Here is a 72,089-nt window from a genome sequence, read left to right on the forward strand (position 1 = left end):
TCCAGGTCTTCCAAAGAACTTGCAGTTGTGAGCAGACCAAAAATGTGCATGGCCAGATGGTAATGGTTCGGTGCACTGTGTGTTGGAAAAATGAACAATTTTCAATATTTTCACGTCATGTAAGGAAATATGTATATTTAACCTGGCAGCATTCAATTCTACTATACTATTTGTACCATAACCCCATGAGTACATCATCACTGTTTGCATTTTACTGGGTGAACTCGTGTATGGGAATTCTCAAGGAAATCTAACAAGAACCCTGTAATGTGTCTGAATGGGGAAGACCAGTTAGCACCAGTGTCAATAGTGCACAGATGTTTTTGTTACCACTCAGTTCTTTGTGAAAAGATGATGTTAAGACAAGTTGAGAGTACACATAATGAAGGCAGATTCATCACCTCTTAACTGTGAGCGTGCGTGGAGTTACAGCCAAAAAAAAAGTTATTTACTGACTGTATGTAGGCTACAAAAATATAAGTAATAATAGGTTATGCTTATTACTTTCGGCACATGTCTTTTGCATTCTTCATGACATGACTCAGGCAGCGATGGAGAATGGGCACCTCAAAATCAGCTTTAGTTGCTGTGCCACTTGCAATGCTGTAGTAATGGTCAATGGTGTCATGCAAGTTCTTTTTTGCAAATGACAGACATATTGCCTGCATCAGCACCATTGAACCATCACACATCAGCATGATGGGTGCTCGCAGGCCCTTTCGTCCATAACACCTAGCCACATCAGTCTGAAAAGCCTCCAGAAAATATAACACGGAGGCTGTCGTGTGATCACACGTCAGGTAGGTGGCAACTGGCAAAGGAGAGCATTTTTTTGTGGGATGGCGAACCACAAGTTCATAGACGTAGAAGGGAGGGGAGCCCTTCTCCTTTTTTTTAATGCTCCCTGTAGCATCCAAATAAATGATGTCCTCCCTGCATCGCTCCTGAAAGATTTCTATACTCCTAAGAGACCACAGAAGAACACCTTTTGGGTGTAAAAAGACCTTCTGGAGAACCTCCTCGGGGGTGTTCTTTTTGGTCTCCAGCATTATTTGGAGGCTTAGCATGTCATTACTGTGAAGACGGCTTCTGTGGCGTACTTCCCAGGAAATACTTTTCAGGACCCGAGGAGTAGGAGCCTCATCCCTGCACCCAGACTCCATGACATCCTCATTTATTTTTGCCAGCTTCTTTGCCTTCAGGTTGTCCGCGCTCTTCACAGTAACAGTGAAAGTTATTGGGCAGTCCTCAAATCGGCAGTAGCCTTTGCACTTGAATTCCGGGCTTTGCTTTGAGCCTTCAGATCTTAGCCTGTGCCACTGGAAGGCTACAGAGCAAAAAGGGTGGATGGTCCTCACTCCTTTAGCAATTACATTTGTCCACTGCAGTCCTGCAAACCCTCTGCGTTTTCTTTTATGTTTTAAGATAGTCCACTCTTTTCTATCAATCAAAAAGAATGATGGGTTTGTGGGTAGTGGGATCCTGATGAATCCATCATCACCTGATGTTTCGCTCCAGGTTTCCTAAAGAAAATGCGCAATGTTATTGCTGTGACATAAAATATGAACATTTTAATTTTTTTTTTTATTACCGTGCACTGTACATTAATGCCTTCAAGTAAGGTATAATTCTGTACTCAACATAGGCATGACAATATTAACTTAAGATGTGACCAATTCATTGTAATAATGGCATGTTAGTATTAAGACAGTTTCAGTCCAAAAATACAGCAACATTGAACTGTCAGTTCTGGACATTTTATAAACCTTTGATATGAAAATATAACACATACTACTAAAAAATTGTCAAATGACAATACGTAGATAGCACTAAAAGTGAAAATGTTTTTTGGGGTTGAATAACAGTAAGATGCAATTATTAATAAAGTTCCCATAACTGTTCTCACAATGAATATAATTTAGATCGGCATAATGGTGGTGATGATGATGGTGTGATTGATTACTACAATATTTATTTACTTATTTACAGCAACCCTATTATTTGGACTACTAAAATCATCAACTATATTCATTAAACCTCTTTGTATATACTCAAATAATTACAAAGGAACCTGCACCATTCAGTAGGCATAACTATATAAACAGAAAATGGACTGCCTATTTATATCACTTTTGGACCAACTGCTTTGCAATGTATGCCTCATATTCATCCTTTGAAACACACACATTCATAGTTTGATGGAGGAGGCAACCTAGCAAGTTGACGACTTGGTGATCTACAGCAATTTGGGGGTCAGTGTCTAAGTCAATGAGCCTTTGGCAAACATAACCAAGATATTTAAATGCTAATAACACACAATGATGACTAACTTTTTCAGAAGATGTGTCTTCCTCTGGGTCTTTGTCGCCCTTGCTGTCGTGGGACAGGGCCGGAGAGGATGCTGGCTGTGGTTTGAAAGACAGACAACACACATGTCAGCATGTAAAGTATAGTGACAATGAAACGTATTTATCAAGTAGGCACGCATTAATAATTGACCTCGGATAGAAATGTGTCTTCCTCTGGGTCTTTGTCGCCCTTGCTGTCGTGGGACAGGGCCGGAGAGGATGCTGGCTGTGGTTTGAAAGACAGACAACACACATTTCAGCATGTAAAGTATAGTGACAGTGAAATCTATTTATCAAGTAGGCACACATTAATAATTCACCTTGGATAGAAATGTGTCTTCCTCTGGGTCTTTGTCGCCCTTGCTGTCATGGGACAGGGCCGGAGAGGATGCTGGCTGTGGTTTGAAAGACAGACAACACACATGTCAGCATGTAAAGTATAGTGACAATGAAACGTATTTATCAAGTAGGCACGCATTAATAATCAACCTCGGATAGAAATGTGTCTTCCTCTGGGTCTTTGTCGCCCTTGCTGTCTTGGGACAGGGCCGGAGAGGATGCTGGCTGTGGTTTGAAAGAAAGACAACACACATTTCAGCATGTAAAGTATAGTGACAGTGAAATGTATTTATCAAGTAGGCAGGCATTAATAACCAACCTCATACAGAGTTTTGGTTTCATCAGGCTTTGTCTCACTCTTCTATTATTTTTCAAATAGTGTATGACGTAACAACATTTTGAGTGACAAAAGTTAAGTACCAACCTGCTGTGGTGACTGATGTTCATTTCCAGCACTATTTTTTGAAGATTCTGGCATTTTCTGCATAAGGAAAACTACAAATTCATACTGTGACCTATAAAAGTCATAAATAATGCTTTTAATTTCTGAGGATTAACATGATAAGTACACACCTTACTATATTCATAGGCCTTATGAACCCTGTACCGATTGTTCCTGTTGTTAGGAATCTGAAGTCCAGTGCACACTTCACTCCAGAAGCCATCCTTATGTGTTGAATTGTCTTGTAGTGAAATGCCACTCTTTTTCAGGTCATCAATAATTTTCAAAATGTCCTCGGTCCAGATTTGTTTGAATTTGTTCTATTTTGTACAGAAAAAGAAGCAAAATTAATGATCATTAACAAATGATATGCATTCTTTCATTAACTGTGCAATAAAGAGAAGAAAGAGATTATTCATAATTGAATTAATAACTTACCCCAAATAACCTGAAGGTGTGTACTCTGTATAAAATCAAAAAAGAAGAGAATATTAGGAAGACAGCATACATACTCTTGCTATATAACACGTTCAAAAAGATAGCTGAACTGGTTCCTCAGTGTTCAACACCAGGCAGTCACTGTGGTAACTACTCTGACAGATTCAAAGTGAGCCTTTTTTTTTTTTTTTTTTTACGGGGTTACAGATGTTGAGTGAGACATAACAGGTCAACAGTATGTGTGGTTCAGCACTGTGTGAACATTTTCTAGCCAGAAATCAGTTGGATTGTTCTGATACTGATACCAGTACCAGAAAATGCCCCCGACACTGCCTAAAATGTTGGTATCGGTATTGGAGATTTGCTCTGATTTATCAACCCTTAAATGGACCGTGCTACTTCCCAGCAGCTAATGCATTGTACTTTCCCTCACAATGGTGGAGTCATGCTCCATGGCATGCATCCTCTTATGTATTTGTTCATCTTTTCAAAAGAGTTTAACCTGAGCCAAGCCAAACAACAATGATTGCAGTCACTGAACATTCATACAGGTTTAGTAGTACACACCAGTAAAAAAATATTTGTGATTGAGTGATATTGGCCGATTCTTAAAGTTCTGTCTGAATCAATATTGGATGGGATTAAATGTAATAGATATATCTTACCTGTTTACCAACATTTGTATGTAAAAGAAAAGTCATTACGTGTCTTAGGCTAAGGGTGTATTTAACAGAAGTGTACTCACCCTTGCTGTTTCTTCGACATTTTGCCTTCACTGATGATAGCTCACGCGCACGCGCAATTCAACAGGTCAAAGGTGCGCACAGCATCACAGTGCAGCAACAACGTATACATGGTCAGAAGGGTCAACGTGATGTAAAAAATTGATTTGATCAAGAGGCCTGATGTTTCTCTGTAATTTTGTGGCGTATCAAGGACGTGTATGGCTGACAGTCCAGGCTGACACTCAGAGAAAAAGAAGGATAATTAGTGTTGATAATTATTCCTGCTTCCGTATTGTGAGTTTATAATGGGTGCGTATTGCGTCGGCTAGAGTGCGTGACATCATCGCTAGAGCGTAGAGCAGCTGGAGCCATTCAAGAAAAAAATTATCTTCAGCTTGATTTAGATCCCAAACCTTTTACTCAATATAGACAATGTATGTATAGAAATGTATGAAATCTTCTTGTTGTGTGTATCTGTAGAATGCGTGTGTATTGCGTCAGCTAGAGTGAGTGACACAATCACCTGATTGGAGAGCAGCTGGAACACTGGAGAAAGAATTCTCTTCAGCTGGATTTGAATCCAACATCTTTTACTTTACATAGATGATGCAGCCATTTTAAGCTCTTTCTGCCTCTAACTTTCCACATTTTCAGTCTTTTTTCACCTATATAACCTCTTTCAGACCTCTTATTCTACAGCTTTTTAGCCTTTTCAGATATTCATCTTCCTGCCTTTTCAACTCCTTCAAACATTACGCTTCCTGTTCAGCTATGAAAATGTTCAACTTTTTAAACTCTTTCAGCCCTCCTCAGCTTTTCTGCATTTTCATCTTTTAGAAATATTCATCTTTGTGCCTTTTCAGCTTTTTTATACATTCATCTTCATGTTCAGCTACAGAAACTGTTCAGCTATCAATATGTTCAACTTTTTAAGCTCTTTCTGCCTTTAACTTTTCAACTTTTTCAGCTTTTAAGCTTTTTCAGCTTTTCGGCAGTACATTCAGCAGATTTCGCTTCAGCCTTCAGCATTTACACTGTATTTTCGCAGGAAATGCAATTTTTCTAGTTGTGTTATACTGTTACTTTGAAGGGCAGTACTTGTGAGGGCCCATTCGCACCAAGAAAATACTGATGATCAAGTGTGCCATTATAATGACAAATTTGGTCCAAATAATGAGTTTGAATCATACATGCTGATTTCTTATTTAAAAATATAAAGTAAGTATGTAAAGGGGAAAAAGGTATAATTGAAAAAGAAAAAGCAACTTCTTACTAGATATAAAAAATATTTCACATAAACAATCATTACATTGATATAAAATGTTATTATTTTCAAAACGTTTCCCATTAATTTCATATAGGGGAGACATTAAGCTATTCTAACATTTCTGTAACAGAACAGCTATTAAGCTTGTGCACCTGAATAGCCTGCATTGCTCTTAATTTGTGAAACATTCGCACACAGATTTTAATATGTAAGGTGTGCAGATGGCTTTGGAGCATTGCCAGAGACTGGGTCATTACGAACGGCTGGGTCACAGGAGATATTTTGTATTTTGGACGACATTGAAGATTTACATGTGCAGTACAACTTGTATAAAGCACTGACATTGTCAATATTGCCAAACAACAGAAGAATGACAGCTTTTAATGTCATATAGATGTAATTCCCCTCTTAATTCTAATACATACGCTAAAATTACTTATATTGTTTTCCAGATGAGAGGACATAAAAACAATTACATAACCTGTTAAGTCATCCTAAATGCTTTTGTCTTGTTAAGAGAGTATTTAACTCACATGTATATTTTCAATTACACATATCAAGATCAAATGAAGTGATGCAAACATTATGTAAGTAGTGCATAATTTATGCACAAATAAAGTCTTTCAAAAAGTGGTATTAAGGGCGATGATGAATTTGGTTGTGATGGTTTATCATTTTTGAAAAAGTGGATCAGATAAACAGAAGAAATGACTGATTCAAGACTCGGATCAAGTGTCATGATTAATCAAGCAGATTACTGACAGCGAGACATTTTGTTTTCTGGATGGGTGGGAAATAAGTTGCATCTTTCAAGCTGTGTGAGCTTGTATGAGCAGAAACTTCATAGAGTATTTAAGTATTTTCCTCTGGATAGTTTCTCTCTGTAATGTCAACTTTTAAATATGTTTTTGCTGCTTAAATATCCTGTGATATTTGCTGCAGTAAGAATGATGTGGGTATGGAAACTGAACTATAAGAGGCCTCTCCAATTAGCATTTCACTTTGGTTGTTCTCTCTCTCTCTCCCATTTCCTGCCCTCACTTTTGCTGTTCTATTAAAAGAAGGCATAAAAGCCCTTGAAAAATCTTGAGTAAATCAAAACTCTTAATATGAAGAAACTATCAAGGACTAGGCATGTTATTAAAAGATCTGAGTGAAACATGAAATAAATAAAATATGGTAAACAGTTCCACAAATATAAAACAGAATGTTTATATATATATATATATATATATATATATATATATATATATATATATATATATATATATATATATATATGTATATATATGTATATATATATATATATGTATATATATATGTATATATATATGTATATATATATATATGTATATATATATGTATATATATATGTATATATGTATATATATATGTATATATGTATATATGTATATGTATATATGTATATATATATGTGTGTATATATATATATGTATATATGTATATGTATATATGTATATATATACATATGTATATATATATGTATATATATATATATGTATATATGTATATGTATATATGTATGTATATATATATATATATATATATATATGTATATATATATGTATATGTATATATGTATATATGTATATGTATATATGTATATATGTATGTGTGTATATATATATATATAAATGAAATAAAAAGATAACTATATCCTATAAATATGAGAAATTTCACGTCATGGACCAATGAAAGAGTCAGTTTCAGGGAGAGAAACATGAGATAATCTAAAATTTAACAATACAAAGTTTTTACTGAAGAGCTGAGCAGTTACAGCGCATTGCAAAAGTATTCACCCCCTTGAACTTTTCCACATTTTGTCACACTTTGACCACAAATGTAAGTGTATTTTTGCGGGGTTTTATGTGATAGACCAACACAAAGTGGTGCATAAAGTAGCACACCAGACAGGTCAGGGATAAAGTTGTGGAGAAGTTTGAAGTATGTTTAGGATATGAAAAACTATCCCAAGCTTTGAACATCTCATGGAGCACCGTTCAATCCATCACCTGATAATGGAAAGAGTATGGCACAACTGCAAACCTTCCGAACTGACAGGCCGGGCAAGGAGGGCATTGATCAGAGAAGCAGCCAAGAGGCCCATGGTTACTCTGGAGGAGCTGCAGAGATCCACAGCTCAGGTGGGAGAATCTGTCCACAGGACAACTATTAGTCATGCACTCCAAAAATCAGGCCTTTATGGATGAGTGGCAAGAAGAAATCCATTGTTGAAACAAAGCCATGCAGTTTGCCACAAGCCATGTGGGGGGCACAACAAACATGTGGAGGAAGGTGCTCTGGTCAGATGAGACCAAAATTTAAGTTTTTGGCCTGAATGCAAAACACTATGTGTGGCAGAAAACTACACACTGCACACGACCCTGAACAAACCATCCCCACCATGAAACCTGGTGGTTCATCACGCTGTGGGGATGCTTTTCTTCAGCAGGGACAGGGAAGCTGGTCTGAGTTGCTGGGAAGATGGATGGAGACAAATTCAAGAAAATCTTGAAAGAAACCCTGTTACAGTCTGCTAAAGACTTGAGACTGGGGCGGAGTTTCGCCTTCCAGCAGGACAACAAGCCTCAACATACAGCCAGAGGTACAATATAATGGTTTAGATCAAAGCATATTCGTGTCAGAATGGGGCAGTCAAAAATCCAGACCTAAATCCAATTGAGAATCTCTTGCAAGACTTGAAAATTACTGTTCACAGACACTCTCCTCTCAATCAGACTAACTTTGTGCTATTTTGCAAGGAAGAATGGGCAAATATTTCTATCTCTATATGTGCATCGCTGGTAGAGACTTACCCCAAAAAACTTGCAGCTGTCATTGCAGCAAAAGGTGGTTCTACAACGTACTGACTCAGGGGGGAATACTTTTGCACACCACACTTTTCTGTTTTTTATTGTGAAACATTTTTTTTAAACCATGGATCAATTTCCTTCAAATTCACAATTATGCACCACTGTGTGTTGGTCTATCACATAAAATCCCAATAAAATACATTTACAAGTGTGGTGAAAACGTGACAACATGTGGAAAAGTTCAAGGGGGATGAATACTTTTAGAAGGAACTGTTTGTAGACAGTATCATTTAAATTCAAATGAACAAGTCCACATATATCATAGGCAAACTAAAGAACTTAGACAACGAAGCAAACTCTTTAAAGGAAGAGGGACTAGCATTGGTAAAACACTGTAAAACTATAAGCATACAAGGAAGAAGATAAAAATCTGGGCAACATGGGCCAGATGAGGGAGCACATGTGGCAGAAAGACAAGGAAGAAACACTTTGCAACTGGGTTGGTGAAATTGGCCCTACTGAAGAGGAGTTCATGTCAATCCGAATTTGGAGGGAAAATAATGCCTGAATAATTTGGTAGAGTACCATCAGTCTGAAGTGAAATGAGTCTGTGGAAACAGGTAATTTTCTTGTTAGGTAAATCTGAAATCAAAGGAAAATATCATCAAAGGTCACATTTTAGAGGACTTTAATTTTGCAAATCCACATCTGATCCTCATGGAATTATCTGAGTGCAACTGTGACATTGAGTACTATCAGTCTGAAGTGAAATGAGTCTGTGGAAACAGGTAATTTTCTTGTTAGGTAAATCTGAAATCAAAGGAAAATATCATCAAAGGTCACATTTTAGAGGACTTTAATTTTGAAAATCCACATCTGATCCTCATGGAATTATCTGAGTGCAACTGTGACATTGAGTACTATCAGTCTGAAGTGAAATGAGTCTGTGGAAACAGGTAATTTTCTTGTTAGGTAAATCTGAAATCAAAGGAAAATATCATCAAAAGTCAGATTTTACAGGGCTTTAATTTTGAAAATCCACATCAGATCCTCCTGGAATTATCTGAGTGCAACTCTGACATCGAGTACTATCAATCTGAAGTGAAATGAGTCAGTGGAAACAGGTAATTTTCTTTTAAAGTAAATCTGAAATCAAAGGAAAATATCATCAAAAGTCAGATTTTACAGGGCTTTAATTTTGAAAATCCACATCAGATCCTCCTGGAATTATCTGAGTCCAACCCTGACATTGAGTACTATCAGTCTGAAGTGAAATGAGTCAGTGGAAACAGGTAATTGTCTTGTTAGGTAAATCTGAAATCAAAGGAAAATATCATCAAAAGTCAGATTTAACAGGGCTTCACATCAGATCCTCCTGGAATTATCAATCTGAAGTGAAATGAGTCTGTGGAAACTGGTACTTTCCTCTTAATGTGGATCTGAATTTGAGGGAAATATTGAAAATATTTGACTATTAAGTGGGCTTTTATGTTGAAATTCCTCATCAGAAACTCCAGCTATTGTGTTTATTTTCATGTTGGACTAATTGTACAAACAGATGAAATGTCATGACACACATCTTCTACAGCTTCAGTGTGATAAGAATAAGGATGGTAATATGATTTGAATAATGAATAAATAATCAATGAATTAATTCCTTAAATGCTCAATTAAGTAATTAACTAATCGTTTAAATAATTCATCAATCAATTAACAGACTGGCTGATTGATTGTATTTGTGTGAAATTCGCAGACTGCCTTCATAAGTGTCTGCTTTTATTTTGAAATCTGTTCTGGAACGGCATTACCGTAATATCGCCTATATACAGGCACTGCAAATTAAGTGGCGGCTAGGTTGACCGGGGATTTCGGAGTGGTGGGTGGCTTGACCGCAGTCCCAAACTCCATCTTGCATAGGGCCGCCAAAAAGACAGAAACGGCCCTGGATAGAACAGACAGGCATGCATACATGTAATTGCTTTATTGTCTTTAACTGGTCATGCAAGATGTATTTATGTGTAAACGGAATGGTTATGATTAGTTGTTGCTGATACTTTGGCCTTGAATAGTTAAATTAAAAGTGTTCTCAAGATGTTCCAATATGATAACTTAAAGGGTAACTGCACCAATTGTACACATGAAAGTGTGTTTACAAGTCTGGGGGAGTATAAAGTATGAAGCCTTAAGTAATCACATTGGAACATCATTAGAGAACTCGTCATTGAACTGAAGGCCAACATATGAACACAAATAACAATTTTTCCATTTTTCGTTTTCTGGTTATTTTATTGATGTTAAATAACGAAACGGACAATGAAAATCCAACCATTTGTTCTAATTTAACTCAGACCTTTTGTGACACAGTATAGTGATTCGAAGTTCATTATTCCGCACGAAGTCCTCACGGACATAACCATGACCGGTGCCAGAACCGGATGTGGTCACGGTGGATGTTTGGCCCCCGGCGGAGCGCGTGTGTGGCCGCAGGGTATATAAAGGTGTGCGCTGACGCCGGAGTGGCCTCTGCGAGCTAAACATCGCGGCTGGTGAGGGGGCTGGTCAGTGTCGGCGCTGTCGGAGGTCCAGCGGCTCTCCTGGGAGGATTTAACGCGCGCGAGTGGAACGCACGAGGTGGGTCAGCTGTTTCTGCCGAGTACTGTTGATTTCGACGACACGCTGACGTCAGGCCATTAAACCCGACAGTGTTTAACGACAGGGCGAAAGTTTCAGATAAAAGGGATATTCGCAGCGAAGTTTGGGTGGATGCATGATTACGGCATGATAAATCTCGTGCCGGCGCTTTAATTGCTCATCCATCCCTCTTAGTCGCTTAACTTCCCGTTCTGCTGACAGTACTCCCACCCAACCCTCAGGAGAAGTGTGACTCGCGGAAAACGCTGCATCAGTGTGCACGCTGGGGAGTTTAAAATCCGGGGAGATGGTCGGATTAAGATCCTCTCTTGCACGCTGTTTGTGCTGTGCGTGTTTTGAGCCGCTGCCTTCATGATCCATCCAGAGAGAGCACGCTGTTCACTACCGCTATATAAATGCAGTGTCACGGGGTTGGCGGCTGTCCAAGCTGGGCTGAGTCCATCTCCATCTCTGTTGAAACGCTCGGCTCGGTACCAGCAGCATCTCTCCTCTGTTGCAACTGTGTGCCACTGAAACCAAGGGGGCTCATATTGTGCAAACCGTGTCCCTCTTCTTCCAGTGTGGAGCTCAACATGGTGCAGCTGTCTCCTTTTCCCACCCTGGACGTCACTCCTCCACCTGAGCACTCAGAGGAAGGGGAGGAAAGACTGGAGGACTCTGTGACAGCTGGTAGCCCGAAGGTGGGTTCACCAGGTGGCCTGCTCAGCCTGGAGGCCTCCACAGCCTACCACGGCTATGAAAACTACATAGAGGATGGTCTAATCTGCCTCAAACACAAAGTCCGCAACTTGGAGAAAAAAAAGGTAGGGTAGTGACGGGGTAGAGTGAATAAGAAGTGTAAAACAAGTGGACAGGTGGAGGCACCTGGATTGTGTGATGTGTCTTGTGTACCCACAGCTGAAACTGGAAGACTACAAGAAGAGGCTGAGCCAGGGTGAGGCACTGAATAGGGATCAGATGGTAAGACCTGGTGATGAATGAACTGGCAACAAAGATGTGATCTCATAAATGTAAATGTTGTGTGGATTTTATAAAAAAAAAAAAGCCATCTTGTTTTTTTTTTTCCAGGTGGCTGTGGAAAAGTACGAAGAGGTGCTGCATAACCTGGCATTTGCACAGGAGATCCACAAAACCCTGGAAAGCTTGACTCAGAATGTAATTTATTTTGGCATTATGGCTACTCTTCATTTTGGTGTCTCTTTTTTTAAAAGCCCTCAGGCTCTTAAAATATATCTAACATCTCAGTAAGGCCTAAATATGATCTAAATCCAAGCATCCCTGCTAATTGGCTAGTTTCTGTCATAGAGCTCCAGAAGTCACCCTGATTGGCTACATTTCATTTCTGATAAACACCTGAACAGTTCATCATCTACCATCAAGTATTTACATTTTTTCGGAATGCCATGCACTGTCTTTTTGTATCTGCTTTAAACTATGTTGATCCAGTATTTGTACACTGGTCACCCACTATCAAATGGAATGTAGAATGGAAATGTGAGGAGTTTTCCTGTCCAAAAGAAAATATTCACTGAGTTTGGAAATTTGTCACTTAATGTGCATTCTGTCCCTCCAATCAGTATTCCCAAAGACCCAAAAAGTGCTCCTTTTAAATGGAACAAACCATTGCTTTGGTTGCAGAAAATACATGAAGATCTTACTGAAATAAAATCTGTATGCCCCTTGATTACGACGTGTTAAAGACTGAACTATGTAAGCACAAAGACCAAATCCATCTTTTAGAAAAATAATTTTCCCCTGTACCATAACAGAATTGCAAACTATAGGGATAGTTTTAACTTTAATGATGTGTTTATTGCATTTCAGCAAGCCCCAAAGGGAGAGAGTTGAGAAAGCTCAAGGGTCTGCTTTGAAAAGTTGGGTGACATGAGGAGAGTTTCTTTCTCTTTTTTTTCCCTTTTTTTCCTTCCATCTGAATTCTTGGCAATATGTGAATCACATTAACAACTATATATTCATTTCATTTTGTTGCGGTTTAAAAAAACAAACACTATCATGATAGACCATATCACTACATTACAGTGTAGATGACCTGTAGATTTGTGCTCCAACATCAGTTTATTGGGCTTTCAACTCAATGATAACTATTGTGACAGAATTCAGTGTTTTTTGTTTTTTGTTTCTTTTCTCACTCCTCTTTGAATTATCCCGTGGCTGCAGTTGCTGAGAGGCCAGAAGAAGGCAGTGAAAAAGGAGCAGGTGGCGAAGTCGGAGGCGGAGAGGAGGCGTCTGAGCACCGTGCTCCAGGTCCAGCACCTCCTCCACAGCCTACAGCAGGAGCATGTCAGGAGAGACCTGCTGGCTGGACACAACCAGGCACCCCACATCCCAGCCCAGCAGCTGCATAGCCTGAGTCAGCTCTCAGCCCTGCTGGGAGTCAAGAGGGATAACCGACTGAGGTGAGTGTATCATTGTCTTTGCAGACTAACTAATTTATGTGGAAATGAGTTAAGGCTACTCTTTGCATATGCTTTCTGTATCTGCAGAGTTTTGATGGTGACATTAAACATTACAGTGACTTGGCAGTTTTGTCAGCAGGAGATTTCTGGGCACACCCTGGCTTTGTACCAGAAACTACAGTTGGTCTAGAATTAGTATCTCAAGATTGTGTGTGTGTCCAGTACTTATTGGACATATTTTACTATCAGATGGCTACCTTTTTAAGTACTCAGGTGTCTCCTCTGTAGCATCTGGGCATTAGTGTGGTCCAGGCTGTACTGTTTTGTTTTTTACTTGCATTATATTACAATCAAAATATAAAGTAAAGTGCTTATTTAGCTATTGACTATATATAAAATGTGGACAAAAAGTAAAGCCTTTAACCTGCATTATTTCAGAAGGGGTGAATCCACTGGTTTCATAAGAGTCCCATTTGTATATAAGCTTATGAGAAAATGACCCTACTTCTCACTTGATTTATTTTCTCGGTAAACGGTAATTACTTTCTGGTCTCAAACACAAGTGACATTCAGTTTGTAAATTATGGTCCTACTTTGAGTAAACAAAGCGCGTGTTTGTTCCCCACCCCCTCCTTTTCTTCCAAATATGGTCAATCAGTGACATGAAGCTGATCCTTGTGATATCTGGCGGTGGGGGGTTGACGGCAGTTCTTCAAATTGCCACTTGAGCCTAGCTACAAATGCAAGTCAGTCCCCATAAGAGCCCATATTAACATGTCCAACTTTACAGCAGAAATGAACAGATTTACAGCCTGGTACAACAAACCGTTTTGGTCTCTATATGCAATGAATCCCTTCATGGGATGAACTGGATGTGGATGAATTTTATTAAACACATCTATTTAAATTATATTAAGGCTTACAAATTCTGCATTGTAGGGGCCCTGGATGAGTGACTGATGGCAAGGAGCTGTCTGGTGGCCTTTTTTGTCACTGAACTTGACCTCTCAGTTCTGGCTAATGTATTCGTAGGTATTCTGGCTGTTGTGGGGAAATACTCCTGCAGTCGAACTCACATGGGTTATGCTACTTTTTGGAGGGTTTGTTTTCACCAACTAGGTTTGCTTCAGTGCCACCTTTTTTTTTTCCCCATTTCTGATGAGCCATTATTAGGTCTGTTATTAGGTTTCTGGCACTAACCTGAACTCTGGGTGGTGTCACGGTGGTTCTTTCCACTATTTTATACAGTAAACAGCTCTGGATCAGAGTAAAATCCAATGTGTCTCTGGATGTTTATTCCTTCAGGAGGTCTCGCTTTGCATCTGACTTTCTTCTCCAGAACTGCCTGCCTCAGCAAACGTCCTCTGTTTTTGATAAAGCCCCCTCGCAGCAGAAGTTACATTGTGTATGACAATGATGTATAGTTATTGAGCTTCCCTTTGCACACTAAGAGCTCAAAGCTACTTGATGTTTTCACTGGTGTAGATTGGAGGAACAGATGGAGCAAGCGGCTCTGGCCTATTTGGACCTGCTGGAGGGGAAAGAAAAACCTGTGGCAGGATCCACGTGTGAGTATAAAAACAGATCTGAGCTTAGTTGTCTGAACCCCATAATTTTGTCCTTTTGTTAATCCAGGCTGTCGTCATCCATTATCTCAAACGTAACAGTTGGGTGTGCAAGCTTGGTTGTAACCTCACTGCTCATTTCATGCCCACTTCTCAGCAATAACTTAAGTGATTATGTTATTAGAGCTGATACAAATGATGTCATAGAAATGAGGCCCGACTTGTGAAAGAACTTTCCTTTTGGTCATGTGAGTGGGGTTTTACTCTGCTTGACTCTTGTCTTTCCTAGTCAAGTTGTTGAAAGAGGAGCTCACCAGGCTGTTGAACTGCAAGTACTTCAGTTGTCTGCCACCTCCACCCAGAAAGTCTCCAGAGGTGTTACTGGGCTTAACCAGCCATAGCAGTAAGAACCTATTTTAACTGTGCTGGAAACTATGTTCATCAAAAACTTGCAAGTGTGTAATTTACAACTACAACTGCTGTACACTGTTATCTGTTCTGAATGTCGCGTTGCAGATTCACATTTTTGTCTTTGCCTTGTTCTCTGTCAGCCACAAAGTCAAAACAAAAGGAAGCAACAAAAGAGGTAAGATGGGTATCCAGTTTAAAGTGTATTTCAGTATTGTGTGTATTTAATACTGTGACTTTGAGCATGCGCCAGGATCTACTGATGCTTTGTTGGTGATATGGCAGTTTTTCAACAGACTGTACCTGACTGACACAGCGACTCCTCTCACTCAGAACTGGAAGGAGGACTTCCAGACTATGAGGGAGCAGGAGCCTCCTGACTGCTGGGATATGGAGTTCTCAGAAAGAGCTGCCTCACCCAAAGCTGCAGTTCACAAACCGTGGAGAGGAGCTGCTGCTTTCATCCCCAAAGTGTCAGTCAGCACCAAGAAACAACCCTCTGAAAGCAAACAGGTGAGGGCTCATCAAAACCCTCTTGGTCCTGGACTTGGTATCGCTATTGTGTTGATGGACAAAAGATGTACAACTTGGAACATGTTGTGTAGGTCTGGAATAGAAATTGCATTATAAATGGTAAATGGAATTTTATTCCTGTCTGCTCAAAGCCCTCTACAGCACATTCACCCATTCAAACAAGCATCCATACATGGATGAAAGAGGCTGCCATGCAAGCTGCCAGCCTGCTCATCAGGAGCAATTATGGAGTTCAGTGTCAATCTTCCTGGGCAGGGGCTGCTGGAGTAGAGCCTACTCATGGGAAACACTGGCATCATTTGCAATTGAGGGTGGGTTTTACTAACCAGAGTTATTAAATGTAGTTGGGACTGAATCAAAATAAATGTGGGAATTTAATTTTAAATTGTGGTCAGACTACAAGGTATGCAGCAGTCTTATGATCTTGTGCTGCTCTTGTTAGACCCAAAGGACATGCGTACCTTTGCCTAACCACATTGTGAAACCAGAGAGATCTCCTTTGAATGTCCCCTCGACAAAAATGTCTTGACCATAGGAATTTTTAGATGGCTAAAAGGAACCTTTGTTTGCACTTTTTTTTTTTTTTTTTTTTTTTAAGAAAGTGTAAGCTGCTGAGTAATCAATTTGCAATGCAATTTAAACAGAATGTTGTCATTACAACAGTGGTTCCATAACAATAAATAATCCATGATATTCTCCCCAGAAAAAAAACAGAAAAGCTAAAGGAGAGCAACATGCCAAGTCGGTGAGTATAAAAAGTGTATAGTTTAAAAGGCACAGACATCTCTAAACAAATTGCAAACATCCACATTCGTTTCCTGGCAGGCAGTTAACATGGATATGACTGTTGAGGTTTTCAACTCTCCATCTGCCTTGCCTAAAGACCCTATCCTGAGGAAGCAGCACCTGGAGGACCTCATGACAAAGATCCATGGCTCCTTCAGTTTCATGCAGGTGGAGTTGAGCTGTTTGCAAACCCATGAACATATTATTAGTTACCCTTTTCACATTAAACACCCTTAACATCTGATTTGTTTTTTTTTTTGTCTTCAATGGGAAAGAGTGTGATCAGCATTCATTTCCAGGTGAAATGACTCTGCAGGAGTTGCATGTTGTGAATGAAACATGTGGGTGGAAATGAAAATTTGCCCCTCTTTTCCAGGAGCAATGCTACCAAAGTTACACATTTTCCCATGTACATGTTTTCCATGGGTGTCTGTTCAAGTAGCACTTGAACATCATTCATTGGGCGTACGCCCTAGTTTTGGAGTAGAATTGATAGTAACAACAAACCAGTACAAGATATAGATGTGGTTTGATTCAGTTGTGCCAGTGTTAATAGCAGTTAACAGTTTCCAAATGCTCCTGCCCTTTTTTTCAGGACTCTCTTCTTGACAGTGAGATCTCTGCCATGAACAGCCACACCAAACTGAAAAGACAGCCATCCAGATCTCCCTCTCCTCTTGGTGACTTGGAACAAGTCAACAAGCTTTGTAACTTGACAAGGTCTTCATCAGGTAATGGGAGAAATTGCTTGATTAACATGCAAAATGGTTCTGATTACTCATTCAAACACAACTTGCTGAGGTACCTGACTTCATTGTGCCTAACATTTGACGTCCTGCAGAACAGGTAGCATGAAGCTGTTTTTTTGTTAACAGTTTCACGTGCATGAAGTCCTTGCTATTAAATAAGAGAAAATGTTGAAACATGGGAATATTAGTTTGTAACCATATTAATGTGAAACACAAACCATTTGAAAGGAATGTCAAGACTTTGTTTGGTGAGAGAGAGAAAAGAAATCATTCAAGAAGACTTTATTTTTCCCGAGGGAAATTGTCTTTTCATATCATATTTAAATCCTACTAACTTTGGTGATCCCCGACTTGCTCTCGTGGCACCATTGCCTCAAAACGGCAATTTTGTCCAAGATTTTGCTCTGTCACTACCTAGCCAACTTTACGTTGTTATTAGTGATTTGTGCATGACTGTCCCATATTTTCATGTATTTCAATGTTTGTATTTCAGTCTATCTGATTTGACAAACAAGATTTTTACGTCTGGCTGTGATCACCCACTAGGTGACCATTTACATCCAATGGGTGTGGCTCGCTAGTCACAATGTCAGTTATTCTTGAATCATTTTTTAATTCTTTAAAATTTAAAATATCCAGTGACAAAATGGCTTGCATTTATGACAATCCTTTATAATTATGAATAATCATTAATATCTCTGTGGGAATGTTATTGCCTTTGACAGCTGTCACATGTCATGGTGCTCCTTGCGTACAGTAGGACAGCCTCCAGGATGCAGAAACCAGTTGTGCATGTGAAACACTCGCTGTTATGTCAAAACATCCTCCAAATATTGTGTATTTCACAGATGTACATTTCCGTGTGTATCACTATCAAGTGACTGCGTTTGCTGTACAGTCACCGCCACACCTGTGTGAAGTCGCAGGACAGTTTCTCCTGTGAGAATATCCATGAATCACTAGCCGTTTTTTAGACAGGGCAGCAAGCCGCAAATGTGCCCGTCCTTTTGTTGGCTCGGTCCACGGTTTTAGACAGAGGGCGGCAAATTGGGGGTCTGTTTTGGTCCGCTGATTTTCCTCCTCGGAGGGTACACTTTTTTCCACCTCACCTGCTATCTAAATCTGACGCGTAAGATGTGCCGGCCTCTGTGTGAGGTGGTCGGAGGTGTCAATGACCTGCACTGTTGTGCGACCCACAGCCGGGGAGTTTTAAAACCAAGAAACGGCTGATCACAGCAGTCAGTCCATCACTTCATCCACGGACATTAAGATGAACAACTGGACAGCTGCAGAGATCCAGGAGATGCAGCGTCTCCTCGGTCTGTAGCTGTTTGGTTGTGTTAGCTTGTTGTTGTGTCAGCAAAGCTTGCAGTTCTAAACTCCTATGGGGTGCAATGTAAAGCTCTTATTTTGAAGACAAATTAATTGTCACTGTTCACAGCCCAACTTCGAGCTTCACGTCACATGTTTATTCTGACACCAGAGGTGGCTTTTAGAAGAGAAATATTGCGCCTCCATTTTAGAAAGACAGGCCGGCACATTGCCACCCTTACCTTGGAGCAAATGTGTCGCCTTTTCTACCTGAAAAGGGCTACTGTTCAACATTGCTTGCTTCATTGTTGACATTTACCTGATGCTTGATGAATAATAAAGCTGATCTATTCAGATAAGTGCAAAAATCCTCCTTTATATGCTCAATGCTTTACATTACATACTTTGTGTGTGGTAGCAAGGAAAAAAAATATGATAATACAAGTTTCTAGTCCTGTTTCTAACCTCTACTAAAAGTGCAAAATAAAATGTTTTCTTAAACTATAAGAAGGCATCCTCTCCCCTCAGTTGCTATGCACTAATTTCAGGAGTGTTCATTGACCTTGATATGAAGCGTCCGTATCAAAAAAATCATAGTGTGTGTGTGAGATCTCATTTGTTTGGACTGCAATGATACCGTTAACAAATTATTACATAAACGCTTTACCAATTCCGCTAGCATTGCTAACCGTAGCCACCACAGTCACGTGCTCACCAGAGCCAATCACTGCATACCGTAGCCACATGCGCACCAGAGCCAATCACTGCAGAGCTCAAACCCATGACAACAAGCAGATTTATACCTGCAGCAGCGCGAGCTGGTCCGGGATTTTGCCGGCAGTTTGGTCCCGTTCTGTGCATCTAAACTGACTGTTGTGGATTAATGAGACTAAACGAGTCCAGACCAAGTCTGTTCAGGTCTGAGGAGATCCTGAGGACAACAAAGTGGAATCGGAATCTGTGGATGTTTGTGTGTAGCTAGCTGCTAGCTGCTACCCCACACGGCCCACCTCCCGAGTCGACGGACGCACTGGCAGGTCCAAAACCGGACTTAGGGTAAATAATGTCCGCCACACTTTATCGCGAACACTGCCGCCACGTTTGCTTTGTGTCTGGTGCAGGAAGAAATGGTAAAACCGGGCTTTTGTCACGAAAGTGTCCAAGCAGCAAGTTTGGTTGTGGGAGGGATGGAGGCGGATGAATGATAGGCAACGACGGTCGGTGTAGAGACAGCCAGCGAAATTGAGAGTTGAGATATTTGTGACATTTAGCGTGTTTGGAGTGTATAGTTAGTGTGTTATGTAGTGTTTGGTGTAGTGTGTTTAGTATGTTGTGGAGTCGTTTTTTTGTTTAATGAGTCAAAACAATGAGGAGTTGCTGAATGTGGAGCAGGCAGTGCAGCTCTTCATTCATCCGGAAGGAGCTCAGGCAGACCTGAGCACTGCCTGCATTTAAATGTAAATAGTTACATATAACTTGGTACATTTTTAAAATGTATGCACATATTTAGCGAACAACAATTTATATTTGCATTGTAAGTAATAAAAATATAGTTTGTTAAACATTTTTGTGGTTTTCACAGTGAAAAATTTAACTTTTTCTACTCTGATTTTCTTTGACAGTATGTCAAAATAAAGAATATAACTGTACAGTCACACGTGAGGTTGTGCTGAAAATAATGACACCAAGTAAATAGTTTTTAAGGTGAAATATAATTGCAAAATCAAAAATAGTCAAACGGACAGTTATACCCTGGAATGTCGGATTTCACAACAAACCTAAATATCCCTGATGTCCCACCTTCAAACACAGCCTCATTTCGTAATCCATGAAAAAGCTACTTAACCTCCCACTTTTCTGTAGGAATACATATTTCCTACGGGCACTGCACTAGTTTTGTATAATCTGAAGGACATTATTCAGAATCCAACTGTACAAGTTTGGCTTGAACAGTTGGAATCAATTCCAAATCAATTTATTCAGTCTCATATTCTGAAGCCGTGACTTCTTTGTACATAGCCATCGGTTCTCCACTTTAAAATTAAATTCCAGACAACGACGAAAGGTTATATCTTTCTTTAACTAAATAATTCAGGGTAAAATAAATGAAATGACAATCTAGACATACAACCGATAACAGAACTTAAAGGGTTAGGTTTTATATATTAAATATTACAGGAGAACTTTTTAATTCTAACGAGATCCTAATCTCAATTCTCTTAAGTTCATAAGATAGACGTCACTTAAACAGAAGTCAGAACTTTAGACACTAACTCTGATTCTCACGTGTGTGGATCCATCGACCTGAAGACATTCAGTCTGTTTTGTCTGGGAGTCAGGAGGTCCTGAAGCTTGGTTTCCTCGAGTGGTCTGGGTTCAACTGCGGGAACCCTAACCCTGGTACTCTGTTAAGGAACTCTGGTCCAAAGGCCCAGCAGGATGCCGCTTGAGTGCGCTGGGGTAGAGTCTTTTTGTTGGAGACCACTTGTCTTCTGAAGCAGACAATTACTGCAGTGTTCTTCATCGAATGAGGATGGTCTTGAAAAAGACTTTTTTTTTTTTTTTTTTTTTTTTTTTTTGTTTCAGGTAATGGTTCTTACGTTCTGATTCTAAAACTAATTCAACCTCTTCTGGATCAGGCAGTGATACTTTTAATGGTATATAAAAATCAAAAAGAAAAGAATCTCATTCTGTTAAAAACTTGGATAAAAGTAAAGCACTTAAAGTAGTGATTCAATTTGCTTTTCTTGGAGCTGCAAAAACAAAGAGTGCTATAAAAATAAAAAGGAAAGAAAGAAGAGAGAGGAGTGGGAGAGTGAAGAGGAGAAGCCGAAGAGGGGCTGAAGTGGAAGTAGAAGAAGCAACAGAGGTGAGAAGCAGAGCACATCTCTCTCTTTATGACCTGCAGCAGATGGACTAAAAGGGGTGGGGTGCCGGCTGACGGTGTCACTCCTGTGATCTGAATTTAGACTCTCAAAACTTTAATTTAACTAAACTATTGTTTTCTAATCATGTTTTAACTTCCCAAAACTTCACCATGTCTTAAAAGTCGAATTTTGTCTATGTGAAAAGATGTGACATGAATATAATCACTTATCACTCAAAAAGAATTAAAACATGATTAAGGCATAAAACATTTGAATATACAGTAGAACCAAGGGCTGATACATATTCCTTCTAGTTCCATCTTAACAAATGTGTCAGACATTTTACTGGTAAATAACAACAAAAGTATTACACACAAAGAGGAACTTGGATGGAGACTGGTGTGGACTGGAATGTCACACACAGGATCACAAAACAGTTTGACCTGTGAGGGGGGACTGGATCATCTTTACCACAACCAGCTTCCTCCCCCATTTTCTGTCTTCTGATGTGGAGAGAGAAGACTCTATCATGCTTGACCTCGTTTGATCTGAGGAAAAGGAGTTTATCTTCTTTGGGGGGGGCACCAAATGTGTTTTAGTCTTTGTAAATTAATAAAAGAAGATCTCTGGTGATGTGTTTTTTTTTTTTTTTTTAATAGCAAGAAAAACAACATCCTCCCACTCGGTGGAGAGGAAGGGTCTGCCAGGTCAAGAGGTGAGGGGGGGCTCTCAGGCCCATATGCTGGAGGAAGGAGCCAATTTGGGTCAAAGTTTATCATGGCAGAATAGGACCTCTTTAAGATGCAGAGATGAAAGGGCTTGTGTTCCTACATAAGGAAACCACTGTAATACTGTGAATGCCACAGGTGTGTCATGCTAGGTTGAAATTTAACTGGAATATGAGGTTCATAAAGCCTTGGCCCATTTCATAGGGCGAGATTTCAACCAATAATCCTTGTAACTCTGTTCTGAGGGGAAAGGGGACACTTTAACTTGTGTTATCTTTTTTATTAATCATTTTGTGTATGTGTATTTAATTAACCAGCTCATTCAAACTTGGGAAGCCCAGATGAAGTCCTGCCCAAAGCAATGCATGTAAGCTGATCTTTCATTCTGAGATTTTCAGTTGTGACTTTAATTGAAATCACTTGAACATGTCATCACATCCTCATCCTCATCCCCCACCTAGTCTACCCCACTGCCTACCAGGCTTATGGAGCGCAAAGCCAGTCTAACAAATGGTGATGAGTGCCTGGAGACCTGTGACCTGGAGCTTTCCTCAAATGACCTACCTCATGTAAGATGCAGCACATTGACTATGAGACACAACATATTGCATATTGTAGTTCAAGTTATCTTGTCTCTGCAGGAGCCGCTGCAGTTGGCTGAACCAAAGAAGTTTCCTTCACCACCACTGTATCGCAGGGAGGCTACCATCTCTGTTGTCCTGGAGAAGAGTCGCCCTCGTGTAACTAAGCATTCCTGGCCGTGTCAACAGAAAAAAAACTTAAGCTGATGAAAATGACACTTTGTCCATGTGCTTTTCGTAACTTTAACCTGTGTTCACAGACACCAGTCACTGAGTCAGGGGAGCAGTCAACCTGTAATGGCGTGGCACCTTGCACCTCCACCATTCCTCAGGTCCAGACTTTCTCTACACCCCCCACTAGGCGAACCCTAACATCTGCACAATTTCGGAACATCCAGTCAGTAAGTCTTCATCATGGGGCTTTGCTTTTACATCTGGTACTTCAAGACTCAGTCGTTGTCTTAATTCTGGAGCTCAATATGTAAATTATGTAGTTTGAACAGGCAGACTTGTTAAAATAGGTGCCTTGTTTGTACTTGTCAGGGTACAGATCCACTCAAGATCTCAAGTCTACGTTAGCCCACTAATGACTCTGATAATATCTGTCTTGGTTTCTCCAAGTTTCATGCAAAACACTAGTAATGCACCCAAAGCAGTGTGAGCATTTCTCAGCTATTACAAAAACACTTTGCTAATACATGGATGACTCTTAATCTATTTTCTTTCTCTTTTTTAAATGCCAATTTCATTTTATTCTCATCTTTTTTATATTGGAAAGCTATCTTATTGCAGTAGACACGTGGTTCTGACTGTGCAAGATTTGGATGTGTCATGTCAGTGTAAATGTAAATGCGTTTTTTTTTTTGTTTTTTTTTTCAGTCCATTCCTGAGAGGAAAGGATTAACCACCTCCATAGTGTCTTAACCAAACAGAGCAATGCAAAAGTGAGCACAGAGGCTTGCACACTTGTACAAGTGTCTTTAATTTTCATTTTACTCATTGTAGGTCTTCAAGGTGAATGGCTCCTTGCCTCCCAATGGTGACCTAAATTACAAACCAGATTCTGCAGTTTTCCCTAAGCCCAGGTACAGCACTGTCAGTACCCAGACACCACCCGAGTTTGCTCCCTCAGAAGACGAACCACAGCAAGGTATGTTGATCAAATTTTAGTTTTAACCAACGTGGGCTGAGTGGTCAAGTCAGTTGTCTGAGACCCATTTCATCCATCTAGTGTACCAGTCAGATTATACAGTGGGTAATGGTGGACAGATATTCCTTTCCCCTGGCCCCTCCGGTGGAAGTGTGTGTCGATCCGGCCAGACCTACTACACCAGAGGATCTGTGAGAGGTATGGCACGTGGTGGCAAGGGACTGGCACAAACCTTTCGCTCTTCTGGTTGGCATCGAGGTATCTATCCTCAGCTCTCCTTTCTTTTTGGGTTTTCCCTACTGCTTCATGTCCCTCCTCTCCTTTTCCTGGACATTTGTTTAGGATCAGGTGTTGCAAGGTTGTCACATCCTGGCTGAAGCTTGGACTGACATGAATCTAGATGAGGTAGTTCTCAACACTGATTTCTACTCCTCAGGTGGAGCTTACATCCCGCAGACTCATTTCAGGGACTCTGGCCCTCTCCTCTATGCTACTAGAGTAAGTAGATCCCTTTGTACTCTGTTTTGCTATGCAACACACTATGGGTGGATGAAATTTTAATGGAAAATACAATTTGGCTTCCAACAATTATAACAATTGGTGAAAAATAAAATGCATAATAATAAAGTAAGAAAAGATAGGAATATGAATACACTTGGAGCAGTGTTTAAAAGTCCCTTAAAACATTACTAAAGCTCGGTGAGTTCTGCTCCATGGAAGATCACAGCCTAACTTCAGTGCTTGATGAACCAGGACCCTTCTTACAAAGTATTTTAAAGGAACTTCGGGAGTTCAGAAGAGACAGCAGGGAGCAAGTCTGACATTAAACATGAACTGAAGAGAGCAAATGACAGATTGAACGAGGCAGAGGGGAGAACTGATGAAACTGAGAACATGCTTCAATCGACATCAATGCTAATATATCAGCTAATACAGTGCCAATCTAACCCTGAAGCTAAGCTGACAGATGATCAGGGTTGTGAGCAGAGGGATAATTTGAGGATCTATGGAATACACAAAGGTAAAGAAGGCGGGTACATGGTTTGGTTTCATTGATGAACTGCTGAAAATCATACTCAACCTTCCTGCTAACAGAGAGCTCGAGATTGACCAAGCTCATCACACAATAACCCACAAGCAAAACCCTGGTCTGTTGTAGTCAAGTTTGGCCACTGGATAAAAGAAGGAATTCCCCAGTGTGTGACAGAAAAAACAAATCTTCTACAATGATACTTGCTTCAATGTTGACTATGATTTGCCTCTTGAGGTGCTAAAGGCACCATATCGTGCAAGGATGGGCATTCTTTACGGAGATGACAGTCAGGTATTCCCGGATGCTGCAGAGACAACAAAGGACATGGTTGAGCAAGAGTTTGCAGTTAAGGAGCTTGAGGTCTTCCATTGCTCTGGACCACAAGACCCTGCTCCTTTCTGCTTGGCAGGTGGCGAGGAGGTGATGTGACAAGGGCATAGATCAGGTGCCCAGTGTGACAGGTGAAATCGAGGATCACTTTTGTCAATATAGAGATAATCTTCAAGAATTCAGAAGGAGATTTTGAATCGAGCCTCTCCATTGGAACCAACTGTTAGTATTTTACGAAGCTTCATGGAGAAAAAATGTGTTTTTATAATGGTTCGCTGGCAGAGAGATTATCATTGTGCTGTCTTTATGTTACCAAGAATGTTGGGAGATTTTGTTTAGGAAACTTTTTTACAAGACTATGAGAAAGCAAGTCCTCAAAGTTATCTCTTTGACTATAAAGAGAATTCTGAACCTGGCAGAGAAGAGAAAAATTGTATACAAAAGGAAAATGCACAAATTGTACTTTTGCAAGAGACACACCTCATACCATCAGAGCATGAAAAATTAAAGAATTATATTCTCAAGGGTATATTCGTTTTTATAAATCAGGCTGAAGGAGAGGCGTAGCAATCTTAATCTTGCAGAAAATATTATGCAAACAAATTTAAGCGACAAGGAAGGGAGATATAGTAGTTTCTGCAAATATTGACAATGTTTCCACACAATCTCTTATGTATACTAAACCATATTCAACAAAACATACTTCAAGCTGTTCTAGTGAGTTTAGATGCTGAGAAGGCTTTTGACTCAGTGAGCTTTCCTTTTCCCATATGAAGTCATAACTTCAAAGTTTTTGTTTTTTTTGTTTTTTTTTTGATAGTAAATCATCAGCTCAAGATAAAATAAATATACACTTTTTGAACAAAATCACCATAGAGCCTAGATTGAGACAAGGACGCCCACTTTCACCATAACTGTTCGTACTGTACATGGAGCCTCTTGCACAGTACTTAAGGCAAACAGAAAGCATTAAAGGAATCCGCATTAAGGGAGAAAACCTAGGATTAAATGCAAAACCTATGCATGTATGCACCCCAACATTCCAGGATAGGTGGAAGGAAACTGAACTTTCCATTATGAACGACCCTCCACTTCATGCAGTCAACCACGCAAACATTTGGTGAGATTCATAAATGATGCAAAGAATCCACTTCCCAAAACTAACTTCCCAAATTTGAAAATCTGGAATATTATTAGGGATAAGTATTAACTAGGAGATAAACTACAGATAATCCAACAGCGTGCTTATGATCCTATGTTCAAGTTAAACAAAATGGACTATATATTTATTTAAATTCCAGATTGCAAAAGGAATAACTTTTTTATATAGAGATCTCCAGATGCACAATCACTATGAACATAATATTAAGAATAAAACAGACTTTAAGGATCCAATACTGAAATATTTACTGGTACCTACTAAAGCAAGTCTTATACAAGTTTTATCTCTAAACTTAAAAGGCCTAATGAAAAAGAAATTCAACACCACACAATCCATTAAAGAAAAATGGGAGAGTGAGTAATCTTGTGTCAGATATGTGTCGACTCCAGTGGAAATTTTATTAATTCTAATACCTTGCGGGAATTCGGCTGGAAATGCTTTATTTGGTTTCTTCAAATCACCAAGGCAGAATGCACATTTTTCCAAATGTTGTAGACAATGTGGTTCTTTCTCCCTTTACCTTCAGAAAGAAGTGTTCATTAAATTCTGGACTAAGTGGATTAAATGCGTACAACCTTTACAGCCAGATTTTGTGGAGGTATGAAAGACCCTGTTATGCTGCTCGTGTCTAACAAACTGTATTTGTTTTGGCTCCTCATAAGTTTCCCCTCGTCTACTTTTCCTTTGTGCAGTTTTCCTCTCCCAACCTGTAGTTTTATATTCAGAAAATATGATGACTGCAGAAGAGTTTAAACAGATGTTTGTATGCATATTTGACTTTTTATATGAACTACTGTCCCAATAAGAAATAAAATAAACTTCCAAAATCAATTGTTTTACAAAACTTCCTTCAGTTTGCCATTTTGAATGAAAGATTCAGTTTATCTGTACTTACTATTTTGCATTAAATATCATGGGTTTACTCACTGATAGAAAAAGCTTGGTCACCACTGTTTTACTGCCCATGAGTTCCCTTTTTCAAAACTGCAAAGTGTACATATGTTTTTAAAAATTTGCCCAGTTCTTTTACAGTGGTCTTTACTGTTGAGATGTTTATTAATGCATATCATCTTGTGCTTTGGGGATTTTGTGGCAATTTTATCACTTGGCAGCGTCCAGTTTTTTCAAATGTTTACGCTTATCAAATTCAAAGCTAATGTGATAGATGATTTGGGATACTTTGCTGCATGATGGCTTTGGTTATTGGTTTCTCTGTTGGGCAGATCAGAAATAAAATGGTATCAAACAAACATGCCAAGAAATCAGTATGCTCGCACACAGCCCTGCGTAAATCCAGTGCTGTCTTGCAGCTTTGTCTGTCTGCATAAGTTTCATAGTCCCTGTTTGGTATTTTCTCAGGATTCTGGATACCAACACAGCTTTAGACGTGGAGGAGGAAGACATAACTCTGGTAAGAACACAATTCCAAACAGTGATTTATCCTATAAGGAAGAACATTTGCCGCAAACATCTGTTTAAGTTCCTCCCTAAGGAAAGTAGTTGGAATGGATAGTCATAATTACAATTTTATTGTTACTGCCCTTATTAGCACTGATCACGTGTAATAACTGATTAGTACTTGCTATGTTTTAATGAGGATAACAAATTAGTAAAAATAATAAAAAATAAATCGATATACGTGAATTAATTTCAGTCCCCAGCCCTGGTAATTTAGCAGCAGAGATTACCTCTCATGACAGTAGAATGGTGCTTGGCATGTCATCAGCAAATGTTTGAGCAGTGAAAGTCTCACTCATGTCTCCAGTGACTGGCTTGCATGAGCATTTGAAACACTTGTATGAGCAGTGACCACGTTTAGGAAAGTGAAAATCTGGTTTATAGCGATAAAGTCAGAAGTCTGGACTTGGCAACTTGGCAGGGTGACAAGTCTACCATTTCAATCAATTATGGATCTGTTCACTATCTACTGGCGAATGTTTTTAATTAATGTGCTTCAATTAAATCTAATCCCTCTCCATATACTCCATGACAGTCATGGGTGCAGTTTATTTATATTTCCTTAATTCTGTGATGATGTCAGAAATGGCCAGAATTTTAGCTGACATCTCTAACATGAGTGGCATGTGAAGAAAACTGAGTTCTGTCAAGGACATCTATATATTGTTAGATGTCTACTGAAGTTGGCATGCTAACCAGCTAGCTACTGGAGTCTTCATAAGCTAGTAACTGACTTGGTCCCCTGGCTGACCAAGCTAACTTAATAGCACCAGCTAGTCACAATAGCATAAGATGGCTACAGCAAATGGTTAGAATGCAGTTGTTGGTGGTTTAGGTGTGTTCATTTCTTAACATTTTGTTTTTAAACTACTTTGTCTACTAGCATCTTTGTCAAATCCAAAGTAGTCTGACTCAGGCTTATACCAGCAATCTACAATTACTGTCATTGGGTGCCTATTGCAGGCTGCATTGTTCTTTCCTCTTACTGTTTTCAAAATCCCTGATACTCCTGGAAACACTAACAACTTTGTAGCTACCTGAAAATGGAAAAGTTAGCCAGGTCAGTGTTATAACAGTACAATGTCAGAACACTCCTGTTCTACAAGAGTAGTGTTCTGACATTGTACCAAGTACAATGAACAATTGTCTGGCTTGGTTAAGTGTGAAAAGTGTATGGATGGATGGAGAGAGGGATGGATGGAGAGAGAGAGAGAGAGAGAGAGATGGGGGGGGGGGGGGGAGAGAGAGGGATGGAACCCAAACCCTCAAGCAAAGGAGGCATGGAATTCATTACAATTTTTTTTTTTCTTTTATTTCAAAAAGAAAATGTTTGTATCCTATATAGTGGAAGAGTTCTTCAGCGCATTTTGTTATAAGTTCACTCAAATTGTGAGTCTTAGATGTTTATGTAGTGTCTTGAGTCTAACTGTGAGTAGGAATCAGTAATGTAATGTTGTTATTTATGAAGTATTGAGGAAAATAATGGAGAACCCAGTAAGAGTGGCTAATGGGGATCTTGATAAACAGCAAAAACAGGTAACCCTGACACTATATTACATAGATACCCATGCTGCCCAAGAGGGTGAACAGAGTCCACTTTAAAAGGACTGAACAAGTCTGACACAGCTATTTTGTTGACTCTGGTGCACTGCAGTGATGCTTTCAGTACGTTCTCATGTTGTTGTTGTTGTTGTTGTTGTTTTTGTGTCTCGATTCTCCAGCAGCATGGAGTGACTCTTCCCAGGTGAGCAGCCCAGACCGTGAGGGAGCCTTTACTATTGTGGAGTCAGGACATGGGGATTCCCTATCTGTCTCCACTTTGGAAGTCCCTCTCACTCCCCATGGACACCATCACACTGCCCTGCTTCCTATGCAAATCTACCCACTCACCCAGCCGCTGCGAGTGGCCTTCACTGCCTCTCGCACTGCCAACTTTGCCCCCGGCAACCTGGACCAGCCCATTGTGTTTGACCAACTTCACAGTAACCTGGGGGAGACATACAACACCCACATCGGCCGCTTTACCTGCCCCGCTAATGGAACCTACGTCTTCATCTTCCACATCCTGAAGCTGGCCATCAACGTGCCGCTCTACATTAATCTCATGCGCAACGAGGAGGTGATGGTGTCGGCCTATGCCAATGATGGAGCCCCAGATCATGAAACGGCCAGCAACCACGCCATCCTGCCTCTCTTCCAAGGAGACCAGGTGTGGCTCCGGTTGCATCGTGGTGCTATCTATGGCAGCACGTGGAAGTATAGCACCTTCTCAGGCTTCCTGCTTTATCAAGATTGAACTAATATCTAAGGGCCCCCTTCTCTGCGAGGACTGTTTACTTTGTACAGAATGGTGATCAAACTGAGGTCTGCATGCCAGTGCCCACTTTCCACTAAAAGCCCATTCAAACCGTGAATGTTGGTGGCCAAATGGTACATGTATGGTCTGTACTCAAAGCCAATACCTTCACTTAAAATGGAGACCGTGACTGCTTGACATAAGCCGAATGTACTTGATTTCCTATGAATGTATAGTTCATGATGGTGGTTGACTCTGTGGCTGTCATACTAGTACAACTCAGTCTGGATACCTTGTCATCTAGCTGTAAATCATCCTGTAGCACTTCACCTGTTCAGCCCATGGGTCACTGCTTTGAGTGAGAACTCTAATGCTATGTTTTGAACGTGTGCCTTTGTTTTCTGAATGGCTTTGGATGACTGGGCAGATGTTAATCAACTATGAACTGTATGACTGACTAATTTATCTGATGAATTGTAATGACTGTACTATCAGTACATTGCCTGATGCTGGGTTCCTATACAGTTTCAGTTTGCTGTGCGCAAATGTGATGCATTGTTCTTGGTGGTGGGTATGGTGTTGAACACTTGAGGCCAAATTATTGCACTAACAGACTACTGTTGAGAAGTGGAGTGGTCCCTTGACGTGCCTAAATAAAAGATGAGCAATGAACTCTGTGCTTCGTGATTTTTGTCATGCTTTTGCATTTGTAGAGGGATTTATCTAAATTAGACCATCTTGTTGCATTCAGCAGACTTTGCTATTGTCCAGACAATAGACCTGTTTATCTGACATCGCTGTGTTGGTTTACCTAGAACAAGTGTTTTCCATGACCATCACTGCAACTTACCAGAAAGAACGGTCTGTAGCAAGTGGTCATAGTTCCTTCATTAAGTGCAGAACTTCTACTGAAAAGACAAGGACTTGTCTACTGATTCAAACATATCATTAGACTGTTCATTATTTTAACGCTCGGTTCACTTATTAAAGCAACATGATGTAAGGTTTTCACCTTAACCTAACCACTTCAGAATTGCATTGATGGGACAGTGTCTTGAAACAGGGTGAATGGTGTCTGTCACTTGTCTCTGCCTTTTATAACTTCGGTGCAAGGGTAGGATCGGTGTTGCATACATGTATACAACAACATGCCTGTTTTCAACACGTTATGTGAGTTTTGTTTGGTTAGCACCTACATTACATCTGACAACCCCTTTACACACCTGGGATTTGTTTACTGCAGTGAAATTTTGGGCCACCAATTGCCAAGTGTCTTTCTTGCAGCTGCTTTATTTGAAGCTTTCTCTCCAAACACCATGAAAAATGGCCATCAAACACTGACAAGTAAAAAAAAAAAAAAAAAAAGCTGGACCACATAAGCTTAACATAAAAATGGCATACGCAGAATGTGAAATAATATTTTACAAAGTAAAATACAAACAGAACAAAATAACTTGTAGGCTGCATGCTTTGGAATAGCCTTCAACCACAAGCCACAACGGAAGTGACCCACAAAGGAAGTGAACGGCAACGGATGTTGGCAATGCGGCAGACCCATGTGCCGGCTGACTCTGGACAATACAGAGTCCAACTTAGTCGCTGACTTTTTTTTTCTTTTGTCAACATCCGTTGCCGTTCACTTCCGTTGTGACTTTTGCATTTGTGTTGTGGCTTTTGTATTTGTGTTGCGACATTTGTATTTGTGTTGCGGCTTTTGTATTTGTGTTGTGGCTTTTGTATTTGTGTTGCGACATTTGTATTTGTGTTGTGGCTTTTGTATTTGTGTTGCGACATTTGTATTTGTGTTGTGGCTTTTGTATTTGTGTTGCGGCTTTTGTATTTGTGTTGCGGCTTTTGTATTTGTGTTGCGGCTTTTGTATTTGTGTTGCGACTTTTGTATTTGGCCTGACACCTCTGGGCCACCGTACAAATGCATCTTAAACGAATCCTCGATCATGACATTGGTCTTAAAGACTAAACAAATTATGAAACAATATAGTGCAAACTCCTGCCAAATCACACAACCTTAATGTGGGATTTCTCAAAGCACAATGGTTATTGCTTCAACTTATCGATGAAACATTTCCCATTATTACCATTTAACATGACATTTCAGGCAAAACATTAAACCCTAGTCCGCCTCAAACAGGGTGACAACCTTTTGTTTAGGTCTTTCAAGGAATACTGTCCCCCTATCATCTGACCCTGGATAGACTTCTGTGATCTTGGCCAGCTTCCATTCATTGCCTGGTGCAAGATCATCTAGTAGAAGAACGACTTCTTTGACTTTCATGTTCTTGTACCATCAGTGGCGTGCACAGGTAGACACTAAGTGGTGCTAAAGCACCTGCCCTTTGCCCTCTGAACTAAGCAAGTGCCCTTTTCAAAGTTCATTTGTTTTTGTTTTGTTTTTTTGTTTTTTGTTTTTGTGGCCCATGCTGACATGATCATCTATAAGTGCTCGTCCATTAAAAGTGTGTAATAATAATGCCCCAATTAATATTCCCTCCACCCCCCACCCCACCCGCACACACCTCTGTCAACGTGAACACGCAGAGCGGACACAAACGGTAGACGGAAGATTGCAGCCCAAACACACCTCCTCCCCTGCCCACCAACCATGTAACACATACGTGAATCGAGTCGAATGTGTTGTTTGCCCCTTAAGCCTCAGTTGCCAAGCTATAACTTGCATTTATTTGTCTCTGTTGTGAAGTAGCCTGTCTCAACACCACACATTTTGGCATAAATTAGCTTACTGCTCACCTGTTTAGCGAGCTAGACGCTACCCAAAATCAATAATAAATATGACGTGATGATGGCCACCGGTAGAGTTTGTCATTGGTATCCTACAGCATGTGAATCCATCAGGATACTTACTTAAGATGACTATTTAGTAGTCTAGAAAGGAGAGGATAAGAAAGGAAAAAGAAAGGGAGCTACAGCTCTCTGCTCTCCTGGATGAAAGCATCCACTAGCAGCAAGGAGGAAGAGGAAGATGAAGATGAAAGTTTAGAGTCAAGAGTCATGTTCACTGTTTGGGGCATTTTAAAGCTCAGATTTTAAAGTTGAACTGTTCCTCTAATTGTACTGAAAAATCTTAAAAGCTGACCACATTTTATTTTAACTACACAAAGTGGTTTGGCTGTACTAAATTAGGCATTAAACTATTTTAGCTAATTATATTATTTTGTACCAACAAGTTATTTCTATGTTACAAGACTTGCAGTAATCTTGTATTTACCTTAATAGGCTATATTCAACCTTAAAAAAATAGGCTATTAATAAAACTATTATTATTCTATTCTAGGCAGCTACAGCAGGGAAGCAGTAGGCCATCTACCAGCAAAGAATTTGAGATAGATGAATCTCCAGATTCATCTACAGATAAAGCAGAGTCCATGGCAGCACCAAGTCTATGCACAGTTACAGAATCAGAAATGCTGTCTGATGACCAAAATGAGGGTGAACAAGAAGGCATGATGTAGCAGCTGTATGTGAAAGAGATGACACAATTAAAAAGATAGCAGCTATGCAATATCCAACAGATCCTTCACATGTTGAAACATTAAATATCAAGTGTGATAACAGCTACATTTCAATGTGCTGCAGCGTTGGCCCAGGTCAACCAGACATGGCTTACCCAAAAAATGCCAAGGGGCAGTCATTCCAGAAACAATGGCTTTCTGTAAATGTGTGGCTGGAATACTCTCCCACTGCTAATTGAATCCACTGTTTTAGTTGTCGCCTTTTCCTCACCGAAGAAAAGTATAAAAACAGGACAGCGTGGACAACTGATGGCATAAGAAAGTGGAACACTGCTCTTGAAAAAATCAAGCAACACTCCATCACAGAAATGCACATGACCAGCATGGTTAAAAAGGCCCTTCAGTCTGCATTTGATGTTTCAGATGTAAAGGGGATGGAGCTTAGAGAGCAAGAGAGGCAGATAAATAGAGAAATCCTGACAAAATTAATTGATCTAACAGTATATCTTGCACATCAGGGACAAGCATTCCGAGGTCATGATGAGAGCAAGTCCAGTAACAACTGTGGAAGCTTCCTTGAACTGGTGGATGTGTTTTCCCGTTGATGACAGTGTGCTGAATATACATATGAAAAAAAGTTGCCAAAGTTTAAGTCACCAAGACAAGGCCCCAAGTGTCACTGCTCTCTAATAGAAGCCAAAATGACATAATTTCAGCACTTGGTACTTACATCAGGAGGGAAATACAAAGTGAAATAAAAGAGGCTGAAATGTACTCCATCCTACTTGATGAAACCTCTGATGTTTCACACAAAGAACAAGTGTCATTTGTAGTGCGATATTTTCATCATATGCGAATAAAGGAGAGATTCATTGAGGTGTGCAATGTTGATACAACTACAGGCCAGGAGCTGGAGAATACTGTGTTCTCGCTTCTGCAGAAGAATGGCCTAGAGCTGAAGAATATGTATGGCCAATGCTACGATGGAGCAGGAAGAGGAAACGGAAAGTGCCAGTGCGTTTCCAACACATCCCAACAGTGTCTCAAGTAGGTGTTCAGTTTGAGTCTGTGGAGGCATACTTCAGGAGTAGTGTGTATTTCACCTTTCTGGATACTAAAAGTGTTCCACTCCAGCTTTCCTGCAAAAGACCTCAAATAAATATTTGCCATACTGAGGGAAAACAGTGGGCAGCTCATCTTTCCTGTCTTTGTGAAAATGATACAAATCTATGCAACATTGCCAGTGACAACTGCCTCTGTGGAGAGATCATTTTCAAAGCTGAAAATTACCAAAAACAAACTAAGAAATCTGTGTGAAGAAGAACGACTCTCTGACCTCTCTTGCTTGCCACAGAGAAAGACATCAACATGTGCCTGTAATGTTTATTTATTTTTTAAATCTCTCACTGCTCTAATAAGGCAGTGTTACACCCGCAAACGTAATAACTGCCCTCATAACCACGTCCTTACAATGAGGTCCAAAATCAAGATCTTTATCTTCAAAGAAGGTGGCGATGAGATCAGTATTTAGAGTTGAGTTTGAGTCCAATGAGTTTTGGACTCATTTGAGGAAAGAATATCTTTTGATCTTGCAACCAAAACAAAAATGGTACACAGTGGCGTGCACAGACATTTTGGGGAGCAGGTGCTCAGTGAAAAATAAGGGCACTTTATGCAGCATGTAGAACTGACAGCTGCCTGTTAAACCCGCAAACGTAATAACTGCCCACAAACGTAATAAACCACAAACGTAATACAAATCTGCAGCTTTGAATGTAATAATCCCGCAAATGTAATAAATTTCCCACAAACGTAATAAAATTTGCCTACTGCAAACGTAATACTGAATTTCCTGCAAATGTAATAACTATTACATTTGCAGGAAATTATTACATATGTGGGAAAGTGAAAATCTGTAAATGTAATAACTTCCCACAAATGTAATATGAGACAAAATAATGATCTTTGTGGTTGTTGTTGTTTATTTGTTTACTTATAAACCTGCCAATAGTGACTGAATGTTGACAAGCAACCCGCAGGTCAGGTGGGGCAGGTCAGAAAGTGACAGAGCAGTGTTCTAAGTTATTAATAACACACACACACACACACACAGGTCATGCTCATAATTCTAAGGGCTATGGCTACAAGCCTATGCTGGTGGCTTATGAGAGCCAATGTTTGAACCATTTAAGCTAGAAGATCCGCGGTTTGCGTCCCGGTTAGGACGCCTGGGATCTTTCTGTGTGGAGTTTGCATGTTCTCCCTGTGCAGCGTAGGTTTTCACCGGGTACTCCGGCTTCTTCCCACAGTCCAAAAACATACTGAGGTTAATTGATTATTCTAAATTGTCCGTAGGTGTGAATGAGAGTGTGCCTGGTTGTTTGTCTCTATGTGTAGCCCTGTGATAGACTGGCGACCTGTCCAGGGTGTCCCCTGCCTTCGCCCTAAGTCAGCTGGGATAGGCTCCAGCCCCCGCGCGACCCTGCAGAGGATTAAGCGGCGTACATATAATGTACAGATAATGGATGGATGGATGGATATCAAAAGCCAAAAACTTGAATAGATAGTCCATTCTTTGAAGTACGCCTAATGAAAACATTTGTCAAGATTTAAGACTGGTCCATGTTCTTTTTGATAGTAACATGGACCAAGACTGTCTGAACACTGACAATTAAAGTCTTGCAAATAAATAATGACTGTAACTTAAATTAATCTACCATTGTGAATGCAGGAAAGTGAGAATTGCCATGTAGGCTACCGTAAGTAACAGAAAAATTCCCAATGTTACATTATGTTACATTATTTTAAATAAACGGCCTTTCAATTAAGTGTGATGTAATTGCTGATGATTTGTTGCTGCAAATAAATGAATGAATGGGTATGCACCACCACTCTGCCAATCAGAACAAAGAAGACGCACTGACAGGCTACAACTTTGGCAGAACTTTTCACCCCTTTCCCGGTAAGTCAGCATGATGTATTTTGTATCGATGAATTCATTGAAATCTCAAGATATATGATGGTTTCGCAGTAGTTTTAAAGCTCAGTCCGCTATATTGTCAAAAGTGTCCCTCTTGTATTTTTTTCCTCTTATGTAGCATGATACTCCAACATAATTAGCTGCACCACATGCCAGCTTAAATAAAGGTCTATAGTCACTTCGCGGTAAAACAGCAACAACTTTTCACTCCTTACCCGGTCAGCAAGCATGATGTATTTGGTGTCAATGGATTCGTTGAAATCTCAAGATTCATATAATACCGCTGGTTTTGCGCTACCTTAAAAATTGAGTCCGCTAGATTGTCAAACGTGTCGATGTAGCATTTTTTTCATGCAAAGTTACGTGTTTAATGCGTATTATATTGCAACTTGCCCAATTGCACACTAGATATAAAGTGCTATTTTAATTGCACAATTCTCAATACATTTTACAATAATTAAATACCAACAATGGTAATTTTATAATACAGAGAGAACTAGAACAGAAATATAAAGTGCTTGTTGAATTGCACATTGCTCTACTGCCTAAGAATAAAAGATGATAGAATTGCAGACTTATTACATACTACAATAATTCATTAACAGTTATAATTTGTGAGTACCCAACTATGTGGACATGTAAAAATTAAACATTATAATATACAATAGATAATAACACACAACAAATCAGCAGCAGTGGACAAGTTAAAAATGATCACAATTAGTGGCAACAGGTTTGATTTTCCAAAGTTTAAGATGCTTGGAAAATGAAGCAATAGTGGGTAGATCAGGCACTTGGTGTGGAGTTCCAAGAATTTGCCGCTCGATAGGAAAAAGTTGCTTGACCAAAAGTACTTCTCCTTAAAAGAACAGTGCAATCACCCCTAGAGCCTGCTCACTTTCCTGCATTCACAATGGTAGATTAATTTAAGTTACAGTCATTATTTATTTGCAAGTCTTTAATTGTCAGTGTTCAGACAGTCTTGGTCCATGTTACTATCAAAAAGAACATGGACCAGTCTTAAATCTTGACAAATGTTTTCATTAGGCGTACTTCAAAGAATGGACTATCTATTCAAGTTTTTGGCTTTTGATATCCATCCATCCATCCATTATCTGTACATTATATGTACGCCGCTTAATCCTCTGCAGGGTCGCGGGGGGGCTGGAGCCTATCCCAGCTGACTTAGGGCGAAGGCAGGGGACACCCTGGACAGGTCGCCAGTCTATCACAGGGCTACACATAGAGACAAACAACCAGGCACACTCTCATTCACACCTACGGACAATTTAGAATAATCAATTAACCTCAGTATGTTTTTGGACTGTGGGAGGAAGCCGGAGTACCCGGTGAAAACCTACGCTGCACAGGGAGAACATGCAAACTCCACACAGAAAGATCCCAGGCGTCCTAACCGGGACGCAAACCGTGGATCTTCTAGCTGTGAGGCAGCAGTGCTAACCACTGGGCCACTGTGCAGCCCCGGCCTTTGATATGCAGACATTAAATGGTTCAAACATTGGCTCTCATAAGCCACCAGCATAGGCTTGTAGCCATAGCCCTTAAAATTATGAGCATGACCTCTGTGTGTGTGTGTGTGTGTGTGTGTGTGTGTGTGTGTGTGTGTTATTAATAACTTAGAACACTGCTCTGTCACTTTCTGACCTGCCCCACCTGACCTGTGGGTTGCTTGTCAACATTCAGTCACTATTGGCAGGTTTATAAGTAAACAAATAAACAACAACAACCACAAAGATCATTATTTTGTCTCATATTACATTTGTGGGAAGTTATTACATTTACAGATTTTCACTTTCCCACATATGTAATAATTTCCTGCAAATGTAATAGTTATTACATTTGCAGGAAATTCAGTATTACGTTTGCAGTAGGCAAATTTTATTACGTTTGTGGGAAATTTATTACATTTGCGGGATTATTACATTCAAAGCTGCAGATTTGTATTACGTTTGTGGTTTATTACGTTTGTGGGCAGTTATTACGTTTGCGGGTTTAACAGGCAGCTGTCAGTTCTACATGCTGCATAAAGTGCCCTTATTTTTCACTGAGCACCTGCTCCCCAAAATGTCTGTGCACGCCACTGTGTACCATTTTTGTTTTGGTTGCAAGATCAAAAGATATTCTTTCCTCAAATGAGTCCAAAACTCATTGGACTCAAACTCAACTCTAAATACTGATCTCATCGCCACCTTCTTTGAAGATAAAGATCTTGATTTTGGACCTCATTGTAAGGACGTGGTTATGAGTTGAATATTCAGTGGTGTGTGGTCCACTGTTAATGATGGCCATAACTTCATACACAAATGTTCTTGGAGAGGTGATGTCTGGAAGAACACTCATTATGCTTCTTTTTTGCCACTCCTAGACACTGCCCATGTGACTTGCCGCTGGAGGGTTCATAAGAAATTAACATCCTTGGGCATTCATTCTTGGTCCATTGCCTTCATGAGTTCTACTAACTCTGTCCTTGCACCAACACAAGGTTGTGCAACAAAATATTAATTGTACCAGCATTTTTGTCCAGGCCAGTTTTATTAGTTTAATTTTTTAAAAAGATTCTGTCGAACCACAATTCAAAAGCAATGTCAGAATTTGTATTTATTTTTCCTTTTGTCAGTTTAAGTTATTTCAGTGGCCATTGTGGGTTTTTCTTTCTGTAAGAGAAGGGTACACTTTTGTCCATGTGTGTATGTGACAGAGGACTATACTTGAACTCAAGTATACGCTGTTGGGTAGAACTAAGAGTTCTATACAACAGTCACACAGGATTATACTTGAACAACCTATATAATTATAGAGTTTTGCACAACACCATCCCATATGAATTAAGAAACATTTGAATTGCCAGCGTTTATTTCAATGAGGCCATGGTTCTGGGTGAAATACTATGGGCATAAACTACTCTCCAGGTACAGTGATGGCAAACAATTCATATCTCCTAGTATAAGTTGATGATAAAACTGATCCACCCATCCCCCCTCAATCTAGAATACTCAAATGTAGTTTAGTGGCTTTCTTGGAGTAAGGCAATTCCCAGATTAAGTGTCAGAGTACTTTCTTATACTTCATGCATGATTTACGGATTTAATGTTCCAACTCACAAAACTGACCTGGCAACCACCTGACTTACTCAAGTTTGTATTCAAATTTGGTTTGGCCATATTGAGTAACAAAGGGCATATAGTCTGAGCTATAAGGTAGGATGGACTTCAGATCAGTTGTGTATGTACAGAGAAGAACCCCTCCACTGATACATTCATAAGCAAAACTGAAAAAGTAGAAAAATACACAATAACATTTTGGTGCAGTGGTTTCCTGACCCCAGTCACCAACAAGAACACGGTGGCAACTAAACCCCTTGCAAAAGTATCAACACAGTAAGTGCTTGGGAGAGGGAACACTAGTCCAGCAGCTAATATAATACATATTCTTAAATTAAATTATATCAATAAATAAAAAATAGATAACTAAAAGTTGACGTCTATATTAACTGGTTGACCTAGCACCCCTAGACACCTCTCGCTACATTCTGGAAAATGACATGGAGAAATTCAAATGGTAGGTGTGACAAAGTAAATACTTAGCTGTGCTTTTAAAAAGTGGATTGCATCTCCCCAGGATAACTCAAATCTTAGTTTCTTCCAGTTTCAACATGAACAGTGTATGTTCATTTACTCACCATGTATGGATCATGGAGAAGTTGCAATTCACAAAATGTCTGAGGTGGGACAGTAAACAGTTATGTCTTTCACTTTAGGTTATCTTTCTGGATCTTACTGTCGATGAGGAATGCCAAAGAAAAAGAGTTTATGCAAAGCAAACAACACACTTCATTATCTGAATGCTAGCATCCTCTAGTTGGTTTTAATTTTGTGTCAGTTTATGATGTTTCCAGTCGGGATGTTTTCTCTGGCTCTGCTGTAAGTGTTGACAATTTGCGCAATCCTGCCGACAAACCAACTAATAAACGGACATGGATTATAAAATACCACCTTGGTCTGGATTCTCTGGAATGCAAAGATTTTTTAAGCGTCTGAGGCATATGGGTGATTTGTGATATTGTGCTGTCAAAATAGAATTGACTTGACTTGTAAACTACTGGAATGAAGCTAAAAAAAAAAAAAAAAAAAAAACATTGAAATGAACTCGTCATCAAGAAAAGAAGCTGGGTGAAAGAACATCTCATGATGATGAACTGAGTTTTGAGGGTACATTTTAATTTTCCTTTAGTTTTAAACATTTGGTGCCCCACAGATAAAAGTGGGAAAGGGCGGTTATAGCAGAGGCTGGTGCTGTGGCAATGACCGCGCCAGGACTGAGGGGGGCAGTAAAAGCCCCACCGTACCTCTGTGTCGACAGCGAAGAGGAGGGAAACCGTAAACCGTAAACCTGTTTACTTTGCTTTACGTCCACCGACTGTCGGTTGCCGGTAAAACGGGGCAGGGCCACCGTTCTTCGTCAAGCTAGCCTGAGTTTAACACGAGAAAAGGCGATTTGTGCGTCCGGAGTGAGCCCAGTCCCGCAGCTCCTCGCACACTGCTGATGAGTCTGCCTAGGATGACCGTTTTCTTTTGAACGTACTGACCGGAAGTTGTGTTGTAACTCTAGGAGGTTTTCCCCTGCTTCAGGCCACAGTCAATGCGGATCCATAACGCTTGGCTGAATATAAAGCAGAACCGTAAGCTAACGGTACATGTATGTGACACTTCAAACACTGAAGGAACCGTGAAAATAAACCAACATGGATCCTAACCGGATAATCCAGGCTCTGAAAGGGACTATCGACCCAAACCTGAGGATAGCAGCAGAGAATGAACTCAATCAGGTGGGTGAGCTAAAGTATTTGAGTGTTGTTGTTTTTTTTTTGTTTATTTGTGTGTGTGTTCCGGGGTAGGCGGCATCATTCTGGCCCAGAAATGATGCCGGTGTTCGTGGAGGAGGGGAGGCCGAGATTTTGGGATGTCGCACATCATCGGCTGGGTGATTCTTCTGCACCCTGTCTGTGAGTTTATATCAGGCCGATGATAAGCAGTTTGACTGAACATGTTCCGAGGCAGCTACGTCGAAGAACAAAAGGCGTCAGATGTAACAGCCATCATGAACCAGCAGGAAGTTTCTCATGTCAACACTAGAGTTCACAGAAACACTTCAGAGCTCTGCTGCTGCTGCTTCAGTCAATAACACATGATCAGTTCACTAGAAATAAGGCGATCAGGCCCCCTAAATAACTGTTTAATAAAAATATGAATGGTTTATAGGATAGTTTGGCTCAAGCTTAATACCCATTCAAGAGAACATTCGTCATTCAGAAACACATTTACCATTGCAGTCGAGTTTCTGCCTCATCAATCAGCTGGTGAATGAGTTATTCAAGTTGAAAATCTTTTTCTGATGTGCATTGTGTAATTTGTTGAGGGCTGGATTCACCGAAATTCAGAGTGAAACATTTAAATCACATGCTGATCCAACTTGGGTAAACATTATCACGGCAACTCATAAAGTGCCTCAGTGGTGTGTGTGGCACCCACGTGCCTGTATTTACTCCCGCTCCTGATGAGTCTGCAGATGGTGTCTGCTAACAAACCGTCAGTTTGATCAGGGCATCAGTGAGCTCCGGACATTGTGTCGCGGGACTTGATGGTGTCAGATGCACCGATCCTGTAGGTTTCAGTTGGGTTTAAGTCAAGGGAACAAAAGAGCCATTCAATGGCATCAGTGGCTTTGCATCCAGGAGCTGCTTATGCGCTCTGGCCACTGAATGGTAGTACCTGATAGCAGTCAGGGTACATGGTCTGTGTGACCCTTGAAGGATATGCCTGCCCAGAGTTTCACTGGCACACTGCAAAACCAGTCATGCTTGATGATATTACAGGCAGCATAATGTTCACCACTGACAGTTTGGTCAGGAGCATGCATATCATATAGGGTATGCTGGGGTCATTTTGTAGGGCCCTGTTCGTGGTCCTTAGAGTTGTGGAAATGTCTTGATTATGAGATGCATTGCAATGTGGACGTGGAAGATCATAGTATTTTTCTAAACAGACATCTCGGGGGACATGACAGTTCACATTTCAGATTACACCTTTATTGTGTACTGCCCTCAGCCTCAGTCCTAATTCTTCAGACATGTCATTGTTTTTCTGAAATGTTTTTTATTTATTTATTTTTATTTTTTTACCCTCAGGGCAGTAGTTTTTCATGATCCCTTACATATATTTCAGTATTTTGAAATCTTCTCAATTGCAGTTAATAAATGCTTGGACTGGGAGACAAAATCGTATGACAATGTTTTTGTCCAAATACTCCAATTTTTTTAGCAAAAAAATATTCAGCAAAATATCACACAATGATATTTCTGATTAATAATCATAAGTAATTTGGATATTATGACATACATGATATATAAATGAATAAATGTAAATATTAGAACAAATAGAACAGTCTGGTAAGTTCAGAAAAAAAAACATCACTTTACTGTAAAACAGCCAGTAAAAAACACGTATGCCAGATCACAATATAACCATATCCAAAATGTAAGATGATATATTGTCTCGTTTCATACAAAAAAAGATTTTTTTTCCCCCAGCCCTACATATATCCACCTGTCCTTTACTGGTTGTAACTTACCAAATATTCTCTGTGTTTTAGTCCTACAAGATCATCAACTTCGCTCCAACCCTGCTTCAAATCATCGTGTCTGAGCAGGTGGAGTTTCCTGTTCGACAGGCAGGTAAGACTTTAAAACATTACTGCTATTGTTTTATGGACTGTGGTTTGCATAACACTTGTTATTGTGTTTATATACCAGTGCTTTTTACACAGAGACTTCACATTATCGCCACAATGAAGGCTTACCTTTACATTGCCTGTGTTTGTTCACACTGCAGTGCTGCTGTACAAAAAGGGGCATGACGCATGATGACGTTGCCATCCGTGTGTTTTTTCTCAATGTGCTTTCCTCATAGTTTCCACCTGTTAATCTAAATATGTATCAGCCGACTCATTATGATTTGTAAATGAATGCAGGTTTAATGTGCTGTGATTAGAATCCTGATCCACTGTGCATTCTGGAAAATGATGAAGTTAAGGTTTTTGCTCAAAATTACATAATTATATAATCGTCATCAGTAATGATAGTGCATGTTTGCCTGTTTTCTGTGTGTATGTGTGTGTGTGTGTGTGTGTGTGTGTGTGTGTGTGTGTGTGTGTGTGTGTGTGTGTGTGTAGCGGCCATCTACTTGAAGAACATGGTCAGTCAGTACTGGCAGGACAGGGAGCCATCCCTGGGGGAGGTTGTCTTTCCCTTCAATATCCACGAGAATGACCGCCAGCAGATCAGAGACCACATTGTGGAGGGCATCATCCGCTGTCCAGAGTCCATACGGTACAGAGACTGGATGCACACATGCACACACAAATACACACAGCTTGATCCTGCACACACTGAGTGAACATAACGGGTAACTGACTGATACAATGTGTTTTTTTATGTTCTTGCTCTGTCTGTAGTGCCCAGCTGACCATGTGTCTGCGAGCCATCATCAAACATGACTTCCCTGGCCGCTGGACCGCCATAGTGGACAAGATCGGCATGTACCTGCAGTCTCAGAACAGTGGCAGCTGGTATGGCAGCCTGTTGGCTCTCTACCAGTTGGTCAAAACATATGAGTGAGTAACCTTTAAATGTTCCTCTGTTTCACTTCACTGCCCTGATCATCCCTCCTGGGGAGATAATAGCCCTCCCATCACAACTGCAGATTATCTTGGTGCCATTGTTAAGTATAGGTCAGAGGTCATCTTAATGTTAAGATGCTATTGGTAAACACCCAAATTTATACTTTCTAAAAGATTAGAGTTTATAGACCATATTCACCCAACGGCCATATAAACCAGGGCAATCTGACAAATTGATGTAATTTTACTGCTTCTCAATTGATCAGCAATTGAAAAGACAGCAATTGATAGACTCCTCGTGGCAGAAATTAGGGTGCTGGAAAGAAGCATAAACTCTGATTTTCTTCCAGCAGCTCTTATTACAATATATATTAAGATACTCATTTGTCTTTTTACTCTATTTTTGTACCACAGGTACAGGAAAGCAGATGAGAGGGAGCCGTTGCTGGCAGCAATGCAGATCTTCCTGCCGAGGATTCAACAGCTCATTGCCCAGTTACTGCCCGACTCCACTATCTTCTCTGTCCTCATCCAGAAACAAATCCTAAAGATCTTCCACGCTCTCGTACAGGTGCTTGTGTGTGTGTGTGTGTGTGTGTGTGTGTGTGTGTGTGTGTGTGTGTGTGTGTGTGTGTGTGTACTGGCTGCAGAAATGTATTCTACATTGCCTGGTCAAATAAGAAATTCACCACCTGGATTTAACTAAGCAAATAGGTAGAGCCTTCCACTGGATAATTACTACAGTAATAGTGAAATTAAGAGCATTTCCACACACACAATGGGAAGAGAAATCAAGGGATTGGGACTAAACAGTTGTGCAGCCCAAAGAAAAACACTAATCGAAAAAACAAGGCTTCAGATGTTAGGGAGCATAAAGATTGGACTTTAGAGCAATGATGAATGTGGTCTGTTGAGTCCAGATTTACCCTGTTCAAGAGTGATGGGTGCATCAAGGTTAGAAGAGAGGCAGATGAAGTGATGCACCCATCATGCCTAGTGCCTAAAGTATAAGCCTGTGAGGGTAGTGCTATGATCTGGGGTTGTTGCAGTTGGTCAGATCTTGGTTCTGCAGTAATGTGATCAGAAAGTGAGGTCAGCTCACTACCTGAATATACTGAATGACCAGGTTTTCAAGATTCAAGATTCAAGAAAACTTTATTTTTCCCGAGGGAAATTGTCGTGCAACAGTAGTAAAACAAAGTGAGAAAGAAATACAAAAGTAATAAATAATGGTAAAGTAATAAATAAACAAGTTACTAAGTACACAGAATGCAATCCAACAGTGAGCAGCATAAAACTGAAATAAAAAGCACACAATAAGATTGAATAAAGTGACAAGTGGTACAAAGTGAAAAAAATAGTAAATTTAGCAGCAGCATGAAATAGCAGCAATTTACTAAGTCCAGTGCACACTCAATAAGTGATGGAAGTGATAGGAATGATATTGATTTGATTTGGCTCAGGTGACAGTGTCTCCACTGTCCCTCCCGTGACCAGAGGTGGACGCATTAAACAGTCTGATGGCCTGAGGGAGAAAAGACTTCCTCATGCGCTCCGTGTTACATCGGGGTGGGATGAGTCTGCTGCTGAAGGTGCTGCTGTGTGAGTTTAGCACCTGATTGAGAGGGTGAATGTTGTTGTCCAGGATACCATGCAGTTTGCACAGCATCCTCCTCTCAGACACCACCACCAAAGAGTCCAGTTGGACCCCCAGGACGGAGCCAGCCTTCCTGATGATCCTACTGATCTTGTTGGCGTCTGCTGCCCTCAGCCTGCTGCCCCAGCACACAACCCCAAAAAAGATGGCACTGGCTACCACCGACTGGTAGAACATCCTCAGCATGATGTTGCAGACATTGAAGGACCTGAGTCTCCTCAGGAAATAGAGTCGGCTCTGGCCCTTCTTGTACACAGCCTCTGTGTTCTTGGCCCAGTCCAGTTTGTTATCCAGGTGGACTCCAAGGTATTTGTAATCCTGGACCACCTCAACAGTCACACCGTTGATGGAGACAGGTGTGTGTGCGGCTTTCCTCCTGCGGAAGTCCACCACCAGCTCCTTTGTCTTAGTGGTGTTAAGATGCAGATGGTTATCCTCACACCAATCGAAGGAGTCCACAATGCCCCTGTACTCCTCCTCCTTCTCCTCACTGATACAGCCAACAATTGCAGAGTCGTCCGAGAACTTCTGCAGGTGGCAGGTCTCAGAGCGGAACTGAAAGTCTGAGGTGTACAGGGTGAACAGAAATGGTGAGAGAACAGTTCCCTGTGGTGCCCCGGTGCTGCTGACCACAGTGTCAGACACACCGTCCTGCAGTCTGACATACTGTGGTCAACCTGTCAAATAGTCCGTGATCCAAGAAACCAGGTGAGGGTCCACCCGCATCGCCGTCAGTTTGCTCCCGAGCAGGGCAGGCCGGATGGTGTTGAACGCACTGGAGAAGTCAAAAAACATGATTCTCACAGTGCTTCCTGATCTGTCCAGATGGGTGCTGGCGCGGTGGAGCAGGAAGATGAAGGCGTCCTCCACCCCTAGTTTCTGCTGGTAGGCGAATTGAAGAGGGTCCAGTGACGAGCTGACCAGGGGCCAAAGAAGTGAGAGGATCAGCCTCTCCAGAGACTTCATCAGGTGGGACGTTAGTGCCACCGGTCTGTAGTCGTTGGGGGTGCTGGGACGCGTCTTCTTCGGTACCAGAACCAGGCAAGATGTCTTCCACAGCACAGGGACCCTCTGCAGACTCAGGCTCAGGTTGAAGATGTGCTGCAGGACTCCACTCAGCTGGGATGCACACGCTTTGAGGACCCTCAGGCTGACACCGTCGGGACCTGCTGCCTTGCCTGGGCGGAGTCTGCACAGCTCCTTCCTCACCTGCTCTGCAGTGAACGTCAGTGTGCCATGTGTGTTGGTGGGGGTGGGGGCCGGCCGTTTTATCATCAATGTATTTTTTTCTTCCTGCTGCTGAATCAACACAACCAATCAGAGTCAAGGGGAGTGTCTGAGAAGTATCAACCATGCTGGTGCATACACTGCTGGCAGTTCCCCTCTCTTGTGAAGTGCGACCTCAGCGGTGCACTCATACATTTTTTTCCACTGGTGGAGGAAGAAGTAAGAGTAAAAAGCTTGCAGTATTAAGGACAACCCTCCAATCTAGTAATTGCAGGGTTCCTGATGAGTTCCTTGCATGGCAGCCTCTGCCATCAGTGTATGAATGTGTGTTGGAATGGGAGAATCTGACAAGTGCTGTAAGATGATTTGAGTGGTCAGTAGACTCGAAAAGTGCTGTAGAAATGGAAGTCCATTTACCATAACACATTTTAGCTTGCTGCTGTCATTCAGGGCATGAAACAAAGCCGACAGATTTACATTCACCTGCAGAAAATATAATACTATAATGTGTAATGGAAGCCACGCGTTCATGACAGTCATTCCTTGAGATGCACTAGCCTGTGAGAGAACAGATAATAGTCCCCTCCTTCATATTATGGCTTTATACTGAGAGGCTAAGCACTGTCAATGTTGGTTCTTCAACATTGACAGTGCTCAGTCTGTCACACCAGGTGACAGATACACGCAGTGTGGTTTCTTTGTTAAGGCCCTGTCACGAATAAAGCCAGACTCTTCTGTGTCATTGACAGCAGAAACGGTGGAAGAAGTCAGTCACTTTTACATATTGCATGTCTGTATGTAGCTCTCCTGTGTAACTCTGATGATGATGATGATGATGATGATGATGACGATGACGATGATGACGATGACGACAGTACTGAATCTCATTGCCCTCTTGCAGTACTCACTGCCTCTTCAGTTGATCAACAACACAGTGATGACTCAGTGGATGGAAATCCTCCGAACCATAATGGACCGAGATGTCCCAGCTGTAAGACACACACAACACATGCACCAAACGCACACACTCACACACACACACACACACTAAGTCAATGTTGTCAAATTACAGTGTGAACTAATGATTTTTTTGTTTTTTTACCCATTTAACCTGAGTCTGGTGTATTAACCTTGTTTGGGCACTGGATGTGGCCTGATGCTGAAGATGTCGATTTTCATTTCCAATCATGATGCTATCATCTGTTGCCAATTAAACCGTTTAGGTGTAAATACTGAGTGTGACAGTGTATTTTATGTATTCTGTGTGCAACAAAGTGCAATCTTATTGGTATGTATGTAATTTGTGTTAGTGAGGGTCAACAACCAGGCAACAACACTGTGGACATCTGTTTTTCATCCACTTTTTCACTGGATTCACAAGCTTCAAAATCTCACCATGAAGTTTGTGTGTTAGGAGACGTTGGAGGTTGATGAGGATGACCGCCCTGAGCTGGCGTGGTGGAAGTGTAAGAAGTGGGCGTTGCGCATTATCACCAGACTGTTTGAACGGTGAGTCCAGAGCCACTCTCACATCACCAGACAACATATTGGTAGCTGGCAGCCATTATCATGGTTCTTCTCTGACTTTTAGTTATGGGAGCCCTGGCAATGTGACAAAGGAGTACTATGAGTTTGCAGACTTTTTCCTCAAAACATATGCAGTGGGCATACAACAGGTAATCATGTGAAAATGTTAGATTTTGCAGATGCCTGTTTATCTGTCGCTAAGGATTTCACAGATTTAGCTTCACTGTTGTCCTTGTGGGCACTGTGTTGTATGTCCAGGTCCTGCTGAAGGTGGTGGACCAGCACCGGCAGAAGCAGTACGTCACTCCTCGCGTCCTGCAGCAGTGCATCAACTACCTCAACCAGGGCCTGTCACACTCACTGACCTGGAAACAGATGAAGCCACACATGCAGGTAGGACAGGCATGGATTAAACTGATGCAGAGTGAATGTATTGATGGGTAGTTGTTCTTTAGTCCGTCATAGGTCAAATTTGACTAATCTTCACAGTGCATTTTATGTAGGTTGGAACCCAAAGAGAATTGTGCAAAGTTCCATGATTGCTAATGTTCAGTCTTCATCTCTTACAGGCCATATGCCAGGACGTCATCTTCCCTCTCATGTGTTACAAAGACGAGGATGAGAAGCTCTGGCAGGAAGACCCCTATGAGTACATCCGCATGAAGTTCAGTGAGTACTCGAACAGCCCAGTGTGAAATTCTATCCTTAAAAATCTCTTTAGCATGTCATTGTGTTTAAAAACCCCAGTTTGTGTTATATACAAGCTAACAGAAAGTGAAAAGGCTTTTATTATGAAGTTGTGACCTTCTAGCTGCATCACTTCCATGATATTCATTGGTGGAAGAAGGAAGCCCCTCATGTTTTACAATGTGTTGTTTGATCCCATTCTTTGTGTGAGTCAGTGTTTGCTTGTCTCTGTTGCAGACCTGTATGATGACCATGCCCTACCAGCCACTGCTGCCCAGAGCCTCCTGTGTAAAGCTGCCCGCAAGAGGAAAGAGGTAATAAGGAGCATTTTAGAATAGGCCCAGAGGAACTGGGTATATTAACTCAATAAAATCAGCTTGTGGGTACTAATTATTTACCTGTTTAAGAGGCTAAGAATGTTATGATTTTACTTACAAAGTACAGCAAAGAATTTACCTTTTTTTTTTACATTTCATGCACATTCTTCTATATTTTAATTTTCTTCTATATTTTTATTTATATGCAAACAATGGACATAGTTATGGATGCCATGAACCTGCAGAATCAGACCTCTTTTAGCTCATTGTTTAGTTGTTTTTTTTTCACCTGCAAACAACCTGTGACCATCAGAAGCATTTAGAATTGTTTTCCAACAAATCTGTGATAAACCCACATTATGCCAAGCTCCTACCAAAGATGCTAAGTTGAACAGTAAAACAACACATCCAGCTGGTGAACCTCTTGGAGCATTTGGCAGCTAATGAGACTGATATGTTTGTCAGTAAATATATATATATATATATATATATATATATATATATATATATATATATATATATATATATATATATATATATATATATATATATATATATATATATATATATATATATATATATATATATATATGTGTGTGTGTATATACAGTCGTCCTCAAAATTATTCATACCCTTGCTGATTCTTGTGATTTTTTCATTTAGTGATGAAATAAATGCTTGTTTTCAAATTTGTGTTTTAGCTTCATGTGACCAACAATTGAAAGAATGACAACAATATAAAATAATTTCAAAAAATCATTTCTGGGGTATTTTATTAACGGAGTCCAAAAAAAATGCCATGTTCAAAATTATTCATACCCTAGTCCATCGTCTTTATTTAATAGTCAATGGCATAGCCTTTATTCTTTATGACTGCTTCCAGACGATTCTTGTACGTGTCCACAAGCTTCTTGCACGTCTCCTGTGGGATGTTGGCCCACTCTTCCTTGGCGAATGCCTCAAGCTGGGTCAGGTTGGTTGGTTTCCTCGCCATCACTCTGGTCTTCAAGTGATGCCACAAATTCTCAATTGGATTGAGGTCAGGACTTTGACTTGGCCATTCCAGGACACTGATGTCATTGTCCTTGAACCATTTCTTGACTACCTTGGCGGTGTGTTTAGGATCATTGTCTTGCTGGTACATCCAGTTTTGGCCAAGCTTGAGTTTTTCAGCAGATTCCTTGACATTTTCATCAAGTATCCTGATATAATCCTCCTTTTTCATGATACCTTGGACCTTGACGAGATTGCCTGTGCCACTGGAAGAGAAACATCCCCACAGCATTATGCTTCCACCACCATACTTGACAGTGGGCACAGTGTTCTTTGGTCTATAGGCTTCTCCTTTCTTCCTCCAGACATACTGGGTATCCATATGGCCAAATAACTCCAGTTTTGTCTCATCAGACCACAGGATGGTTGACCAAAAGCTGGGATCTTGCTTCAGATGACCTCTACAAAAGGCCAGGCGAGCTACCAGATGTTTTTTCCTGAGCAGCGGCGTCTTCCGAGGTTTACGTCCATGGAGACCTCCTCTGTGCAAAACTCGCTCAATGGTGGACCGTGACACCTTTGTCCCTGTCTGCTCAAGGGTTTGAATTAGGGCCTTGGTTGTGGTCCGTGGGTTGGTGTTGACCTCTCGGCAGATTCTCCTGGCAAGTTTGGGGGACACCTTACACTTTCGGCCACGCCCACTGAGGTTTTTGACAGTGTTGAACCTCTTGTGCTTGTTGATGATGCTCTGGACGGTTGAGACAGGGACACCATACTGCTTGGAAATGGCCTTGTAACCCTTTCCTTCACTGTGGGCCTGCACAAGATGCTGACGCAGGTCCTCACTGAGCTCCTTCTTCTTTACCATGATGACCAGAGATTAACAATGACCTGAACACTTTCCCACTATTTATACTCTTCTGGAAAGATGCTATTTTTTTAACCTTGTTTAACATTTGGTCAACAAAAAAGGTATTCATTCCAATGAGACATCATGAAATAACTTTGGGACAAAGATGAACACATTTGGGACATTTTTGTTGAGATATTGCCAGGGGTATGAATAATTTTGAACATGGCATTTTTTGGTAATCCGACAATAAAATACCCATGAATTTAAGAGTTTCTTGAATTGTGTATTGTTGTCGTTCTTTCACTTGTTGGTCACATATAATTCATAAACAAACGTGACAAAAATGCATTAGTTTCATCGCAAAAATAAAAAAATCACAAAATTAACAAGGGTATGAATAATTTTGAGGACGACTGTATATGTATATATATGTATATATGTGTATATATATGTATGTATATATATATATATATATATATATATATATATATATATATATATATATATATATATATATATATATATATATATATATATATATACACACATACATATACATATATATATATATATATATATATATATATATATATATATATATATATATATATATATATATATATATATATGTATATATATATATATATATGTATATATATGTATATATATATATATATATGTATATATATATGTATATATATATATATATATGTATATATATGTATATATATATATATATATATATGTATATGTGTGTATATATATATATATATATATATATATATATATATATATATATATATGTATATGTGTGTGTGTGTGTGTGTGTATATATATGTGTGTGTGTGTGTGTGTGTGTGTATATATATGTGTGTGTGTGTGTGTGTGTGTGTATATATATGTGTGTGTGTGTGTGTGTGTGTGTATATATATGTGTGTGTGTGTATATATATATGTGTGTATATATATATATATGTCTAACTAATGTCTAATTACTCAGGGGTTAAAAAGACTGCAACTGGGCTGCAAGACTCTTCTGTCACACACAGTCCTGGGAGCACATCACACCAACTCTTCAACTACTGTGCTGGCTTCCAGTTTTATTTTGTAGAATGTTTAAACTTCTCTTTTTTGTCATTGAGTCTTTTAAATGGGTTGGCATCTCAGTGCCTGTCCAGTCTCTTTTCTTCCTGTTCCCTAACTCACTGACACTGTGCCTCCAATGCCCATCTCCTTTCAGTTCCTCCCTCCAGACTTTGCACCATGTGTGACAGATCCTTCAGTGTGGCTGAACCCAGTCTCTGGAATGCACTCCCTTAGGGGCTGTTGTTTCCTTCTTGCCTCCCCTCACCATGGTGGAGTGCAAGTTGTTACGGATGATTATTGTTCAGAAAACTCATTGTCTTATTGTAACAAAATATCGGTATACATCCATACAGTACAGCTGAAATACAAGTTGAGGTATTCGGTCTGAAGTATGGTGATATTTGATTTGTCACACATCCCTAGCATTTATGAAACGGTTTGATGGAGATTAATACAGCCTCAAAAATGTTACCTTTGTACTATCCCCTTTGGCAGGTTCTTCCTCAGATGATGGAGTTCTGTCACCAGATACTGATGGACCCCTCTGCTGACCCCCGTAGGAAGGATGGGGCCCTGCACTGTATCGGAGCTTTGTCTGAGCTCCTGCTGAAGGTACATACATCCACAGACACCTGCAGGCATGAAAATCACTAACCTAACGTCCACTAACGTTTTGAAACAAAAATATGTTACCTATGTGAATCATGTAGATCTGATGTGAATTTTTTATTTTTTTTGTGGGGGGGGGGGGGGGGGGGTATGGACATGACATAGAGGTATACCAAACCAGAGAATAAACTGGTAAAATGTGCGCACCTAAGGAGAGCCTTGAATTCAATAAAAACAACTTTTCTAAAATCCCTACAACTCATTTTCAATTTCCATCTAGCAGATGTGTTCAGGAAGATCAGTAAGCACGTTGCATTCAGAAAGATGAAGAATTTGTCTTCAAAGTAAGAGCTTTACATTGCACCCCATTGGAGTTCAGAACTGGGCTGTTAGTGGGGGGCTTTTAATTTGAAAGTAGCAACGCTTCGTAGCTTGCTGCTATAACAAGAAGCGGACAACAAAGACAGCTACAGAGACCGAGGAGACGCTGCATCTCCTGGATGTCAGCTCTGTTCAGTTGCTCATCTTGACGTCCACGGATGAAGTGATGGACTGACTGCTGTGATCAGCTGTTTCCTGGTTTTAAAACTCCCCGGCTGTGGGTCGCACAACTGTGCAGGTCATCGACACCTCCGCCCATCTCACGCAGTGGCAGACACATGGACGGCTCGGATTTAGATAACGTTAGCAATGGAGGTGGAAAAAAGCGTACCCTCCGAGGCAGCAAATTGGTGGACCAAAACAGACCCCCAATATACTGCCCTCGGTCTAAATCCGCGGACCTAGCCACAAAAAGGACGGTCGTATCATTCTTCCCTTTTTCACCCCTGACCTGTTTTCATGTCTGCACCTAAGTGTGTGCGTATCCTGTAGAACAGCAATCCAATGGAGCCTTTAAAGTCAATTTAATCCTCCTACTGCCCCTCATGTATTTTAATCATTGCTGTACTGTGCTGTGTGTATCTGTGTCTCGTCCTACAGAAACGGATGTACAGAGACCAGATGGAGCTAATGCTGCAAAATTACGTCTTCCCCCTGCTCAACTCTCCTATGGGTTACTTGCGAGCCAGGGTGAGAGAACCTTCCCATCCCTCCTTCACTGGGCTGATCTGTTTGTTTTCTTTGTTCTCTTTCATAGTATGTCACACAGACACATCAGTGCTTTGGAAAAGCCTATAGACCCAGTAAGTGTGTATACTACACAATCTTAGAGAGTTACCAATTATGATTTCTCTGCTGGTGCTTGGGTGTAGGTCAGTGTAAATGTGCCAGGGTGAGGTTATTTTTCTCACTCTGGACCCTTTGATGCTGATAGTAATTTTACAACCAGTAGTTATGCTGTGCGGTGATTATAAATGTTATACCCCTTTCATCTCAAAGTACCATTCTAGAAAAGTCTGCCCTGTCCCCAGACTTGCCCACAACACGCAAAAGTTATATAACGTAGACATATTTTTTTTTATTATATGTCAGCTATGATATGATGCACCATAGACATACATGAATACATGAATGAATTTTGTTTAATAACTGTAACTAATTCTCATATTTCTCTTTGTAATCAAAAGGGAGTCAGTGCTGTGATTGGTTTTTATCTTTCTGTTTTGTTGGAGCTGGTTTGACCTTTACTAGGATTAGATGGGGTTTGTGTGAATTGTTGAAGTTTGACCTGAAACCATCATGGACAAGTTTTTTATTGATCATTATGAAGTAAATGTTGACTGCACAATGACATGGCTATAGAACAATGAAACCTTTTGCATTCAGATTGGTTCCCTATAAACTCTGCTTTCACAGTGCAGTTTTTCTCGCCACTGTTTGCCTGTTTACACTTTAATGAAGAGAGACATGAGAATGACTGACAATGAGATGAGAACACTCCACCCCAAAATCAATAATACATCTTTTTCATCTAATTTGTACTTTTAGTCGTACTAGTTTGTAGTGTACTTTTTGGTACTTGGAGCACCACACGTCGAGTGCCATGAAGTTCCATTATATTTGACAAAAGGCATACATCACTAATGCCGATATTTACAAACCTCAGCAACTCACAGCAAACAACCAAGGTGGATCACTACAGGTGAACTATCCTTTCATCATCTGCTTTGGCACTTGTACCTACAAAACATGAACTTAAGACTCAAATTGCAGCTGCTCATAACGACAGCTGACAACTCAAAATCAACGCTTCAAATCCGTTCAGGGCTGTCTTTTCAAGTGACATTACTACTGCTTTCAACTCCTTTAAAAGCATCCTGCTCTGTGTAATTAAAGACAGGTAACATGGGGAGAGAGGTGTGTGATGTGCAACAAAAGCCTCCTGTCCTGTGGTTAATGTGATATACAATACAACGAGCACATGAGCACACATATATTAGCTTAAGAAAATAGTTCTTGTTACTTAGTATCATCTTGTTTTGAGGGATTTGAATAAACTTTCTTAAATCTTGTTTGAGAAAGGAGACGCTTGCAGGTATTGAGATGTCCAAAGTATTAAAGGTTGACCATAATGAAATTGGACATACTGATGTAATGTAATGTAATGTAATCTAATGTAGTCTAATATAATGTTTGATACATTGGGAACAGAAAGCACTTGAGAAGAGAGTTGTGATTCTTAGCCAGGTACTTTCCATATACAGGTAGACTTTTCACTTGTGTCACTTGAAATAGTACTGTTTTCTCAGTAGATGGCGCCATGTTGCTACTGAAGATATTACTATAGAACTGTCACAGTAGAGCAAACATATGGTCTTAATGTCCACCTTCACGAGTGTGGCTTAATTCTGTGACAGTAAGGGTGCCAACATGAGCCTTTGGTGCACAGCCTTGGGGAGCATTTTTCTACTGCAAGCCAAACATTTGGATACATGCAGAATTTTGTTTGCTTTGCATCCGTTATTTTCTCTCTGATACAGTTGTAGTCCTTTTTGGAATGAAAGGACTGTTTCTTACAGCTTTAACTTTTCCACTGGCTCTCCTCCCTACAGTCCTGTTGGGTGGTCCATTCAGTTAATGTGAGTCTGTGTTTTAATCTCCTCATCATTACAAATGTATTGTAATCAACCCTGACACGCCTGGCGGGGCAGCACTGAAAGCAGCAGCGGTGGTTTCAGAGATGAAAAATCACTGTGGATGAAGTGAGATGAGTCATATCTGGGTGTTGTACTGATTGCTGCTTCAACATGTATCTGCTTCTGTTGTGTTTTGGCAGTCGTGCTGGGTGCTCCACTGTTTCAGCCCACTGCGTTTCCATGATGAGCTGGTGCTGAGGAACGCTGTTGAGTTGGTCAAACAGGACTTAATCGAGGACAAAGAGATGCCTGTCAAGGTAGAAGCCGCCATCGCTCTGCAGACACTGGTCAGCAACCAGGAACAAGGTCTGTGAAGATGTTGATGAAGGCTCTCAGTCATTCAGGTCATGGTAATTATAAGTGCTATACCGTAGGCAGCTGGATATGTTTCAGTTTTGTGAAGATGTTTCACCTCTCACCTGAGTGTCTTCTTCAGTTCTAACTAAGGGAGTTGCAGGCTTTTAAACTCTGCGAGGGAGTGTCAGTTCGAGCTCTGAGTTTTAAGGTCATCGGGCCACTTGTGGGTCGTTGAGTTAACAGGCCTTCATCTGGGTTGCTAGGGCTACGTGAGCCCAGGTATAAATGGTTGTCTGTGCTGTCTGTGGAGGGAACTCAGTACTGCATTGTAGGTGGGTGATAAGTAATGTCATAGGCCACCTCCTTGGTTCAGAGAAGGCTGATTCAGTTTGATTGACATAGATGGATTATTTTACTCCTCTTTCAAACCATCTTCTCATGCAAAAATCTTTACGTTGTTGTCCTCAAAGGAGTGATTTGTCTCCTTCAGATGTAAGTGGACAGCAACATCTTGGCCTGAGGAGTTGCTCTCCTGTGTTGTGCTATTTGCCACTATGGAGAGTTATTTTGTCTCCCTAGTGTACAAATCTGTGCAGTCCTGCTACATTGAACAGTATAAACTATATTCTATTGATGCCTGGGTGTTTTGTCCTTTTGATGAACAACTTTCCACCACAGTGTGTTGGTAGGTTTGAAATGAACTGGGATACGATGTTTATTGAAGATCCTCCTGAATTTTTAGATGTTCCCACAATGGATTCCATTTTCTTGTCTCCACCTCTCTGTCGGCTCTGGATCTTTGAGATGTTTTGACAAAGGTCCACTTTGGGAAGCAATAGGTTTTTAGTTTTTCCCTGATGTGCCTCTGTTCCTTCTCCTTCCCCCTTATTTTGTGTTGGCACGGTCTCAGCCCAATGCTTTTAAGGTTCTGATGACCCCCAGCTTGTTCCAGTGGGTGGTGAGTGTTGAACAGCAAGTACTGATCTGTGTGTTTGAGATTTCTGAACACCTCAGTGTTGAGGGTTCTGTCTTCTTCAGTGTGTACTGCACAGTCCAAGAAGGTCAGACTGTCTCCTCTGACATCTTCCCATGTGAACTTGATGTTAATGTCCGCATCATGTATATGTTCTGTATGTTCTGTCAAGGCTTTTACTTCCTGTTTCCTGATTTTGACCCAGGTGTCGTACACATACCTGAACCAGTGGCTAGGAGCAGCTCCTGTGAGGTAATCAAGGCTCTACATTCAGATTGCAGAGGCTGGCCACTATTGGGTCACCGGTGAGCTCATGGCACAGCCGTGCTTCTGTCTGTAGAAACCTTCACTGTACTGGAAGGTGGTCATCAGACAGAGGTCAAGTAGCTCAGTCAGTAGAGACACTCCAAGTCCAGCTACAGACCACAATATGGAAGTGGACTGGTAGCTGAAGAGTTGCCAATCCACTTCCTAGGTTACTGCCGAGGTGCGCTTGAGCAAGGCACCATTCTGTATACTCAGAATGTGCAGCTAGTGATGGGTTAAATGCAGAGGACAAATTTTGGGTATGTTTACATGTCTGACAAAGATTCTTCTTCTTATGGAGTCTGGGATGAAGGTGGTTCTGCTGGACAGAGTGCTGCCTGTAGCCAGTGTTTCTTCGACATCTTAATTACTTGGTGGAGTGGGAATGCATGTAAATAGTGATGTGACATCATAAGAAGTTAAGAGCAGAGTCTTTATTAAAGTCAACGATGCACAGGTGTTTAAAAGAGGAGTAAAAGGATCCGTATATTTCAAACTGGAAAGATCGTCTTTGAACAGAGGAGGTGGCCTACAACATCACTGATCACCCACCTACAATGCTGTTTTGAGTTCCCTCCACAGACAACATAACAACCATTCACACCTATGCTCACCTAGCCCTAGCAACCCACATGAAGGCCGGCTAATTCAGCAACCCACAAGTGGCACAAATGAGAAACTCAGAGCTCACATGGGCTCTGTAAGGACACTACCACAGAGTTTAAAAGCCTGCAGTTCCCCTCCAGTTAGTTAAAACTGAAGTAGCCTCTTGGATGAGAGGTGAAACATCTTCAAGAAACTGAAACATGTTCAGTTGCCTACAGCACTTAGAAGGTCTGTGAAGGGATGTGGATGTTACTATTCAATCTTTTAACGTTTAAAGTAGGTTTTATACACACATATGCTTTTCGTTTCTTTCTGTGTATTGTGTGTAGCCAAGCTGTACATCAGGCCCTACATCCGTCCGATCATGCAGGAGCTGCTGCATGTGGTGAAAGAGACGGAGAACGATGACCTGACAAACGTCATTCAAAAGATGATCTGCGAGTACAACCAGGAGGTGGCCGCCATTGCTGTGGACATGACCCAGAACCTGGTATGGACACAACACATATCTTATCAATTCATGTGTGACAAAGCCTTAAAGGTCTCTCATGTTATGCTCGTTTTCAGGTTTATACATTTATTTTGGGTGTTGGCTTGAAATTGTTGACAAGTTTTAAACCTCTGAAAACAGATTATGTATCTCACACTGTCCATAGCTGTAGCACCTCGGTTCACCCTCTATCTGAATGCTTCGTTTTAATGCCTGTCGCTTTTTTTATATATATATATATATATATATATACACGGGTATATATATATATACACGTATATATATATATATATCTATATATATATAAACACACACACAAATATATATATATATATATATATATATATATATACACATATATATATATACATACACATATATATATATATATATACACATATATATATATATACATACACATATATATATACACATATATATATATATGTGTGTGTATATATATATGTATTTGTATATATATGTATATATATATGTATATGTATATATACATACAATACAACACCTTGCTCTGCTAAAAAAAAAAAGAGTGTAAATCTTGCTTTCTCACTTTACACAATGTATAATATTAACCTAAAATGTGTGTGTGGTGTGTGTGTGTCTATGTCTGTGTGTGTGCAGGCAGAGATCTTCACCAGGGTCCTTCAGAGTGAGGAGTACGAAGAGAACGAAGACAAGACTGTTATGGCCTTGGGCATCCTCAGTACCATCGACACCATCCTCACTGTCATGGAAGACCACAAAGAGGTCTCTGACTTTCTCTCACCCACACACACACACACACACACACACACAGAAAATCCTTGAACATGCATTCATCGTGTCCTCATTCTCACTCTTAGATCACTCAGCAGCTGGAGGAGATCTGTTTACAGGTGATTGGCCTGGTCTTGCAGAAGCCCATCATAGGTATGGCAGGTGTGTGTGCGCGGGCAGTCCATTGTTTTTACATGAACACTTTCACACAAAGACACACAGACAGTCTTGCCACACTTAATCCTAAAAATGTGGAATTATCTTGCTGACCCACACAGTGTGAAGACATATGGTTATTTTTGTTTCCTTTCCTCAGAGAGCAAAGAGCCCTCGTGTCAATTTTGTCTAACTGATCCAGTTCATATCACAAACTGCAGAAAATCAGGTTGTAGAGGGTTGCTGTGATTCTGTAATGTTTCTTTAATGTTCTGTAAGGTTTTTCCTGCATTGACGTTTTCAAAAATATACGAATATACAAACAAAGCAATTTTTTCAGGGAAGATAGCTCCCTGACAGCCTGGTGTATGAGGCTGTTGCTCAGTCTGGTGTAGGAGGCACAGAGGCGCTGCTCGCCCTCTACAGCAGAACCACTGATGGTCAGTCGGGGGTGTTGGGTGTGTGCTTTCTGGAAATCAGTGGATCTTTGGAATCTTTGTCACAGTATTTTTTCCTCATAAGTTCCCAAGACAGTTAGGGTTACAGCGTTACTGATTTAGGTCATGTAACGTTGCTTTGTGGGACATTTCTCTTTATTTTGTTGAGTGAAGGACCTGTGCAGTTATCAGACTGTCAGATCGACATGCCCCAGCTCCATGCTGGCGGCTTATCCATTCACACTGGTTCGGTTCGCCAATACTGCGCCTCTGATAATAGCTTCAGAGGGGGATCAGCGCCAGAGCAAAATTTCACCACTCACCACCTCTGAGACTTTCACAAAGGATTCCCGCACTCCAAGGGCAGTGTGAATCTGGCTACTGTCACAGGCCTGTGGTTTGGGTTTGTAGTCTGTAATGGTCTGAATCCCTTGCCACAGGCTCCTTGTGTCTCTGCTGTCCCTTAAATAGAGATAAGCCAGGTTCACCGTGGCTGATCTCAGACTGTCTGCATCACCAGCTTCTGATCAGCCCGTGTGGTGATTTTCCTGATGTCAGTTACATCATTGATGCCTTTAGTGATTTTGGCAGTCACCATCTCTGTGTATTCCTGTATGTTGATTTTCTTGGTTGTATGTGGCCGCCTGCTTAAACATGTCCTAGCTAGTTGCTACTGGACCATCACTGACCTATTATGTCTCATACCAAACAAGTTAAGAAGCTGTAAATGGGCTGCACAGCGAATGACGAAAACATGGATGACTTTTTGTTGCTGTACACTACATAATATATATTGTATTAATACCTTCATCTGCATCTTCTTTTGTTTTTTCCTTGCCTCCTGCTAAGGATTTATGACATGGACTGGCATGGATTATGCAGGGACTGTGGTGCATGCACAGAATGCTGAGGCCAGTTCAGGTCCAACTGAGCTGTGTACACGAAAGATTAAATCGACTTCCAACAACGGGCTTTGAGAAATTCTATTTAGTTTGATTTAAGTCGGACTAACATGGATTTCAAAAGTCCATTTTCAGTCGAACAACACAGTAGTCCGGCTTCTGAACGTACTGGCTGATGTGGTTAGAGAAGCCACTGTGGTGAAGGGGGGAAGCCATGTACGCTTTGAGGGTTGTGTAAACCAGGTCCAGTGTGTTATTTCCCCTTGTTGGTGTGTTTTTGGAAGCACAGCCTTAAGGTCTGCATTGTTTAAATTCCCAGCCAGAATCAGAAATTCATCTGAATGGGCTGTCTGTTGCTCACTGATGGTGTGATAAAGTTCAGTGAGTGCCACATTTCTGTCATTGTTGTTGGGAGTAGGAGGAATAAAGACAGCGAAAAGCAGAATGGCTGTAAATTCCCTCGGCAGATAGAACGGTTGGCACTTTAAGGGTGAACAGTGATTACAGACCACCACAGCCTCCCAACACCAAGCGTTCCTATAACACTGTTTGACTCATTATAGACACTTTTTAGACAAGTTATACAAATCAATACAACAAAACAGAGATCACGTCACTCCATCTAGATGAAGAATGCTTCACTCAAAATGTCACTGTTACGTTTCCCTGAAGCAAGTCTTGCAAGTGAACATTTCATTTTCCTTAGCATTTTTCTTTCACTGACACAGCCTCTAACACCACCCCGCCTTGGCTTGCTGCTCCAGACACAGACTCAGCATAAGTCAGTTTGTGGTGATGTGCTGGCTCACTGGCTTGGCATATTTTTACAGAATTTTCTGCGCTTCTTGTCTTCTGTTCAAAATACTATATTATCTCATCTCTGAAATAAATGTGCTGTTATTTTCTCTTGACATAGTTAACCCTGTTCTGGAAGCATGTCATTTTTCTTATTTTAAAAGCATAAAAAATATGCTTTTTGAATATGCTTGAACATTTTTTTTTATGTTAAAGCACATGTGTCAAACTGATCCAGTAAAGGGCCGCTGTGGCTGCAGGTTTTCATTCCAACCAAGCAAGAACACACCTGATCCAAATCAGGTGTGTTCTTACTTGGTTGGCTGATTGGTTGGCTGATCCAAATCAGATGTGTTCTTGCTTGGTTGGAATGAAAACCTGCAGCCACAGCGGCCCTTTACTGGATCAGTTTGACACGTGTGTGTTAAAGCATAAAAAAATACTGATTTTGGAACTTTATGCTAGCTTGGGTAGCTACGTAATTGTACTCTTGACACTGTACACTGTATTCTCTCTGTTTACCATTTTTCCGCCTATATCAAGGTGTCATACCATTACCAACAGGTACAACATATATGGTAGAAACACCTGTCATTTCACATTTACCCCTCCAGGTGAGGTAATACAAGGTGTGTTGTAAAAGAGTGTGTGTGCTTGTTAGTCATCAGTAGTCCTTTCCTTTCCTCTGCAGAGTTCTATGAGGAGATCCTATCGCTGGCATTCGGCCTCACCTGTCAGACCATCTCCCCCCAGATGTGGCAGCTTCTGGGCGTCCTCTACGAGGTCTTCCAGCACGACTGCTTCGATTACTTCACAGGTCTGTCTCGCATGAATGCACATGCTGTTGCTCATCAACGCTTCCAGTCCAGCAGACTTTTTGTTGGTTTCTGGAAAGGTAAACGTATCATACTAAAAGTGTCAAAATGTTGATGCAACGGTGAGCTGCTGTCAAATACTGACTGATCTGACTAAATTTTCATGAATTTGTTTTATTGGGTCATTTCAATATTAAGTGTATAGTTTTGTGTTAAAAAAAACAAACAGTGATAGAGCCTGGAGCTTAAGAGGGGCCACTCTAACGCATCTCCAGTTTGAGCCTGTGTTTTTTCTCCAGCAGGAAAACTTTCTGCTTTTAAACTATTGATTGAAAGCTGCATTAGGAACTGTTGTGTTTGTCTCATATCCCATCCGATGTCCCAAAGTGAGACACTTACATTAAGTCAATGAATGGAAACCTAAATTCTGACTAAACCGTATTACTCTGACAACTTAAGTACTGCAGTGCACCTGTTCTGTTAATGCTGATACACTCACCAAAACTATTGTTCATGTTCATTTCCGTCTTTATTTTACAGATATGATGCCTCTCTTGCACAACTATGTTACCGTGGATACAGACATGCTCCTGTCCAACCCTAAGCATTTAGAGGTCATCTACAGCATGTGCAAAAAGGTCAGTCCATAAATGTCTTCACATTCTGCTCAGAGTAAGATAAAATGGACCAGGATCCTGTTTTTACAGTGGTGCTGCTGCTGAGTATTGACTGTTTAACTCATTTGACCTTTGACCTGCTGTAGGTGCTGACTATAGATGCAGGTGAGGACGCAGAGTGTCACGCTGCCAAACTGTTGGAGGTCATCATCCTGCAGTGCAGAGGCCGAGGCATTGACCAGGTCTGAAACTTCCTTATACAGTACAGAACTTGAGTTTTGCTCAAATCTCTAGACTGGCTATGGGAAATATTACATGAAGCTGGAGGTCTGTGTCACTTTTGCAGAGTTCAAGTTTTCACAGTTGTCTGACTCCGAGTTTCAGCTGTAGGAGTAACAGCAGCCTGATGTCTCTGTGTTTTCTACCTGCAGTGTATCCCTCTGTTTGTGGAGGCAGTTCTTGAGCGGTTGATGCGGGGGGTGAAGTCCAGCGAGCTAAGGACCATGTGCCTGCAGGTGGCCATCGCTGCTCTGTACTACAACCCAGCCCTGCTCATCCACACTCTGGACAACATGCACTTTCAACACAACCCACAGCCCATCACTGCCCATTTCATCAACCAGTGGATGAACGACACTGAGTTCTTTCTCGGGTGAGGCTTCTGTTGTTTTTAACCAGTTAAGGGAGACTCATTTCTGCTGTCAGAAACCCAAAATAAGATGCTAATAGAAGCTTCATAAAGCTGAGAGGAACTGCGGAGTAGATGACCACAGGTTGTAGTTCATTCTGGTTGTTTACCCTGGTAATAAGCTTCATGACAGTGGTGATGAACATGGTCAGCAACAATGCTCAGGTAGGCTGTGGCGTCTTAGTGATGCTTAGTTGGTACTAAGGGGCCCAAAGTGTGCCAAAAAATATCCCCTACACTATTACACCACCACCACCAGCCTCAACCATTGCTACAAGGCAGGATGGATCCTGCTTTCATGTTGTTTACGCCACATTCTGACCCTACCATCTGAGTGTTGCAGCTGAAATCAAGACTCATCAGACCAGGCAACATTTTTTCCAATCTTGTATTGTCCAATTTGGTGAGCCTGTGTACTGTAGCTTCAGTTTCAGTAGCTTCAGCAGGTGTCACTCCTGACAGGAGTCCCCCGTCCGGCGATAGCGACCATCTTTCCCCCAGCCGATGATAGCGACCGCCCCCCAGCAAGTTTTCTTGACCACATCTACATACATGAGTTGCTGCAATGTGATTGCTGCAAGGCTGATTAGCTATTTGTGTTAACAAGCATTTCAACAGGTGTACTTGATAAATCAATTTCGTACATAATTGTACTGGTTATGTCTTTGTATGGAGTAATGGCAGATGTCAAAACAGCACAGTTGTCTATTGTTGAATTACTAGTAGACTAGTAGAAGCAGTAGGGCTGTGCTGCTGGGTTAGGGTTAGGCTCTTTGAGAGGAGGCTGCCGCTAGCATGACAGCGCAAACTCATGCTTTTGGAGTTCTCTTTGGGATGCTACCTTTTGAGATGATGAAAGATGTTGGGTTGTGTTTCCAGATCTGCTGAGTGGGAGGGGCCTTAAATATGTATCATCAACATGCATTTATTTCTCTGCTGTGTGATTGGCTGTTGGTGTATTGTTTTCGAGGTAGAGGAAAACGGACTCAAATAACTGTATCGAAAATAAATGTCATGAATGTATTGCGTTTTCATGGAAGATTTAATAATGAATGTTACCAAGATCGTTTCATGGCGCCGCCATATTTTAAACAAATTAGGTATCGCATGTTAACTAATGGTTGTTGGACAGAACTGTTTTCCCATTTCCACTCTTAAGAGCTAAGCAAAGCCAACCACATCTTCAGTCGTGCTCTGTACTTGACACACAAAAATGACATTACCTGATCTACTCTCCAGGCTCCATGACCGTAAGATGTGTATCATCGGCCTTAGTGTGCTCATAGAGCTGCCAAGCCGGCCGGCGGTGCTGGAGGGCGTTGCCACCCAGATTGTTCCTTCCATACTGCTTCTGTTCCTTGGCCTCAAACACCTCTATGCCTCCCGCCTTGTCAACAAACCAGACCTGCTGGCTCGTGCGGGGGCACAGGATGAAGACCAGAATGGTGAGTGAAGATCTGAAGTGTAGGAATGTACAATGAATACAGACAGAAAGGAAAAAAAGAAAAAAGAAGAAAAAGAAGAAAAATTGACTTAGTAATTAACTGCACCACATTTATTTTCTCAACCTGCACTGGCTGTACTTTGCTTCAGTCAAGCGTAAAGGCATTAGATTCCCAAACCTTGTCGACTCCTGGGGCAGACTGATAAATTAACTTAGTGCTATGGTGACGTCTAAGGCTTTCTCCTGTGGCCTGATATTTAAAATACATTGATTTCACCATATTAAATAGTTCAGAATGGTGTAGTGACTAATAGAGCAGCTTACATTTTCCTCCAGTGAAAGTTGAGCGTGTTCGTGTTTCAAATATGCTTTCAGTCATGAGGGAAGGATATAAAAGAACAATGTCACAGAGGAAATGTCAAGTAACAGAACAGTCTCCAAGCTTTAGTTTAGTCAGTGTTGTCAGATGATTTATCACATTGGGAGTATAAATGAATAAAGAGCGCTTACATTTGCTAAGTCACCATAGATCTTACAATACCAAGCTTTGCTTTCTTGTAATCATTAGACTAGACTAGGTTTGCAAGTTTATCGGATAAACAAATCTAAACAAATGCAGTTAAATAAAATAATATTCCTTCCTTAGTGAAGATTCTCATGTTTTTTATGATAGATATTTTTTAATTGAGGGTATTATGAGCATAAGAGATTCTATTGGGAGTAGACATTTTGCACAAATTTAGAGAATATTTGTGAAAAAAACATTACATTATTATAGGCCGAAGTGGGAAGAAACTCTGCACTACAACAGAATCCAACAAGGAACAAGGAAGGAGGCAAAAGAAAAGGAGAAATAAAGTATATAAAGAGCAGTATGTACAGCAAGGTACTTATGAATAGACACAGACATCAGTCTTTGCTCTGAATAAATTTCAGTTCTGGGTCCCAGATCTTGAATTGTAGTTTCCATGGGCAACAATGATATGGGGTGACTTTAGGTTCACAGCCGGTGCTGTTAGTGATCATTTGTCCTCATCAACAGATTGAAAATAAACCGTAAACAACCAGGATGAGGCAGACCATTGCTGTGTTTGTTACAAGGGTACGAGACCGAACTGAAGTAAAAGTGAAACTTAACTCTAACTAAAACTTAAATAAAATTTATCCATGCTAAATAACGTGTCCTGCCATCATACGTGACTGGCCAACACAACATGTATAAAGTTCTGTTTACTTTTTGTTCCCAGCCAAAAGTAATATATCTATTAGGATTACACAGATTACCAGTTAAGATTGGCTATTTTTTAGTTGGGGAATAATGCCCTGCAGTGAATGATTTTTAATATTAGTTTGTTGATGGTTGAAGATGATCAAATAAAATATTAAAATATAAAGTTTTAAAATGTTATTTTTGGTAAATCTGTTGTTATATGAATCAAGTAATGAACAAAAATAATAATTAGATTAGTCCAAAAAATAATCAATAGGTTATTTGATTGATATAGGAATGATTAAAAAAATAATCGTTAGGTGCAGCTCTACATAAAGATCTGCAACACATTTTTTTGTTCGTTTTCAGGATCAGTCATTAAAGTGCCATTTGATGACTTAACACTAAGTATGGCTCTAGAGGCCTGCAGTTGATCTTCTTCTCCAGAACCATTGTCAAGCTTCTTTCCCTTCCCTGGTTTAGTAATTTTGTTTGCAGTGTTGTAATACAACCTAGGAGCTTGGAGACGAAATTAAATGTCTTTATGGTGAGATAGAGGGTGAAGTTGAGGTGGAGACCCCCGACAACACATGTACCCCATACCAAGTCAGACATTTGGAGACCCCTCCTTATTTTTAGTTTTTGTTGAAACTATTTATATGAAATGTTGTTTCAACTCGATGGTTATATTTAAACCATATTTTGTACTGCTGTTTAACTGTGTAGTGTTATTCGCTGGAAACCTGCAACAAATAGGTGTTTGACTCTTTTCCCATTGCCAGAAGTTCATCACCTATGCAATGGTAAAACAGGGAACAGTAGGAAGCAACAGATCATGAATCACATCAGACAAGACCAGGAAGACATTCAACTTGTTTTGATAAGTCTTAATCAATAATATTCTGAAATGGATGTCTTTTTTTCTGAAGCTGATAACTGAAGATATCTTCAGACATTTTGCTTCTTTTTGCTCTCTGTTGAATTGCACATATGCAGTACAGATCAGGCAGCTAACAGACTCACATGGAAGCCACAAACATAACTTTAAAAATCCTTAAATTCAGTCTCTCTTTCAAACAGAGCTGACTGAACGAAGAGATATATGTAGGCCAGTGGCCTTAAGTTCAACATACATCTTAGGGTCACTAAATTAGCGTTTTCACTTGGGTGTTACATTTCCATAACAGCCGAGCCATGGCGATAAATATCAGTGACTACTGCAGTGGTAATTGACCCGGGGACTACATACTGATTGTACACATACACATTTCACTTAAAAAATCCACCAACACCTGCTAGGATCTAGTTTCTAAGAGAGGACTTAAAATTGAGCTTGCAGTTGGAAAACAAGAACTCCAACAACTGACCCGACAGAAGTTAAGGTGACCAGCTGACTAGTCTGATTCACCTGATGTGAGGCCAATTTGCTAACTATTTTGGCCTGTAATCACCCCTCCGTGATCTGCGTGAAAGCATTTTCAAAATCCCCATCTCTACATGTCTATAGACAGGCCTGTCTATACAAGCCTGCTGCCTCCTTAGCTTAGCTGCCAGTGTACTTACTAGCTATCTAGATTTTTGAAGAGTGTAGAGAATTTGTAATACCAAGGTCTAATTTATCTTTCTGCTCTTAAAACACTTTTCTTTCTCTGGAATCTGTAGAGATAGAAACATCTTAATTTTATTCTGAGTGCTTTTGTTGTTTAGAGATTATTTCTCTTTGTGTTAAAAAGTTTGAAATAGCCACAGAGAATAACACGTTATGAAGACTTTGATCCTAAGGACTATATTATTTTGTGTTTGGGCAGAGGAGATTCCCAGTGATGAAGATGAGGTGAACGAGAACCATAATGCCATGCAGCAGCAGTCCAGCATGCAGCCGGGCCAGGGTGGCGAGGATGATGATGAAGACGAAGATGATTACTGGGATGACGACGGCTTTGAGGGAACGCCTTTGGAAGAGTACAGCACGCCTCTGGACTACGATAATGGAGAGGACGAGTATCGCTTCTTCACCTCCGCCCTCCTCCGTGAGTCACCTTTCTTCTCTGTGCTGTCTTTGCATGCTGCCTTGTTTTTATCAGAACTGCTCACGTGTCTGTTTCCGCAAACCATATATCTCCTAATGTTACGAATACCTCTCTCTAGCCAAACCTAGCACTTTCAGTTTACAGTTATGTCAACCAAAGGAAAGTGATAGTTCCTTACATTTCAGAAACTGTAATCGGAAAATGTGATTTTATCCATTCATTTGCTATCAGTTGAACTAACCAGTTATTCTTCTCATCTCGCCATCTCTACTGTATCTGTATGAAAATTCTGCACCATAACATTTCACTTTGGCCTTATGTGTGTGCATGTTAGGGGTCCAGAACACTGATACAGCCTGGTACCAGTGTTTGACAGCTCCGCTCAGCGATGACCAGAAGAAACAGCTGCAGGAGATCTACAGCATCTCACAGCAGCGGAGGAGCACGGCTGCCAAGGGACAGTGGTGAGAGACGGCACACACCAGCCAGTGTGGAATACAGGCAGGAGAGGAGAAGAGAGACACATATACTGGGTCTAAGAAAAGATTCAGTCCATTCCTTTAGAGATGATTATTAATTGGAACATTAATTGGCCTGAGGGGTTGCTCTGTTACAGTTAACTTATATACTAATAGTATAATTTTCTGACACTTTTTGGAACAGTATTAGGACCACTGGATATCATTCAGTCAAATTCCTCAAAATAAAAGCCAAACTTTAACTTCCAAAAAGAAGAAGTTAGTCAGAGGGCTTTTTCTGAACAACATATGACAATTTTTTAATCTTTTTTGAAACCCTTGATTTTGACCAGGAATAGTTCAAAATTTCAGGAAGATAGATATATTCTGAGTGATTCTGATGGATAACAGCTGGTGACTTTTCTGGGCTTGTTTGATACAGCCATTAGACTCAGCCACAAACACAATGGGAAAGCTCAGCATTGATCTGAAAGAGCCCATAATTTATTTGAACAAATCAGGAATGTCACTTGGAGCCATTTCAAAGCAGTTACAGGTCCCAAGATCAACTGTGCAAACAACTATCTGTAAGTATAAAGTGCATGGCACTGCCACAGTCAGGAAAAAATACAAGCTAAACTATTGAAAAAACAAACACATGCTGCTGAGAGAAAATTGCAATATGTTAGGAGGAGAGAAGGGGAGGCCTTTAACCCCAAGAACATCATACATACTGTCAAGCATGGTGACAACATAGTATTATGTTGTTGGGCTGTTTTGCTGCCAGTTGATCTGGTACTCTAAAGAAACTAATGGAATAACAAAGAAGGGGGATTATCTCCAAATTCTTTAGGAAAACCTAGACTCATCAGACAGAAAACAGGATACATTTGGGTGTTCCAGCAGCACAATGATCCCAACACACATCAAAAGAATTAAAGGAATTTTAAACTTGAACCCCATGGAGGACATGTGGACTTTGCTGAAGAAACAAGTCTGGGACGTAGGGACATTTAATCAAGTATTAGGATTACTGTATGTATATTTTTGATCCAGCAGATTTGGTCATATTTTAGACATATAATAAATTCATTACTGAAACAAACTTCATGAGTGTTTTTTGTGACAAAGTATTGTATGTTCCACTCTTCGAGAGTTGTAACAATCATTTGAACTCAAGACTGCCATGATATACATGTTTTTTACAACTGGATGTAAACTTATAACCATGATTATACTTACTAGGGACCAAGATGAACTAACTTGAATCCATCATAAGTCTTATGTTAAGTAAAGAGCTGCATTCTGGGGCAGAAGCAAGGCGAAATGCAACAAAAAATTCTTCATCTTTCTACTGTGTTGCACCACCATGAAGACCAGAAACCAATTGCAGAGAGGGACTTTCACATTTTGAAAGGGTCACTGTAGGACATCTCACGGACTGGACCTTTAATCTATACACAAACCAAAATGGGAAAACAATAATTGTGGTGTGTTCTGGAACTATTTTTTTTGGTGACCGTGGCCTCCCAGAGTCTTGTTGTCAATGTTAGAAAGAAGTCATGCTTCTAGTCCATTCAGGTAGTCTAGGTATCCTCAAAATTACACACATTTTTCAGCAGTCAACTCATTTTCTTATCATGGGAGCAGTGCTGGCATAAAGTTTAGAGAAGCAAGCTTGTGGCTAACGGACTGTGGTTGCACTGAGCAGCCTCCAGGTGTCATAGTGTAAAAATGAAATAAAGGATAAAATACAGTGTGAGCTTTAGCAGCTGTATCTTTCAGCTTTGCACATAACCAGGCTGTTTTCCCTGCCTCCAGTTTTTATGACAAAATCCTGAATCCAGCTCTGTACTTATAGGCACGAGACCACTCTTGTAAAGCAAATAGGCATATGTCCCAGAATGTATGACTTAACCCTTGAAGTAAATCTCAGTGGGTATGATTAATACATTTTAAAAACCAACACCACAAACAGAATGACGACAGAAGCCTTTTAAAATGGACCACATTGTTCTTGATTTGAATTGAATTCATTGTTTTGGTTGCAGAGCACTGAGACGGACAGACGGACTGCAGAGTCAGAAGAGGGGGATGAGGAAGAGTGAAGCTGGTCTGACCTGACCTGGAATGGATTTCAGTCTCTACTGAATTATCTCAGCCCAGATCAGACCACATCAGATTTAATGGATCCCACCAAAACCAGGTCCTAGGGCCCATGCCATTAGAACTGGATTGAGTAGCAGTGGCTGGGGTTGGCATGATATCAATTTGTGACCTGATGCACTGTAAAGAGCCCCTACTGGAAAATTCTTCCTATTACTAGGACAGAACTGCACTCTGTCTATGTATGTATGTGTGTGTGCGTGTGCGTGTGCGTGTGCGTGCGTGTGTGTGTGTGTACTCCAGAGAATGGTCTGCATTACAAATTTAAATGTCCTTGACCAGCAAAATTCGTTTTAGGTTCCTGTACAG

The 72,089-nt window shown here is 40.6% G+C and overlaps 2 protein-coding genes across 8 annotated transcripts in view; both read left to right on the plus strand.

Moving 5' to 3' along the window:
- Positions 1–10,835: 10,835 nt before the first annotated feature.
- Positions 10,836–31,092, plus strand: caprin2 (caprin family member 2). Of its 4 annotated transcripts, none has more exons than XM_037122257.1 (21): positions 10,836–11,024; positions 11,605–11,848; positions 11,943–12,005; positions 12,114–12,200; positions 13,224–13,462; positions 14,948–15,030; positions 15,317–15,430; positions 15,579–15,613; positions 15,721–15,948; positions 16,673–16,714; positions 16,795–16,923; positions 17,351–17,486; positions 22,728–22,777; positions 22,872–22,979; positions 23,052–23,150; positions 23,252–23,392; positions 23,997–24,141; positions 24,223–24,339; positions 24,578–24,639; positions 28,026–28,077; positions 29,849–31,092. In XM_037122257.1, exons 2-21 carry the CDS (start codon positions 11,618–11,620, stop codon positions 30,418–30,420), a joined length of 2,733 nt encoding a protein of 910 aa, XP_036978152.1. In that variant the 5' UTR covers positions 10,836–11,024; positions 11,605–11,617; the 3' UTR covers positions 30,421–31,092. The 4 variants fall into 4 exon arrangements, with proteins under 4 accessions (XP_036978152.1, XP_036978153.1, XP_036978151.1 ...); XM_037122258.1 differs by having other exon boundaries at positions 15,769–15,948; positions 29,846–31,092; XM_037122256.1 differs by having other exon boundaries at positions 10,837–11,024; positions 29,846–31,092.
- A 10,191-nt stretch (positions 31,093–41,283) lies between these two features.
- ipo8 (importin 8) overlaps positions 41,284–72,089 on the plus strand; it is a 31,247-nt gene continuing 441 nt past the window's right edge. Inside the window, exons 1-26 of one of the 4 annotated variants that reach the window (XM_037121893.1) lie at positions 41,284–41,734; positions 43,558–43,639; positions 44,137–44,293; positions 44,419–44,577; positions 44,998–45,154; positions 48,369–48,458; positions 48,882–48,976; positions 49,059–49,143; positions 49,253–49,387; positions 49,564–49,663; positions 49,919–49,995; positions 53,426–53,542; positions 54,521–54,610; positions 56,533–56,559; positions 56,757–56,922; positions 59,128–59,288; positions 59,928–60,053; positions 60,149–60,224; positions 63,044–63,169; positions 63,708–63,805; positions 63,931–64,026; positions 64,216–64,436; positions 65,712–65,917; positions 68,935–69,156; positions 69,491–69,620; positions 71,666–72,089. The exon at positions 71,666–72,089 is cut by the window's right edge and continues 441 nt beyond it. In XM_037121893.1, the coding sequence (XP_036977788.1) occupies positions 41,651–41,734; positions 43,558–43,639; positions 44,137–44,293; positions 44,419–44,577; positions 44,998–45,154; positions 48,369–48,458; positions 48,882–48,976; positions 49,059–49,143; positions 49,253–49,387; positions 49,564–49,663; positions 49,919–49,995; positions 53,426–53,542; positions 54,521–54,610; positions 56,533–56,559; positions 56,757–56,922; positions 59,128–59,288; positions 59,928–60,053; positions 60,149–60,224; positions 63,044–63,169; positions 63,708–63,805; positions 63,931–64,026; positions 64,216–64,436; positions 65,712–65,917; positions 68,935–69,156; positions 69,491–69,620; position 71,666 (3,084 nt within the window). In that variant the 5' untranslated portion in view covers positions 41,284–41,650 and the 3' untranslated portion in view covers positions 71,667–72,089. The remainder of the gene's footprint in view (positions 41,735–43,557; positions 43,640–44,136; positions 44,294–44,418; positions 44,578–44,997; positions 45,155–48,368; positions 48,459–48,881; positions 48,977–49,058; positions 49,144–49,252; positions 49,388–49,563; positions 49,664–49,918; positions 49,996–53,425; positions 53,543–54,520; positions 54,611–56,532; positions 56,560–56,756; positions 56,923–59,127; positions 59,289–59,927; positions 60,054–60,148; positions 60,225–63,043; positions 63,170–63,707; positions 63,806–63,930; positions 64,027–64,215; positions 64,437–65,711; positions 65,918–68,934; positions 69,157–69,490; positions 69,621–71,665) is intronic. The other 3 variants (XM_037121894.1, XM_037121895.1, XM_037121896.1) reach the window with 3 other exon arrangements.

Source organism: Acanthopagrus latus, chromosome 14 (genome assembly GCF_904848185.1).
Source record: "Acanthopagrus latus isolate v.2019 chromosome 14, fAcaLat1.1, whole genome shotgun sequence".
Classification (NCBI taxonomy): Eukaryota; Metazoa; Chordata; class Actinopteri; order Spariformes; family Sparidae; genus Acanthopagrus; species Acanthopagrus latus.

Bases quoted from the DNA above. Each gene is read 5' to 3' on its own strand.
- caprin2 (XM_037122256.1), top strand. From the start codon at position 11,618: ATGGTGCAGCTGTCTCCTTTTCCCACCCTGGACGTCACTCCTCCACCT. The intron at 12,006-12,113 runs GTAAGACCTGGT...TTTTTTTTCCAG, and splicing joins CACTGAATAGGGATCAGATG to GTGGCTGTGGAAAAGTACGA. The intron at 15,949-16,672 runs GTGAGGGCTCAT...TATTCTCCCCAG, and splicing joins AACCCTCTGAAAGCAAACAG to AAAAAAAACAGAAAAGCTAA.